At 42.6% G+C, this 62,503-nt stretch overlaps 1 protein-coding gene across 1 annotated transcript; it reads left to right on the plus strand.

Moving 5' to 3' along the window:
* The first annotated feature begins 17,913 nt into the window (after window positions 1-17,913).
* ZDHHC4 (zDHHC palmitoyltransferase 4) lies at window positions 17,914-41,399 on the plus strand. Its single transcript, XM_082261274.1, has 7 exons — window positions 17,914-18,018; window positions 20,775-20,904; window positions 24,788-24,849; window positions 27,176-27,354; window positions 32,690-32,815; window positions 38,639-38,883; window positions 41,032-41,399. The coding sequence occupies exons 2-7, from the start codon at window positions 20,782-20,784 to the stop codon at window positions 41,275-41,277; spliced, it is 981 nt and encodes a 326-aa protein (XP_082117400.1). The 5' UTR covers window positions 17,914-18,018; window positions 20,775-20,781; the 3' UTR covers window positions 41,278-41,399.
* Window positions 41,400-62,503: the final 21,104 nt, after the last annotated feature.

Genomic DNA, 62,503 nt, shown 5'->3' on the forward strand with positions numbered 1-62,503 from the left:
ATCTGTGGAAATATCAAAAAGAATAGAACGGTCATTAACCACTTCTGGACCGGAAGATTTTCCCCCTTAACTGCTTGCCGACCGCCCGCCGCAGTTGTATGGCGGCAGTCTGGTGCTCCTAGGCAAAGTGCCGTACATGTACGGCGCTAGCCTGGGAGGAGCTAGGGGGCGATTGCGCGCCGCCAGAGGCGCTTCCGCCCCCGCTAGTCAGATGGGGAGCAAGCACGTGTGCCTGGCGGCTCCAATGCCCGCCGGCCACTCGCGATCTTTCGCTGCAGTGAGAGAAGGACAGATGGCTGATGTAAACACAGCCGTCTGTCATTTTCACTGAAGTAATCACAGAGGCTATGCGTTCCTGCTATGTAGGATCGCATGTCTCTTGTGATTACATCACAAGCCACGCCCCCCCCCCACAGTTAGAATCACGCCCCTAGGGACACACTTAACCCCTTGATCACCAGTAAAGTTAACCTCTTCCCTGCCTGTGTCATTTTTACAGTAACAGTGCATATTTATAGCACAGATTACTGTAGCAATGTCACTGGTACTCCCAAAAGTGTCAAAAATGTCAGTCAGGGGTCCGATCTGTCCGCCGCAATGTCGCAGTCCCGCAGTGACTATGGGCCTTCCCGTAGTTAGTAAACGCAATAACTTTTGCGCAAACCAATCAAAATATGCTTATTGCTATTTTTTTTTTTTACCAAAAATATGTAGCAGAAAACAAATTAGCCTAACGTTAAAAAATTTAGATTTTTTTATTTTTTTTTTGAGAATTTCATATAAAAAATGTGAAAAATATAAATTCTTTTCAAAATTGTCACTCTTTTTTTGTTTATAGCGCAAACAAAAAAAATCGCACAGGTGATCAAATACCACCAAAAGAAAGCTCTGTTTGTGGGAAAAAAAGGACATCAGTTTTGTTTAGGTACAGCGTCGCACGACCGCGCAATTCTTTTGAGCAGCCAAATCTTTCGGGGCTAAAGTGGTTAATAACCAGGCCATTTTTTGCGATTCGGCACTGCGGTATATTTTTAATGGAAAATTGTGCGGTCATGCGCCGCTGTACCCAAATAAAATTGATGTCCTTTTTTTCCCACAAATAGAGCTTTCTTCTGCACGACTTTTTTTTTTATGTGCTATAAACAAAAAAAGTGACAATTCTGAAATAAAAACTAATATTTTTCATATTCTGCTATATAACATTCCCCAAAAAAAAAGTAAAAATCGAATTTTTCATAATTTTAGGCCAATTTGTATTCTGTTACAAATTTTTGCTAAAAAAAATCCCAATAAACGTACTTTGATTGTATTGCGCAAAGGTTATCGCGTCTACAAACTAGAGAAAAGAATGTTCTCATTTTTATTTATTTTATTTTTTTGCTAGTAATGGCCGTGATCAGCGATTTTTAGCGGGACTGTGACACTGCGGAGGACAGATCAGACCCCTAACTGACATTTTTGACACTTTTGGGGGGACCAGTGGCATTACTACAGTAATCAGGGCAAAAAATATGCACGGTTACTGTAATAATGACACTGGCAGGGAAGGGGTTAACCCAGGGGCAATCAAAGGGTTAAGTGTGAGCCTAGTGGGTGTTTTCTGCCTGTGGGGGGGGGATGGGTTAATGAAATCGATACAGAGACTTGTGTTCCTAAATAGGAGGAACACAGGAGCTCTGCATTGATACCAGAGAGAACAACGGTCTGCTGTGTTTACAAGAGCAGACTGCTGTTCTCTCTTTACGGGGAGCGATTACAGGTGCCCGGCGGCAATAGTGGCCCCTGGCCCCATGGATCGGCTTCCCCGCTGGCGAGTGGGCGCCCAGGATGGCTCCTGCAGAGCACCTTACAGTCATTCCTGGAAACCTGCTGACCTGCCGCCGTATAACTGCAGCAGCTGGTCGGCAAGTGGTTAGTGATTATTTTACTGATAAGAAGAAAGAAAAACCAAAAAGATCCAATCAATACTTACCTCCGGTGCCCTGTACCTTGGAGTGCCGACCGAGTCATAAAGAGCCTTGTAAATAGGGCTCACACCTATTGCTGATAAGCCAAAGTCGCCGATTCTCACGTGTCCAACGCTATCCATCAGAATGTTATCTGGTTTGAGATCGCGGTGTACAATCCCACGGCCATGAAGGAACTGCAGGCCACAAATGATCTCTGCAGTGAGGAATCTGATAGGGAGACAGAAAAGATTGATGGTAAGCATTATGTATGGTAATCTAAGGCAAAAAATAACAAAAAATTGACCCTAACGCTTCAATTATCAGTAATAGTCATGTATGCGTGCTATAACCAAATCATGTTGAAATTCTGCCAGTAACAGCAGAATTTAGCACACTACACAGAAGTGGTTTATATGAATATTTAAAATCACTGATAAATTTGTAGCAAATACACGTGGTAAATTCTCGCAAATTGTTTTTTGTGATAGTAAAAATGTTTAAATATGATTGAATGTGATTGTACGGTTTCTTTTAACTTGTATAGCCGGCCATACATTAAGCAATTTTGTAGGAAAAAAATTGCCCAATTCTCTCATCAGCACAGTCAGTGTTGATGAATTCCTTCCGTGGAGCTTCTGTATTTTGACAGCGGGAGGTTTCCCAGCAGTCAGAATACAATGATCCCTGCCGGTGACTATAGCATGAAAAAACCCCACAGGCTGGTTGTACAGGAGTCATTCAACTTCAGTACAACCAGCCTGCCCAAAGATGGATGGAAATTCAGCTGTTCCCTGCTCAACTGGCTGAATTGTAATCCATCTATGGCCAGCTTATGTAAGGCCAAAACAGGAAGCAATACAAAAAAGCTTCCCCGCTCCATCCAAAATTACAAAAAATGTTTTACATTTACAAACTAACTTTAACAAAAATGATGTTATGCAAGGACCTGTTAGACCTATCTTCTACCTTCTCTCTGCGATCTCATATCTAGGACAAGCCTAAACTTTAATGTGATCTATGTAAAGTACTATGTTCTACCTCCATCCCTATTATCATGGTACCCTATTGTCTTACTTATCTCATATCTAGGAAAAGCCTACAGGTTGATTTGATCTATCTCTAGTACTATGTTCTACCTTCATCCCTGTTATCATGGTACCCCATTATCTTATCTATTTCATATCTAGGACAAGCCTACACTTTAATGTGATCTTTCCAGAGTACCATGTTCTACCTCCATCCCTGCTATTATGGTATCCATTGTCTTACCTTGTTGTTGCGATATCTAGTGGTGCTCTTTCCGATAAGAATCCCATCAGGTCTCCACCGCTCAGGTATTCCATGGCGAAAAATACATTGTCCTGCACAGAAGAAAGAAATATCAAGGTTAAAAATGAGTTTCTATGGAATCCCTCTGCAATCTTGGGTAGGTTGTGAGAAAGGTAGGTGTCCAGTAGCAGAGAGGCTAACTATTTCACACCGACCTCTCCCACAAAATAAGGTAGAGTCACTTACCTCTGTCTGGAAGGCACCATATACATTGATGCAGAATTGGCTGGTATGAACTTCCTGCAGAATTCGGCTCTCATTGAGGATCTCATTGACGTAATATTTGTCCTTGGTCATGATTTTGAGAGCCAGCAGTTCATCGGTGGAGCTGTGTGATGCCAAAACCACCTGGAGGAGACAGAAGGAGAGAGAATTATAGTTGACAATTACAGAAGTTCATTCACATTGTTTATTCACTTGCCGACTGCCGCACTACTATTTACTGCGGCAGTCAGCTTCTCCTGGGCAAAGTTACGTAGTACTACGTCACTCGCCCACGAGCCTGTAGGGGGCAAGCATGCGCCTCCGGCGACGCTCCCCCGCCCCCACCCCCGCTCGTTCCCTGCCTAGCCAGCGTGTGTGACCGGCGGTTCTGATGTCCGCTGGCCATTCGCAATCTCCCACAGGAGAGGGAGAAAGACAGACAGCTGATGTAAACACAGCCGTCTGTCATTCTCCCTGAAGTAATGACAGAGGCTATGCGATCCTGTTATGTGATCGTATGTCTCTGTGACTACTTTACTAGCCACGCCCCCTAACAGTTAGAATCACGCCACCAGGGACACACTTAACCCCTTGATCACCAATAAAGAAACAGTGCATATTTATAGCACTGATTACTGTAGTAATGTCACTGGTACCCCCAAAACTGTCAAAAATGTCAGTCAGGGGTCCGATCTGTCCGCCACAATGTCTCAGTCCTGCAAAAAAATCTCAGATCGCCGCCATTACTAGTTAAAAAAAAAAACCCAATAAAAATGACATAAATCTTTCCCGTAGTTAGTAAACGCAATAACTTTTGCGCAAAACAATAAAAATACGCTTTTTGCGATTTTTTTTACCAGGAATATGTAGCAGAAAACAAATTGCCCTAAAATGTTAAAAAAATTTGATTTTTAAATTTTTTTGAGAATTTCATATAAAAAATGTGAAAAATATTGTTTTTTTTTTTTAAATTGTCGCTCTTTTTTTTGTTTATAGCGCAAAAAATAAAAAATCGCACAGGTGATCAAATACCATAAAAAGAAAGCTCTATTTGTGGGGAAAAAAAGGACATCGGTTTCATTTGGGTACAGTGTCGCACAACCGCGCAATTGTCCGTTACATTCACGCAGTGCTGAATCGCAAACTAGGGTCTGGTCTTTGAGCAGCCAAATCCTCCGGGGCTTAAGTGGTTAAAGTTCATGTGCGTGTAAAGGCAGGTGTCCCAATACTTTTGACAATATTGTGTGTGTGTGTATATGTCCATGAATTACCACTTATTGCACCACCCCCATCTGTGTACATCATTAACCCCTGTTCTTTCCCCCACCTTAAGTGGTTAATATTTCATCTATGGGTGTACCCCCCCCCCCCCCCCCCAGTATGGAACATGAGCTTTGCTGATTGGAGAACTCTAGCCTGGACTTATCAGGGGGCGTGTTAAACCACTGTAGAGAGATCACCGCTTCCCAACAGAGAGCAAATACCCCACTCTGCAGCATGTTAGCAGAGGACAGGCTTTTCTACTTTGGCTTTAGCTGCTTTATAAAAAAGTAACTGTAAAACCTTTTATTTTGATGCACCTGGGATGTGTTTAGAGTTAGAGTTAAATAAAAATATGAATTGGGCTTTTAGTGCCGGTTCACACATATGCGATATGGGAACCCTGCGAATCCATTATGTGTTCCCGCATCGCATTTAAATTGCTGTCAGTTCACACTGCCATATGTGAATTGCTGGGGGTGTCAATACAAAGTTAACGACACCCCCAGATCAGTTCGCATATCGCAGTGCGCACTGTCAGTTCGGACATGAATCGGATTGCATTGGTTTGAACCACCATGCGATCTGATTCTACTGCGGACCCAAAAAAGGGTCCTGTGCGTGTTGTGTCCGAATTCGATGAAAATTCATCCATACAATCTGTATGGCTGAATTCACATCGCACAAATATCACATGTGATTTTCAGAGCAGTGCGCTCCGAATCATATGCGATGTCTGTCATCGCTATAGTCTGATCCGGGACTAAAGTGTATGCCCAGGTCTGCAGCAGCCACATACACAGAAATCAAAATACTTTTCTGCAGTGGAGTAGGGGGAGGGGATTTCTGTCTGTACCCTTATTTCAGATTCACAATTTCTTCCTATCTGGTGAAATCATCATCAGCAGGACAGGAAGTGAGGGGAAATTTCTCCAACAGAGCCCCAGACAGTGATAAAACCCGACAGGGGTTCTAATCCTGCTCCACTCTATCTGAACATTTTAAATCAGGGAAAAGATCTGACCACTTACCTTTCCAAAACTACCGGCTCCGAGGAAGCGATGGAATCTGAAGCCATCCAATGTGATTGGGACAATCTCCCCAGTGCTGAGGGGTGTCTCAATCTCAATGTCCATTTTTGGTGAAGTCTCAATCTCAATGTCACTTTTTGGTGAAGTCTCAATCTCAATGTCACTTTTTGGTGAAGTCTCAATCTCAATGTCACTTTTTGGTGAAGTCTCAATCTCATTGTCACTTTTTGGTGAAGTCTCAATCTCAATGTCACTTTTTGGTGAAGTCTCAATCTCAATGTCACTTTTTGGTGAAGTCTCAATCTCAATGTCACATTGTAAAATCTCAATGGGAATATCACTTGTGGCTGATATCCCAATCCCACTTTCTGGTGAATGCTCAATGTGAACATCACACGTGGGTGAAGTCTCGATGGGGAGTTTACACTCAGTCTCGATCACTTCGGCAAGCCTGCCGTGTGAGCTGGGTCTGTGGTAAATTCCATACATATCTGCAATAAAAAAGAGGAATTGGATTTAGCACCTTAATCTTCAATTGATCTATTTTTATTTATACAACAACAAATTATAGAGAGATAAGTTGAAAACTCCAGTGCCAGGGACAAGAAATAAACCCGACACGACAGGGACATAGGGGCAGCTATTCCATTGTTATATGTATATTCATTTCTATATGTATATTTGAGCACCCTATTTTGGTTACACATTGAAACAGATTCAGCGCTACTCCATATATTTTGATCATCACAGGGGCAGCTATTGTTATCCTTCATAAAAAATGCTGCTTTGCCTGGCACTTATCCCAATCCACTGGTTGTGATAGTTTCTCAAAGTCAGAGAGTCAAGAAACCGCCAACAAGTATTTTCAGCAGTGTGACGATGACCTTTCATTGTTAAATGAGTGGGCCAATCACAAAGGAAATTGCAAAGTTGCATCAGGAAGTAATGGTGTCATCTCCTTGGTTGTGCATTGTGGCAGGGGTTTGTGAATCATCAGATTGGCTAACATAAATGACAAATATATTTGAATACAAATGCAAAGGCTTTGTTAACTGGCAATGCTGCTCAGAAAGTGTGACTGGATCCCCATCCGTTTACACCCGCCGCTCCATAGAGAAGAATGGAGGTTCATATTGAGTCCATGTGAAAAACAGCGGAGCAGATCGGAACGTCCGTGTGAAAGGAGCCTATAGAATAATGTCTGTCAGCTGGGGGTAGGAAGTAGCTAGGAGTGATGCCTGTCAGCAGAAGGTATGGAGAGGCCTGTGGTATGTATGTATGCTGGGGGGGTGGGAATTGGCTGATGAATGATGTCTGTGGGTTGGGAAATGGTTGGTCAGTGATATAAGTTGGAGGAGGTAACATGGGAAGTGGTGTTCTGGGTAGTGGGGAGTGTGAAATGGATGATGTGTGTCTTCATTTAGGTTTCTTTCACATTTGCGGTAGCGATCTGGAGGATTTCCTTTCAGAGGGTGGTACAGCAGCAGCTGACAGGTATTGAGGAGGTGCTACCGCTGCCTCCTGATGCCTGTTTTTGTTGTTTCTTTTTTCTTTTTTGCTTAATGGCAATTTTACGTTGCAGGGTCAGGCATTGAAGTCAATGGGTGAATTTGACAGATGGTACAGCCTGAGTTAAAAATGCCACAACTGTGACCAGATTGTTAGGATTTGGGTGTATAGCCAGGGTGTGGTAAAACCACAGCTCAGCCGCCCCCTTGGCTACACATGTGAAAAAGCCCTCAGCCCCAGTTCACTTTGGTGCGACTTGTCATGTGATTTGATAGGTCCAAATCACATGACAAGTCGCACCCTATCTTCGGCAATGGAACTGTTCAAATCGGTGCGACGCCTGATTTGCAAGAAAGTTCCTGCACTATTTTTGTCGATTTTAGGTGCGATTTCCATAGACATCTGTGCATAAAGTTGCACAGATTTGAAACCGTGCCGCATTCAGTGTGATCGGGGGCTTAGAGGTGGAGGGTGGAGTATAGATTTATTAATCTTTAAAGAGGGGAGGACCTTCCGTACACGCAATTACTTCAAACCTACTGACTGAAATGGGTATATCCCATTGGAGAGTTGTCATCATGCCTCCTGGTTGTGCAATATCCCTAAGGGCCAATATATTCGCCTGAGAAGGAATTGCTCACAGAGGCTGATTTAATCTCTCAATCCCAGATTTTGACCAAAAGGTTTGTGCAAAAAGGTTATAATAAGAGTAATCTGGAGGTTGAAATGGAAAAGGTCAGGAATTTAGATGGGAGTGTCCTTATAGGTGATTCCACAAAAGAGACAGTGAAAGGTAAACAGGAATTCAAAATCATCCTTGACTACAATGTTCATTATAAAAAAGTTGAGAAGATCATCTCCAAATACTGGGGATTCTCCTTAGGGATCAGATATTGGGTCCAGTCCTGCCCCCACGCCCACAGTTTATCTATCGGCGGGCCCGCACTTTGAGGGATAAAATTGCCCAAGGGGTGGTTGACCCCCCCCCCTGTTTTAAAGGAGAATAAGCTTTTTTCTTTCCTTTCCGTTTTTTTTGCGTGTGGAAGATGTTCTGCATGCAAACATGCCAAACATAAAATCAAAAAAGTAAGGAATTTATCGCTTATAGCACAGGGAAACAATATAACATCAGCGACCTCATTACATGCAATATAGAAGGTGTGGTTTATATGTTGGAATGCAACTGCAGCTTCCAATATGTAGGCAGGACGCCGAGAGCCCTATATGTGAGCATGGGCATCCGCAGGTAGGGTTAAGGGGGGGCAAATGCCCCCCTTGGAATCTCAACTTCCCCTTTTAAGTGGTTGTTAAGCCACTTTATTCCATTCTGTCTGTTCTGTTTAATAATCATGTGTGCCTGTGTGTCTGTGTTTTAAAAAAATAAGCTCTTCTTTACCAGTTTTCAGAGGGCCGAGCGCCGCTCACGTGACCCGTCGGGTCTCTCCTCTCTCCGGCTGACAGCTGCCTGCAGCGGGTGGGGCCAAGGATTCCTCACTGATGTCAGTTGGGGGGGGGGAGGAGGGGAAGAGGAGAGGAGGAGAGAGGTGGCGGATCACGTGAGCGACGAGTGGCACTCTATAATTGTAAAGAATGGCTTATTTTTATAAAAAACAGACACAGGGGCACACAGGATTATTAAACAGACTGTGGACAGGATATGAAACTTTAATGAAACTACAGCAGCAGGAGAGGAGGGTGGGCACTGACACAGGAGCAGACAGGCAGGGAGGGAGGGGGGGGGGAGAGAGGACAAAGGAGGACAGGAGGGCTGCGGATAATGGAGGCACATAAACTAACCACAGTGTCAGGGCTCAGCAGCCATGGTATACCGTGGTCAGTTTACAGAGGGGAGGACATAGCCAGGCAGGATCAGCCAGGTATTTTAGGTGATAGAAGGGGCCAAATTACACAGCAAAGCACTGTGCTGTATAACATGCTTTAAGGGAATATACTCAAAATAAGTATAATAACTAAGCCCCTCCCCTTCATGACATTGTTGAAAAGGGGTGGAGCATGGGTGACCTTAAAATAATGCCCCCCCCCCCCTGAAAAAAGTTCTGCGGACGCCCATGCATGTGAGAGTTGCTGAACATATCGGTAACATTAAGAAAGGAAAAGTCACACATAGTGTGTCCAAGCACTTCCGTATCCATCATAATAGAGATCCCAGAGAACTAAAATTCTGGGCCATTGAACGTGTTAAGTGAAAGAAACAAGCAAGTGTCCCTGGGGAATTTGACTGGACAAGGCTTAGTAGTGTAAAAGTATGAAAGGTAAGAAAGTTGAATAAAAAGTAACATTTATTGTTCAATATTAAAATGTGAACGTACAATAACAAAAACACATAATTCAATAAAAACTGAAGAACATAATCACAAGAGTATGTTCAAATGGTATTGCATGTGGCCCAATATAAGAGTGTGGATCATTGGTTCTTCATACAGTTGTAAACGTCCAACATGTTTCGGAATCTGAGTTGCGATTTCTTCTTCAAGGAAGTATGTAAAGAACATGTAATCACCACATCAACATCGCAATGGCAGGATGCATTCATATAAACCGTTCAGCCAGTGGGTGGAAGAAGAATGGTTATAGATAAACCCAGTTGCCAGAAATAGTTGATGTAACCCCTTTTGGTTACACTGATGGAAAAAAGGGGGGCTAGTATGGTTCAGGACAAGAAGTGGGGAACGGGCCAAGCGCGGACCTAGGAGCACCCGCTGTCCACCGCTCCCCTCCCCAAGGCGACACCCCGATAGCGGTCACAGGGACAGGATGGGTCAATACCCAGTAGGGATGGTGATACAATGTGTGGACAGCAATGGTGTGAGCCTATCAGCAGTGACCAAATGTTATGGAGTACTGAACGTGTTAAGAAGCACTGGAGAGGAGGTCATTTTATCAGACAGCTTAGTCAGCACAAATCATTTTGGATTTTTGAAACAGGGGTGTTGTCCCCGTTGGGGTTGAACGTGGAGTTCGACCTCAACTGCTTCATCTCTGACCGATAATCTTGATGGGTTTAATATTTTATGGTTTTATTTTCTTTGTTTTTATGTATTTATTATATGTATTTTATGTTTCTCTCTTTTTGTGGGTGTAGGATCAGTAGTGATGGCGGTGGGTGATTATGTTAACCTCTTTAGCGGTATTCCCAAGTGTGGCTCGGGGTGGAATTTCAGTGCCATTAGCGGTAACCCCGAGCCACACTCGGGGTACCGCCAGGGAGCATCGCTGGATCCTGGAAGAGGGGTTACTTACATTGTCCCCGGGATCCCGCAATGTGTTCCTGCAGCATACGGCGGCCGGATCTTCCGCCTGATGCTCTGTGCCCCGGCTTCCTTCCCTGTGAGCGTCACGTCGCAGGGGGGTAGAACTGGTAGCAAATTTGAAAAGTAAAACACACAAACACACTGATATATTGTAATCGTATTGGATTACATTACTAAATAAAATAAATTGACATTAGTTTGCCCCCCAGTGCCCTTGCCTGCAGTTTTACTGTACTACATATATATATATATATATATATATATATATATATATATATATATACACATACATATATTTATATATATATATATATATATATATATGTGTGTGTGTGTATATTTAAAAAAAAATAATATATATATATATATATATATATATATACGTGTGTGTATATATATATATATATATATATATATATATATATATATATATATATATATACTTTAACTTTTTTATAGTTAATTATTATATTATAATTTTATAATTTATGATTTTGTGTTTCAAACTTTATCATACCAGAGATGTTATAAAGAAGAACGAACAGTAAAAAAAAATCATATGTAAATAGTTGGTTTGGGCTGCTCGTCCTTAAGAATTACATGCAAAATAATGGTACCGCTTTCAGCACCTAAAATCGGAAACAATCATACCGCCAGGGAGGTTAATTGAATCTGTAGTAGGTTTGGTTATCTTTGTTAGAAAAACATTTTCTCATTTGTTGTCATTTTTAAATTTACCAGTAGATGGCAGTGTGAGGCCTTTTGTGTCCCAGCCATAGACTGACACTTGATGCTACTTAAGGAAGAGGGTGATGGCGAGACTTCCCACCCCCGCTGATGAATTCCCTCATTGGACGATACATGTACGGGAGGTGGAGCCGCTCCTCATCCACCGCCATCCTCTGATCAGCTGTAGTCAGAAGCTGTGATTGTCGCAGCGGCACTGCGTCTCCCCCGTCACCAGAGGGCAGTGTTACCGGAGAGAGCTGTTATGTTATCATCTTCTTTTCTCTATGGAAGTGCGCTCCTGTCTTTTATGTTTTAAATAAACAGTTCAAAACGGAGAGCACTTAGATTGCCTTTTTATTTCATGTTGTGATTATCGGTGAGTGGAATCAGTCCGGATTTAACCAGTTCCCTGTATAAAGCGGTGGGTGGGAGGAATCGGCCTCTGGTGTTTAACCCTTTCAGGGAAAGCGCTGATTTTTATATTTCAGGTGAGCGCGGTGTAATCACAGGGGGAGGGGATCGATCGGTTTCCATTTTTCCTGCACCATATGGACTGTTCTGGGACTTCTGGCTTTTATTATGGACTATTCCCTCATAAAATGATCTGCTGATTGCGCTGCACTATATATATTAATGGTTCTGTATGAGATAAGAGGGATTTATCTTTGGTGTCCAGCTTGCAGTTTTAGTCTTTAGGTTCATCTGTCTGCGCTGATTGTTTTCTGTCTTTTTGTACACTCAGTATACAGATCCAATACAGTTAAAGAACATTTTCTTTTTTAAATCTCCTTGTACTCAGCAAAAAATAACTGACATTTTGTTATAAAATAACTGACATTTTGTTATAAAATAACTGACATTTTGTTATAAAGGAACCTGTCCTGGTTTGTTAGCTTTGTTAATTCTGCCTGTACACTCCGTATACAGATCTTATACAATAACAGCATTTTTTTTTTTTTTTAAATCTCCTTGTACTCAGTAAAAAATAACTGACATTTTTTCTCAAAGGCACCCTGTCTTGGTTTGTTAGCTTTGTGAATTCTGCCTGAATGTGACCCATCATACATGAGAACAAAGGATACCATGAAAGGGTTTCAGTCACCATGTATCTATAAATATCCACAATACTTACCCATAGAGTCTTCTGTCTGATTCGGTCCAAATCCGTAAAAACATCCAGCAGCCGCTCTAATGCAGCCGCGTAGGAAAGCCCGAAAACTCTTCCGTTTTGTGGGCATCTTGGTTGGGGGATCTGCCAGCTGTTCAATGATCTCCCCTTCCATATGTGTCTGTATATCATTGGTGTTAATATGATAAACAACTCGTTTGCGCTGAAATAACTTCATTATGTAGAATAATGAACGCTCTGAGGGTGTCACAATGAAATCGCAAAGAAATCAATGTGAATGAAATTGCTAGAATAGAATCGCAATAACACAACCGCCAGAGTAGAAACAGGTCTGTACAGGTACAGTGAGCGCTCTGTTTCTGCCAGGATCCTTCCGGGAGCTGCCTTATATAGGCTCCTCCCAGGCTCCTCCCAGCCATGGCTCCTCCCAGCCATGACTCAGCTAAAAATAACTGACTTTTTTTTTTCTTAAAGGGACCCCGTCCTTGTTTGTGAGCTTCGTGAGTTCTGCCGGTACACTCAGTATACAGATCCAATACGCTACCAGAAGTTCGTTTTTTTTTTTATCTCCTGGTACTCAGCAAGGAAAAAACTGATGTTTTTTCTTTGTTAGCTTTTTTAATTCTGGCTGTACACTCAGTATACAGATGCAATACACTTAGAGAATTGATTTTTTTTTTTTTTAATTCTTCTTATACTCAGAAAAAAAAGAACTGACATTTTTTTTCTTAAAGGGACCCTGTCCTTGTTTGTGAGCTTTGTGAGTTCTGCCTGTACACTCAGTATACAGATCCAATACGCTACCAGAAGTTCATTTTTTTTTTGTTTTTTTTTAATCTCCTGGTACTCAGCAAGGAAAAAACTGATGTTTTTTTTTTTGTTAGCTTTTTTAATTCTGGCTGTACACTCAGATGCAATACACTTAGAGAATTTATTTATTTTTTTAATTCTTCTTATACTCCGAAAAAAAATAACTGACATTTTTTTCTTAACCACTTCCGGATCACCTGCCGTGTATTTACGTCACTACTTTGCTGTTAAATACCGGCATTTAGGCAGCAGATAACTGCCATAACCCTGGTGTTTTTTTTACACAGTAGGCGGTCCGCTTTAACATAAAGGTGGTCCCAGCTGCGGATTCACCACAGGATCACTTTTATGGGATGCAGGAGAGGTGCCCACCCCCCTCCCACCGCTTCCCGGTCTACTCTATGCCCTTGGAGCACCAGAGCGACGTCACACATCACTTCCACCCATTGTCCTTAAAGGGCCAATTTTTTTTTTTTTTTTTTTATAGTTTATATTGCTTTTAAGTGTAAATGTTAGATCTGAGGTCTTTATGACCCCAGATCTCACATTAAAGAGGACCTGTCCTGCTTTTTTCTATTACAAGGGATGTTTACATTCCTTGTAGTAGGAATAAAAGTGATCAAGATTTTTTTTTTTAAAGTGTAAAAACAAAAAGTAAAAAAAAAAAAAGAAAACAAAAATTTAAAGTGCCCTGTCCCTCCGAGCTTGCGTGCAGAAGAGAATGTATACACAAGTCGCCCCCCGCATATGTGAGGTATCGCCGCGATCATTAGTGAGAGCAATCATTCTGGCACTGGACCTCTTCTCTAACTCTAAACTGGTAACCTGTAAAAAATTTTAAAGTGTCACCACTGGAGATCTTTAGGTACCAAAGTTTGTCACCATTCCACAAATGTGTGCAATTTTAAAACATGACATGTTAGGTATTAATTTACTCGCGTGACATTATCTTTCACATTATAGAAAAAAATTGGGCTAACTTTACTGTTTTCTTATTTTTTAATTAAAAAAATATTTCCCCAAAAAATTGCGCTTTTAAGACCGGGCAAATATGATGTGATAAAGTATTGCAATGATCTCCATTTTATTCTTTAGGGTCTCTGCTAAAATATATATATATATATATATATATATATATATATAATGTTTGGGGGTTCTAAGTAATTTTATAGCAAGAAATACTGATTTTAACTTGTAAACAAGTGTCAGAAATAGGCCTTATCCTTAAGGGGGTAAAGGGACCCTGTCTTGGTTTGTTAGCCATTCCACGAGCGTGCGCAATTTTGAAGCATGATATGTTGGGTATCTATTTACTCGGCGTAACATTATCTTTCACAGTAAAGAAAAAAATTGGGCTAACTTTACTGTTTATTTTTTTTAAATGTAGTGAAATTTATTTTTTTCCGGAAAATATGCGTTTGAAAGACTGCTGTGCAAATACAGCATGACAAGAAATATGGCAGTGACCGCCATTGTATTCTCCAGAGTCTTTGCTAAAAAAATATATATAATGTTTGGGGGTTCTAGGTCATTTTCTAGCAAAAAATACTGATAATAACTTGTAAACAAGTGTCAGAAATAGGCCTGGTCCTTAAGTGGTTCAAACAACACAGTGGCGTATCACATAAAATGGCGTGGTCAGGAAGGGGGAGAACCTTCCGGAGATGAAGTGACAGTTTTTATTTTATTAGGGCAATATATGGAAATGGTGTAGGGCAGTATAAACTAGCAGGGCAGTAAGTGGTGTCATGTTAGTGCAGTGAGCAGTACACCACCTGACATTGTGCGAGTTTTCTTCTCTTTATTAATATCAATTGGTGTCCTTTTTTTTTTTAAATGTAAATAACAGCTCCACAGAATGTGACTGCATTTTTGCTTTCCCTCACTAAATATGGCCGCCGCCATCACTGCCCTCTAGGCTGCGTTTCCAATATCATTGCATGACATGCGGTGAACGCGGGTGTGGTGGAAGACGAGACCAATGGGAGCGCTCGCTATGGAAACCAGCCTGCCAATGGCGTGTGAGGCTGTAGAAGGTCACCAAGGTGCGGAGTGTTGTGGTGAGAGGCGGTGGCTGAGTAGACATGTCCGGGGATAGTGACACCGCGGATGAGGCTGTGAGGGGCACCTGTGATGACGCCTCTATATGTAAGAGGTGAGGAGGGACGGCAGGAGCAGCTCACATACAGGAACACCTCCTATTTATATATAGAAATGTTTTCAAATTACCACAACTTTACTGACAAGCGAGGCTTTATACACACACAGGCCCCACAAAGGGGGCACTTGGCAAATGCATTTAAATTGATTAACCACTTGGCGACCGCTCACTTAGCTGGTACTGCGGCAAAGTGGCTCGATATCGTCCAGCGATGTAGACGTACATCATTGGACTCCTCCGCTTGTGGGCGGCGCGCGCGCGCCGCCGGAGGCAGGCTCCCTCTGTATTCAGTCACAGCGGGAGTCGGGCCAGGGGAGGAGAGGCGGTGATCACCGCTGCTCTTCCCCGATCGTCGGGGATCGTGTGTGGAGATCCGCCCGCTTGTGTAAACAAAGCGGGCGGATCTCCTAAGTGACAGGCAGGGACAGATTACAGGATTCAGCATAGCTGAACCTGCGATCTGTGCCTGTGTCACACAGTCCCCTCCCCCCACACACGTCAGTAAGCACCAGGCATACATTAACCCCTTGATCACCAATAAAAGTTAACCCCCTTCCCTGCCAGTGTCATTTTTACAGTAACAGTGCATATTTATAGCACTGATTACTGTAGTAATGTCACTGGTACCCCCAAAAGTGTCAAAAATGTCAGTCAAGAGTCCGATCTGTCCGCCGCAATGTCGCAGTCCCGCAAAAAAAATCCCAGATCGCCGCCATTACTAGTTAGCCTCCCTGGCGGTATGATTCTTTTGGATTTTAGGTGCTGAAAGCGGTACCATTATTTTGCATGTAATTCTTGTGAATGAGCAGCCCAAACCAACTGTATACATTTATTATATATATATATACGTATGTATACATATATGTATGTATACATATATTATATATACTGTATATATTATATATATATATATATATAATGTATACAGTTGGTTTGGGCTGCTCATTCACAAGAATTACGTGTATATATATATATATATATATATATATACATACATGTGTGTATATATATATATATATATACTGTATATATATATATATACACATATATTTACTTAAAAAGTACAGTAAAACTGCAGGAAAGGGCACTGGGGGGCAATGTAATGTGAATTATTTTTATTTTGAATGGTATCAGTGTGTTTGGTGTGTTTTACATTTGAATTTGCCGCCGGTTCCACCCCCCGCGGACGTCACGTCGCCGGAGACGGAAGCCGGGGCTCGCAGACGATCGGGAGGAAGCTCCGCCGCCGCATACCGCCCACATTCTTCGCTGGATCCCGGAGAAAAGGTAAGTAAAACCTCTACCAGGATCCAGCGATCTTCCTAGCGGTACCCCGAGTGTGGCTCGGGGTTGCCGCTTTTGGCTCTAAAATCTAACCCCGAGTCACGCTCGGGAATACCGCTAGGAAGGTTAAAAAAAAAACAATAAAAATGACATAAATTTCCCGTAGTTAGTAGCTGCGATAACTTTTGCGCAAACCAATCAAAATACGCTTATTGCGATTTTTTTTTTACCAAAAATATGTAGCAGAAAACAAATTGGCCTAAAATGTTAAAAAATTTTGATTTTTAAATTTTTTTGGAGGAATTTCTTATAAAAAATTTTGAAAAATATTATTTTTTCAAAATTGTCGCTATTTTTTTGTATATAGCGCAAAAAGTAAAAATCGCACAGGTGATCAAATACCACCAAAAGAAAGCTCTATTTGTGGGGGAAAAAAGGACGTCAATTTCATTTGGGTACAGCGTCACACGCCCGCGCAATTGTCCTTTAAAGTAACGCAGTGCCGAATCGCAAAATATGGCCTGGTCAGGAATGGGGTAAAATCTTCCAGTCTTAAAGTGGTTAAAAATACGCTCATTGAGAATTTTTTTGACAAAGACATTTAGCTAAATACATTTTGGCCTAAATATATGACAAAAATTGAATATATTGGATATTTTTTAACTGTCAAAAGTAGAAAAATATAATTTTTTCAAAATTGTCGCATTTTTTTGTTAATATCGCAAAAAATGAAAAGCGCAGAGGTGATCAAATACCACCAAAAGAAAGCTCTGTTTGTGGGAAAAAAAGGACGTAAATTTCGTTTGGGTACGGCGTTGCATGACCGCGCAATTGTCAGTTAAAGTCGCACAGTGCCGCAATCGCAAAAAGTGGCCTGGGCGTAAAGCAGGAAAATCCTCCAGGGGTAAAGTGGTTAAACCTGATTGGTTGGCAGGCCACCACCTGACACATCCATAGATATACTGCCATTCAGTGGGCACCACATTACCTTGCACTGGCCTATTCATTTCAATGGCAGGAAGGGACAGCAGTGTGGGGCAACGGAGGACAAAACAACCATGGCGCCGGATCTATGCTGTTTACTATTGGAATGAAGGAAGTGCTGTACAACATACAAATACAATAAAACACCCCCTGCTAACAGCAACCTGCGAGCAGCATCAGCAATCCTTATTATCAGCGATCCTCTGCAAAGCCTGAATCGGCGCTCCTCTTTTCAGCGCGTCACTGGCTCCCCTCATCCTGGGTGTACTTCATTCCTGTGTCGAAGCCGCTCTCCTCTTCCGGGTGGAGAAAGATGGCCGCGCCCAGCGGTGTATAACAACACACAAGTGGTTTGACATAACAACATGTAAGTGACTCATTTATTCTGTTTTATAGGAGCTATTTTTTTATTTTATAGAGTGTCGTGTATGTTGCAAACTTAAAGAGAACCAGTCACAATTAGAATATGCAGGGAAATATGTCTTAAATTAGGTGTAAACCCAATTGCTAAAATCTCACATGAGCTTTATGTTATTTTTGTTTTAAAAGCCACTTTCAATCTGCAGGTTTCATAAAAGGAATAGTTGGAGATCCCTGCCATTAAGGGCCTGGTCCAGGCACTTCCTGTTATAGGGTGACAACCAGGGATGGGCTCGGGCGTGTTCGAGTTGCTAGGACGTCAACACTGCACTCCGCTAATCACAGGCAGTGAGACATTTCCCGATCTGGAAATGTCTCAGAGCCGGTTCACACTTATGCGGCTGCGGCGTTCGCATGTAATGTCGGAGCGCACTGCTCCTTCATTACATGCGATCGGCTGTGCGAGTTTAGCCATACACTTTGTATGGCTAAATTCGCACCGCACCCGCAGCAAACACGCACAGGACCCTTTTTTGCAGCCGCATCAGGATCGGATCGCACAGCGGTCCACACTTGTGCGATCCGATCCTGTGTGAACTGCAAGATCGCACTGCGATATGCGATCAAACTGGGGGTGTCGTTAAGATTACATTGACACCCCCAGCGTATCGCATATGGCAGTGTGAACTGCCGGGGGTGCGTTTGCGATGCGGGAACAGGCTGCAAATTCGCAGTCTTCCCGCATCGCATAAGTGTGAACCAGGGCTCAGTGCCGGTTCACATTCTTGCGGCTGCGGCGATCGCATGTAATACCGGATCGCGCTGCTCCTTCATTACATGCGATCGGCTGTGTGGTGCGAGTTCAACCATACACTTTGTATGGCTAAATTCGCACTGCACCCTCAGCAAACACGCACAGGACCCTTTTTTTCAGCTGCATCAGGATCGGATCGCACAGTGGTTCACACTTGTGCAATCCGATCCTGTGTGAACTGTAAGATCGCACTGCGATATGCGATCAAACTGGGGGTGTCCTTAACATTTCATTGACACCCCCAGCGTATCGCATATGGCAGTGTGAACTGCCAGGGTTGCATTTGCGATGCGGGAACAGGCTGTGAATTCACAGCCTTCCCTCATCGCATAAGTGTAACCCGGACCTCACTGCCTGTGATTAGCGGATTGCAGTGTCGACTTCCTGGCAGGATCGAGCATGTAACAACTCGAACACGCCCGAGCTCATATCTGCTCAGGGGTGTTCGGATCATACCCGTCAGGAAGCCGTTGTTCTATCAGAATACTGCCACCTATCAGATTCTGCAACCAGAAGTGACGTTCGGACGAGAACAACTTACTGCGCATGCGTTTCGACATGGCTGCTATGCGTTCCAATAGGTTTCCTAATGTGACAGAACATGAGGTAGCAGCGGACATCTTCTTACACCCACGCAAGTCTTGAATTTTACATTTATTTTAGCAGTAAACTCACCTTATATACTGAAATAGACTATTTCACTGCGACCGAGTGAAAGACTCTATTTCACTATATAATCAGTTTGTCGCTGAGCAGTGCGGGCTGTACCAAGATGGCCGCCGCCACCTTCTATCTGAAGGTTTCTCGCTATATTTACTAATTACAATAATAACAGAACTGTTATTTATTATATAAGGTCAGTTTACTGCTACAATAAATGTAAAATTCAAGATTTCTGTGGGTGTCCACCGCTGCTTCGTGTTCTGTCACATTAGGAAACCCATTGGAACGCATGGCGGCCATGTTGGAACACATGCACAGTAAGTTGTTCTCATCTGAACGTCACTTCTGGTTGCAGAATCTGATAGAACACCGTCACTGCATGCGGCTAATCATATGCAGTGAGGAATTTCCCAGCCCGCAGCTGCACATACACACGCTGCATATGATTGGCGGTGTGCAGTGACAGATTCCTGGCGGGTGCGATCCGAACACGCCTGAGCCCATCATTAGTGGGAACGAGCTGAGGTGTGTTTGGATTCAATCCCAACTCAAGTGAGTGAGCCGGCCAGAAAGCCGTCATCTGTACTGGGCCAATTATTTGTGGCCGGGACATTCCCCTCCCTGCAGCTGATGCAAACAAGGGGTATGTATACCTGCGGCTGTGGGTGGGGAATGCCGCAGCTGCAGATGATTGGTCAAGTACAGATGACAGCTTCCTGGCCAGCTCACACACTTGATTTGGGATTGAATCTGAACACACCTGAGCTCCATCGTTAGTGACAACTAGTGATGGGCTCTGGCATGTTCAGGATTGTAGTCCCAACCCACCTGAGCAATCCCGCCAGGAAGCTGTCACTGCCCACCTCCAATCATAGGCAGTGAGGCATTTCCCGGCCAGCAGCTGCACTGCCCAGTACAGTCCCAATGCAAGACAAAGCAAAAAAACATGATCCCTATTAGGCTAGCTCACAGCACTGTGTGTTGAAAAAGGTACGGCATGCAGTAATTTTTTCAGCACAGCATTGTGCAGCGTAATTCACTGCATTTCACCAGCCAATAAGACTTAAAGATATTTCACTTTGTGACATTTCAAAGACGTTTACACAAAAAAGGCGGTGGGATCAGCACATCAGCACTTGGTAGTAGCTGGTGTGTTCAGCATGGCTGCTGGTGTTAATGAGCCCTTTCTTACTCTATTTTAATAAAGCAGCACAGCTCTGATTTACTGCCATGTTACGGAGGCATACTCCTAATCTTCTATGTCTGTGTTTTTTTTTTTTTTCTAGTTTCGGAATGGACTTCCTGTTGCTTTTCATTGTCTATGTATCTGTTCTTGTTCTCTGTGTTTCTGTTTATTGCTGCTTGTCAGGAAGATCCAGGAGCAGACTGGACAGCGTGTTCTACAGAGCTGAAGAGGTGAGACTCTTTATTTCCATAACAACCTAAGAGTAGTGTTAAACAGGTATTTTGAACACAAGGCCCTCACTTCTCCATACTGCTTTAAATTAAGGAAAAGGGAGAAAAAGAATAGCCCTTGCATCTACAATTTATTTTGAAGGTGCAGTCCTTGCACTGTGTTGGCCAATACAACCACTGCGGGTATTTTTAATAACCACAATAGATGGTGCTGTGCATAAAAACAGGTGAAAGGTCTATGCACATAGGTGCCCTGAGTACATGCAATATAATTTATGGCGTATTTACCCTGCTGGAAGCACAGATGCTACATACAGCCCCCCCATAGACCTGAATGGTTGGTTCTGTGTGGATGAACTTGGGTATAAGCTGATGCAGATGTAAGCACTTGTTTAGCGTATGGGTGTACAGTAAACCCCCGCTCCATCGCGGTTCAGTTTTTGCGGTTCCGGTATATTGCGGTTTTTTTTGTAATGTTATTTTACTATATAAATCATTAAAAATGAAATATTTTTGTGTTTTCCATAGCTCTTGCTATGTCTCTCAGTATCTTTTATGTGTTTAAAGCGGAGTTCCGGGCACAGATGTGATTTTTCAATAAGCATACCCCCGGGACAGTCAGGGCTAGCACATTCCACAATGGCTAGCCTCTGATCTGTCCCGGTTCGCACTTACCTTTTAGAAGAAATACTTACTTATGAAATTTCTTCCACAGCGTTTCCATCTCTCTTGTGGGCAGCTGAAGCCGGCGCGGTCCTCTTCTGCGTCTTCTTCCGCGTCTTCTTCTCCCAGAATGCGCCGCACCAGCCCCTCTCGTCACTTCCGGTGCGGCGTCGCCCGGAAATGACGTGCGGGGCCGGTGCCCGCGCATTGATTCCTGGGAGCGATGACGTTCAGCTCCCAGGAATCATCGCGAGGCAGGAAGTGACGGGGAGAGCCGCGGCTCCGAGGGAGGAAGTACCCTGAGGTGAGTATTTACGATCTACAATTACAAGGTGAGTTTTAAAAAAAAAAAAAAACCTAACTATCCAATTCCTTTTCAGGTTATCCAGAACTAGCGGACGGGCACAAAAAAAAAACATTGATTTTGTGCCCGGAACTCCGCTTTAAATGAGCTTCTATTGTTTTAAAAGTGTGTTTAAAGACCTTAAAATGCCTTTACACGTACAGTGACAGTAAAAAAACATGCCTACAATGCATTTTAATAGGGTTTTTCTATTTCGCAGATTTTCACTTTTCGCGGCTGGGTCCGGAACATAACCCCCGCAATGGAGGGGGGTTTACTGTATTACATGAATAGAAAATTTGTATGCCCATACGCTATATACAAGTGCTTATGTGAGTTCCGGCGTATACTCAAGTACAGATACACAAGGCTGTACACCACTATAGATGGCTGTACCCAGCACCTGAGCTCCCTGTTTGGGGAAATGCGCTGGAATTTACATTGCATGGGCTCAGGGCACCTGTGTGAAAGAGCCTGATAAGAGAATATGTCACCAGCACTTCAATAATGTCCATTTCACTTTTTGTGGAAACAATGTCACATGAGCCGCAATAGCCAATGTTTCTGGGTTTCGCAGGGTCCCTTTCTCAAGGCAACCCAGTCACCATGGGATCCTGTGAGACCCCGAAATGTTGGCTATTATGACCTATATGACACTGTTTCGCCAATAATTGAAAGAAATGGATATTCTTGGAGTGCTGATGACTTCTTATATTTTAATCCTTGCTGCTGACATTTGATTAAATAGACAAACACAGCAGTGTCACTGTGCATAGCAGTGTTACCAGAAATATACAGGGGCTGGCAAAGCTGACTTGACAATGCTAGTTGCCGGCTATTCTAAACAACTGTCTTCAAAGTTACTGACCCAGAACAAGTTTTAGGAAGTTCAAGAGGGAGACCTAAACCTTTTATTTGCTTGTTCTGGGTTTGTGATGCTAATAATGTCGTAGGGTTAATGACAGCCCACCAACTAACATTTTCAGGCCAGCAATGACGGTCTTCTTGTGTATCTCATAACGGTTTTCTTTTAAATAAATGTTTAAAGCTGAACTCTGGGTGCGTGCAGATACTGTGTATTCATTATTATCCACAAAGCATATAAACCCACTTTGTGTGCACCAAATTCTGTTGCACAACCCAGGAATTATCTTATAAAAGAAGCAGTGATATCAGTGATGATAAACAGGGAAGCGGTGATATTACCCATGTAGAGCATTTCTGTGGTTGGGACTTTAACTACGGGTGGGGGTGGATACAGGACCAGTCACTCTGCACAAGAGAGAGCAGCAGTGACCGGCCTTTATTAAGGAAGCTCCTCCATAGAGACAATGTTGTGGGTGGTCCTTTGACAACATCCTGCATAGTGCGGGGCTATTAACCCGGCATTGCATGTGAGAAGGTGAGCTTGTGACCATGGCATTAGGCACCTAAGGGAGGGCTTTGCAGGGGACTGGTTGCATGGATTGAGGGACCCAGTCAAAGCCAAGACTAATGCCTCGTACACACGCAACGATTATCGGCCGACTTTTGTCCAGAGTTGTGTTTTGTTGGTTGGAATGTGCCTAGACTGCACACGAATTTCTCGGCCAACAAAAATCTACTTCAGAAGTGATGTCCTGTTCTGGTTTACTTTCCGTGTGTTTTTTCTTCTCTGAGCATGCCCAGTCTTGCTCATCAGATTTTGTCTGCCGAAACCTGTACTGACTGACAGAAAATCGGCCGTTGTGTTGACGGTCAACAAAAATTTTATAGCCTGCACACCAGATTTTATTCGGCCGAAAAGTCTGAGTCGGTTGTCGAAAGCATCATACTAACAAGCCGAGAATCGGCCGATCGGACGACGGCCGAAAATTCCCGGCCAATAATCGATGCGTGTGTACGAGGCATAAGGTAGGTACTACACCTTTTCCTTACACCTCTAAAGTAAACAAGCATTTAACCCTTGAAATGGGGGGGTTGGGAGGGGGGAGATGGTGGTTACTAAAAGGGTACATTTTCAGAGTTCATCTCTGACCCACATTAGTTCTTTTCATATATCCAGGGATACCAAGTAGCTTTGTGAATATGACATCTGCCTTGTTGTTTCTGTGTTTTTGTTTCCTGTCATCAATGGCTCAGGCCGGTATTAGTCTTCCACGTTTAGCATTCAGCATGTCTGCCCACTGTGCTATAACTGCAGACACACTACAGGAAAGCATCTGCTACACATACTTGCTTAATTTAATATCACTCAAGTGCCCAATTCCTCTAAGTGCACTTTTTGCTTTCTACAGTTTTCTGCCTGGAATCACATTTTTATGGGCTAAGCAGGGTTTGGTTGATGCCGCTAAAGCACCTCTTGATCCATACCTGTCTCCCACTGCCCACTCCGCCAATCTTCATTCTTTGAAGAGCTAAGCTGGCTAAAGAATCTTCAGCGTCCGACATACTTCCTGGAGTGTCAGATGCCTAGTCTCCCGCTACAGGCTATGGCATTGATGTAGAGGTCAGTGGATGAAACCATAGCACACAGCAAAGGTTCTCACTGAAGATGCTTCTCCAGTTAAGCATTTTAAGAGGGCAAATATTGGCAGTGAGGACAGCAAGACAGACAAGTATTAACACTCTCTTATAAAGCAAGTCCCCTTTTTTTTTTTTCATTTTAAATATTTAATGTGGAGATAAGATGATCCTTTTGGATCTTTGTGAATACCATGTTAACCCAACACCCATAAAGTGAAGATGTGCATGTCAAATTAACATGAAGTCCATCGCTCTCTGATCCTTCAGTTCTGAACAACCACATCCTCCTTGTGTACCCATTTTGTGAGCAACACCAAGCTGGGAACAGATATCCATTTCCATATGTAAAGCTGAACCTCTTTATATTTGCAGGCACTTTCCTATGTGTTACCAACATGGCTGCACAGTCGCCTTACCAGCTGCTTCTATACAAGGTATGATATGTAAAATGAGATTGTGTTGCACATTTACCGGGATTGTCACTTTTCCCCTCCTACTTTTCATACTTTTTTACATTTTACGTTCAAACAACCACTGAAAATTTGTACGTGGAGTTGAACATGTTAAAGTGGAACTGAAAGCAAAACTTTTTTCAGTTTTGATTAAAATGTCTGTCAAGTGTTAAAAGCCATTTGTTCCCCTGCTGGGGAATTTATTCCTCATTTCCTGTCACAGAGATACTTGTCACCAGGACAGGAGGTGAGGAGAAATCTCTCTTGTGGTAACACAGGCTAGAACAGTGTTTCTCAACCTTTTTTCAGTCAAGGCACCCTTTAAGATTATAGACAATATCAAGGCACCCTTTAAAATGATGGACAATCTCGAGGCATCCCATTGTAAAATGTAAAAAACTGTTCATATAGATTTACATAATGCAGCAACATCCACACATAGGACACCCAAAGTTAGAGGTGATTTATTCTTCCAAAGCAAATACACTTTTGAACACTGGTACTGACTAGTATTCCAATGTTTCTCCTCTCCCTCAATTTCTTTCCATCAGTCAGCTATTGTCACCCCAGTGCTGAGGGAGAGGGGCACAGGAGGGTCACACAAGGGTGCTGTGGAGGCAACAGACATCTTTTTTATTAACTGATGACGTCATTGGTTGTAAGGATACCAGTGTCTAGAAAATCATATTGGTGCATAATGCAAACCCTTGGCTTTGTATAACTAAAAGGCAGGCTTCGTTCACCTGCTGGCTTGTATACAATTTTTGATCAATTTTTAGGCATTTTGCCAAGGCACCCCTGAAGAAACCTCAAGGCACCCTGGTTGAAAAAGGCTGGACTAGAATTAAAAAAAAAAACAAAAACATTTTAACAATAAAAGGGTCTATCAACAGTTAACAGCCAACACATTTTGGGCTTAAACACAAATCCCCTTTATTGGGGCATAGATTCATTGTGTGAGAGCAATCAGGACAGTTGCTTAATCTTGCTCATTAGAGTTGTCTGCCAGAAGTTTTAACTCCTTTCCACATCTTGCCTGGTGGTAGCATTTAACAAGCATATAACTAGTGAAGTCTCAAAAAATTCTAACTACTGTCCTGCATGCTTGTTTTAGGGGAGCTCATTAGATGGCTGTGTCAGAATTGGAATGCAGTGTTCATTTTGTCATCTAAAATATTTTCGTTGACTAAATTAACACTATTTTAGTCGAATAAAATAGGACTAAAACTAAAATGGCATTTTATTTAAAGGACTATGACTTAAACTAAATTGAAAATTGACATAAAAATGAACACTACTCTGCTGGCCATTTCTAAATTGGCAACACAATTCCATCCAGAGCCTGTAATAATGGCACAATAAAGTTTAAACATGTATTGCACCACAGCATAAGTAAGGAGCATCTACTAAGCTGCTAAAAGAGAAAAATTAGGAAAAAGGCTTTTTTATATTTTTTCTTAATATTTTATGTTGATAATATATTCAGATAATATGTGCAATGACATTACAGCCAATGGAGTTTACAGTTTTTTGTGTTTTTGTATTTTAATGTTTGTCAAAAAGCAATATTTTTGTTTGTTTATGAAACTTGGTTTTATTTATAAAGATGTTTATATATCACAATGGCTAAGGCTCGGTTCACACTGGGGCGGCACAACTCTGTACTACTTCGGGGGCGACTTGTGCATTCCCATGCACCACGACTTCGGAGCGACTTGCATGGACTTCACATAATCGAAGTCTTTGCAAGTCGCTCCGAGGTCGCCCCGAAGTAGTACAGGACCCTTTTTGTAAGTCGGAGCGACTTGTGTCGCTCCTATTAGAATGGGTCCTGTAGCAGTCAATAGACCGCGAGGGAGCGCGACTTGTCAGGCTGACAAGTCGCGCTGGTGTGAATGGAGCCTAAATCTGTGTCTGTAGTGCGTGTTTAAACCTTAATATCATAAATACTAACATATTATTTAGAGTTTTATTCCAGGAGTATATAATTTGTTTGGAAATTCTATAGAAATGCTTAAATAGTGCATTACGATTAATCTAAACCTTCTCGATTTGTAGTTGACTAACATGTATGAGATTTTAGTCGACTAAAATATGACTAAAACAAAAATGGCTTTTTAGTCAAAAGACTATAACTAAAACTGAATCTAAATTTGCTGCCACGGCTGTTGGGATGACAGTCCTGGAATCTGCACCAAAAAAAAAAAACAGCAGTGGCAGCTCATGTATTTTATGTTCGCAGGTTCCCTTCTATATCTCCACATAGAGTTGTTTTTATTATTAGACTTGTATTACTTTGCCTTTATAGAAGTTCAGCTTTTGTGGTTCTGCACTTGGTTCTGGACGCAGCAGTGTTTGCGGAATATACCTGGGAGGTGCTGGACTATAGCCTGGAGATGGAACTACATTGGATGTTTGTCTTCCTGCCTTATGCTTTAATCACTGTGAATCTTTATTTCTTTTACAAATGCTGCAAATCTGATCCAGGTAAGAAAGCACACTTATGTTTTACTTTTTAGGTAAAACAGGGAGAATATTTTATATAAAGTGTAAACCACCTTCTACATTATTCACAGTTTGTGTATATCTGACCATCACATCTCTGTGAGCTTGTTGGACATCCCATGGGCGTTAATATGGAGTTTCAACAAGATTGGAGGTGTTTCTGTTGGATTCTTTGCCCATTCAGTCATTCAGGACATTTGTGAGGTTGGGTACTGATGTTGGGAGGACCTGTCTCGCAGTGAGTATTCCAATTCATCCCAAAGGTGTTCAGTAGAGTTGGGATCAGTACTGTATGCAAGACACTCGAGTTCTCCCACACCAACCTCACCATCCCATGACTTTATGGAGCTGGCATTGGGCACAGGGACTGAAACAGAAATGGACATTCCCCAAGCTGTTCCCACAATGTGGAAGCACACAATTACCTACATTTTCTTTGAATACTGTAGCATTAACAATACCCGTCACTGGAAACGCCCAAACTCAATTAATTTAAGGGGTGTCCACATACTTTTGGCCATATAGTATAGTTCCTTGGCTGTCTTGACTGGACTTTGCAGCTAATGAAACTGGATAGATGTTAGAAGTCTGATCTGAATTCTTGTCATTGGTCATTGACTCAGAAAGAACTGTAGTTTTAGATTAGCATAACAGCCAGGAAAGAAGTATTTTCAAAAAGAGATAGAGCAATGGTATCAAATATACAGTACAGACCAAAAGTTTGGACACACCTTCTCATTCAAAGAGTTTTCTTTATTTTCATGACTATGAAAATTGTAGAGTCACACTTCAAGAGGTAGTCACCTGAAATGGTTTTCACTTCACAGGTGTGCCCTGTCAGGTTTAATAAGTGTAATTTCTTGCCTTATAAATGGGGTTGGGACCATCAGTTGTGTTGTGCAGAAGTCAGGTGGATACACAGCTGATAGTCCTACTGAATAGACTGTTAGAATTTGTATTATGGCAAGAAAAAAGCAGCTAAGTACAGGAAAACGAGTGGCCATCATTACTTTAAGAAATGAAGGTCAGTCAGTCCGAAAAATTGGGAAAACTTTGAAAGTGTCCCCAAGTGCAGTCACAAAAACCATCAAGCGCTACAAAGAAACTGGCTCACATGCGGACCGCCCCAGGAAAGGAAGACCAAGAGTCACCTCTGCTGCGGAGGATAAGTTCATCCGAGTCACCAGCCTCAGAAATCGCAGGTTAACAGCAGCTCAGATTAGAGACCAGGTCAATGGCACATGGAGTTCTAGCAGCAGACACATCTCTAGAGGAGACTGTGTGAATCAGGCCTTCATGGTAGGATATCTGCTAGGAAACCACTGCTAAAGAAAGGCAACAAGAACACAAGGAATGGACAGTAGACCAGTGGAAATCTATGCTTTGGTCTGATGAGTCCAAATTTGAGATCTTTGGTTCCAACCACCGTGTCTTTGTGCGACGCAGAAAAGGTGAACGGATGGACTCTACATGCCTGGTTCCCACCTTGAAGCATGGAGGAGGAGGTGTGATGGTGTGGGGGTGCTTTGCTGGTGACACTGTTGGGGATTTATTCAAAATTGAAGGCATACTGAACCAGCATGGCTACCACAGCATCTTGCAGCGGCATGCTATTCCATCCGGTTTGCGTTTAGTTGGACCATCATTTATTTTTCAACAGGACAATGACCCCAAACACACCTCCAGGCTGTGAAAGGGCTATTTGACCAAGGAGGAGAGTGATGGGGTGCTGCGCCAGATGACCTGGCCTCCACAGTCACCGGACCTGAACCCAATCTAGATGGTTTGGGGTGAGCTGGACCGCAGGCAAAAAGGCAAGGCAAAAGGACCAACAAGTGCTAAGCATCTCTGGGAATTCCTTCAAGACTGTTGGAAGACCATTTCAGGTGACTACCTCTTGAAGTGTGACCCTACAATTTTCATAGTCATGAAAATAAAGAAAACTCTTTGAATGAGAAGGTGTGTCCAAACTTTTGGTCTGTACTGTATATATTCTCAGCAGAGTTTTCCTAAAAGACTGCTGGTTCCATGTTAGGAACTAGTAGGCAGGTGACACAAAAAGCGGGAAACAGTGAAGTCCTCCTAGGGCCTAGCCCTACGCTATTCAACTACAGGATTGGTGGGGCAAAATATTGCATCTATTAGCATTACTCTTGGCTTTTACACGTTGGGTTGAAATTTCCGAGAAGTGGACAAATTAGAGAAGAAATGCATTTTAGGTAATGTGCAATTATATTAATTATTGTTTCCAGTCTATGGTGGTTATTAATCATGTAATGTGGACAGAACACAATTAAAGAATTCTGCTCTAAAGGAAACAGGATAATGTCTTAAAGTGAAGAGCTGCTGAAAACAGACATCAATCTCTTGGTGAAATGGGTTTTATGTGAAAATGAGCACTGTAGATGTCCAGAATTTATTCTACAATATAACCTATTGTCCATTTTAATGTCATCTTTTAATGGGGAGAAGCCAATATGCAAGCGAGGACCTCATATCCTGAACAAATTGGTGTTTTGCACCCACCCTTTCCACTGAATCAAACTGACCAACAACATGGCTACTAAACAAATACAGACGGTTTCTACTGAATTATGAATACTCTGCTTTTTATTCCTGATTTAGACTTGCTAAGGAGGAAGAGTGACCACCTGTATCTGAATTCATTATTAAAATTTGTGTATGTAAATGGTTTTACCTGCCAAAGGAGCAGTTCTGTTCAGCCAGTCCCACATACCATTTCACCTGCTGCATAGGCAGGTGGATGACACCAATTTCTTTATTCCACCTAAGAAATACAGCAATGACCCCTCCCTGCTCCAGCCTGCTGATTGGACAGTGAGGGAGCCACAGCCCTTTGATATGTCTTTCTCTGTGCTCTTCCTCCTGTAAGCTTGTTTATAGTGTTAGACCGACGACTGTATATGCAGCAAAGCCTGACAGAAGTGGCCTTCCCTTTCTCTGAGTTCTTAGTGCAGAAGATTACATGAAGCTTATATATATATAATATATATAAAGTGTGTGTGTGTGTGTGTATGTGTATATATATATATATATATATATATAATGTGTGTGTATGTGTGTGTGTGTATATATATATAATGTGTGTGTGTGTGTGTGTGTGTGTGTGTATATATATATATAATGTGTGTGTGTGTGTATATATATATATATATAGTATACTTTTTCATGCTATAGTTAAACCACATATGAAATATGAATATTATGTTTTCTATTTGTAAAACTATATAAGTGAAAGAAATGTTGATTGTGTGTAATTGTTTCAAAATTCTGTTTTAGAGCTGTAAATGGCTTGATCAATAAGAAAGTGTAAGTAGCTGAGACCAGTACTCATAACAATCAATCCATCTAGTACTGGTTTGATTTCACTGAAAGTGTATTTATATGCAAAACTTGGATAGAGTAAGGGAAGGGTTATAACCTTCGCTTTTTTTTTTTTTGCTGTCTGTGCATCATAAGGGAAATTTCTCTTCACTTCCTGTCCCAGAGATTCAACAGGAAGTTAGTGGAAATCTCTCAAAAGCAAGGAGGATTATCCGCTTAGATAGTTGTCCCCAAAACAGGGGTCACCTATTGGGAGATTTCCCCTCACATCTTATTCTGGGACAACTATAACATTTTGGGATTCCCCACGTTTCCTTCTCAGTGACAGTGGTCACTAGTAAAATTTCTAAAGTAGTGAATCTCTCCAATGGGGGCACTGATACACTATATTACCAAAAGTATTGGGACGCCTGCCTTTACACGCGCATGAACTTTAATGGCATTGCAGTCTTAGTCCATAGGGTTCAATATTGAGTTGGCCCACCCTTTGCAGCTATAACAGCTTCAACTCTTCTGGGAAGGCTGTCCACAAGGTTTAGGAGTGTGTCTATGGGAATGTTTGACCATTCTTCCAGAAGTGCATTTGGGAGGTCAGGCACTGATGTTGAATGAGAAGGCCAGGCTCACAGTCTCTGCTCTAATTAATCCCAAAGGTGTTCTGTTGGGTTGAGGTCAGGACTCTGTGCAGGCCAGTCAAGTTCCTTCACCCCAAAATCACTCATCCAGGTCTTTATGGACCTTGCTTTGAGCCCAGGTGTGCAGTCATGTTGGAACAGGAAGGGGCCGTCCCCAAGCTCTTCCCACATAGTTGGGAGTATGAAATTATCCACAATGGCTTTGTATGCTGATGCCTTAAGAGTTCCCTTCACTGGAACTAAGGGGCCAAGCCCAACCCCTGAAAAACAACCCCACACCATAATCCCCCTTCCACCAAATGATTTGGACCAGTGCACAAAGCAAAGTCCATAAAGACATGGTTGAGTGAGTTTGGGGTGGAGGAAGTTGACTGGCCTGCACAGAGTCCTGACCTCAACCTGATAGAACACCTTTGGGATGAATTGGAGCAGGGACTGTGAGTCAGGCATTCTCGTCCAACATCAGTGCCTGACCTTACAAATGCGCTTCTAGAAGAATGGTCAAATATTCCCATAGACACTCCTAAATCTTGTGGACAGCCTTCCGAGAAGAGTTGAAGCTGTTTTGGCTGCAAAGGGTGGGCCAACTCAATATTGAACCCTACAGACTAAAGCCCCGTACACCCGTACACGAGTCGAAATTCGGCCGGGAATTTTCGTCCGACGACCGATCAGCCGATTTTCCGCTTGTTAGTATGATGCTTCCGACAACCGACTCCGACTTTTCGGCTGAAAAAATTCTGGTGTGCAGGCTATAAAATTTTTGTCCTCCGTCAAAACACGGCCGATTTTCGTGCATTCAGTACAGATTTCGACAGGGAAAAATTTAATGAGCAAGACTGGGCATGCTCAGAGAAGAAAGAACACAAAGAAAGCAAACCAACCCATGACATCACTTCTGAAGTAGAATTTTGTCGTGCGAGAAAATTTGTGTGCAGTCTAGGCACATTCCAACCAACAAAACGCAACTCTGGACAAAAGACGGACGATCGGTCGGCGGAAATTCGTTGCGTGTGTACGGGGCTTAAGACTGGGATGCCATTAAAGTTCATGTGCGTGTAAAGGCAGGCGTCCCAATACTTTTGGTAATATAGTGTATCTATAAAAACTTGACAAATCGTCTAACCCTTCCTTACTCCATCCAGAACCAAAAAATCTATATCTATATTTTACCTAGAGATACTTGAGTGAATTTTCATTGCTTGCTGTGAGTTGCTGCACTGCAGTACCGGCTCCTACCAGACTCCAGTACTGCAAGCAACGTTTAGATCTGCAGCAAGGTCATTTAAGAACACAGCAATAGGTTAATTAATTAATTTCCCTTTTCTGTATTTTAGGGACAGTGACAAAAAGCAAGGAGGCGTTTTGCACTGAGATGTACCAGTATGACAACGTCATGTTCCATGAAGGGAGAAAATGTCAGACGTGTCTCCTGATGAAGCCAGCCAGATCAAAACACTGCGGTGAGAACCTTTTATCTGGAGAACAAGAATTTGAAGAAAAAAATTGCAGACAAGGTGATAGCAGTCAGTCACTTATGTCAGCCAGAGACCAGAAACACTGATCTCTATACTACAAAAGTACCAATAGACATCAAAAGGGAGCCAGGACTTCAATAAGGCAGTTCCCATTGCTGAGCTGTTTTGCCATCCTCTTCCCTGTTTTACTACCTGTTAAATAGGTGACCCAGAATAAATATGTGCGTATTAGGTGTCCTGATAGTTCACTGCCTGCATGCTTGTTCCAGGATGGTGACACATCAGATTAAACCCTTTGTGACCACAATGTACCATTAAGGGTACTTTCACACTGCTCTGTAGGATATGCGTTTTTACCGCAATTTTGCTGTGTTTCGGATGCATTTGCTGTGCGTTTCTGGTGTGTTTTTGGGTGGCCCGAACCTGTGAAAAATGGACATGTGACTCCAAATTGCAAAATCTTGGTGCGTTTTTACTGCAATTTTAATTCATGTCAATGGGAAGCTGTGTTTTTGGTGCGGGTCTCAAAACCGCACCAAAGATGCAGGACTTTTCAAAATGCACTGCACTGGTAACACAGGTGTGAAAAGTCCCATACGGGAATTCATATTCATATTGGGAAGTCCCAAAGGGAAACCTTTTTCTTGTGTTTTTATTGCAAGGAAAAAACATGGGAAAAACATATCAGTGTGAAATGAGCCACATAATAATTTCACTTGCCATGTGAACGTTCATTTTTTATCAGGAAAAGTGTTTATTGAAACTTAGAGCATACAATTCCAGAACACTTGAACGATATAGTACACACACTCCTCATCCTAAAAAAAAAACAGGTTACTACAGACCGTGCTATGCATGAAAGCGGAGTTCCGGGCACAGAAACATTTTTTCAATGAACATACCCCCGGGACAGTCAGGGCTAGTACATTCCACAATGGCTAGCCTCTGATATGTCCCGGTTCGCACTTACCTGCAAGAAGAAATACTTACTTATAAAATTTCTTCTACAGCATTGCCATCTCTGTTGTGGGCAGCTGAAGCCTGCGCGATCCTCTTCTGCGTCCTCTTCCGCGTCTTCTTCTCCCAGAATGCGCCTTCACCGGCCCCTCTCGTCACTTCCGGTGCGGCGCCCAGAAGCTGTTTAGCAGGGAATGCGGCGTCGCCCCGGAAGTGACGAGAGGGGCCGGTGCCGTCGCATTGATTCCTGGGAGCGATGACGTTCAGCTCCCAGGAATCATCGCAAAGAGGAAGTGACGGCGCGGGCCGCGGCCACAGAGGGAGGAAGTGAAAAAAGGTGAGTATTTCTTTCTACAATTACAAGGTAAGTAAAAAAAATAAATAAATAATCCTAACTATCCAATTGCTTTTCAGGTGAAGCAAAGCAAGCGGATGGGCAGAAAATCGATTAGGTCCATTTTGTGCCCGGAACTCCGCTTTTAAGGCAGGGGTGTCAATCTCAATTTCATTGCGGGCCACATCACCATTATGGTCACCCTCAGAGGGCCAGTTCTATCTGTAGCCCACCACTATGAGAAATCAAGAACCCCCCCCTCCCTTACATCACAGTGCATCCCCTTTACTATGTGCTGCTGCTGGGAAGAAGCTGGAGGCAAAGCTGGGAAGCCGCAACTGCAGGGTCAGGAGGAGGGCTGGAGTCAGCTGCCGGAGTCTGCTGAATGCTGAGACCAGTGGAGGCGGAGAGGAGGGGGTGGTACGGCTGCACAGAGAGGTGCAGGATCTGTAGGAGATGTGTCCTCCTCTCTGCTGTCAACTGCTGATTTGGGGGGTCCTCTCTCCAGCTGCAGGGGGAAGCGGAGGATCTGGTGGAGGAGTTCTGTCCTCTCTGCTGCCGTCTGCTGAGACAAGGTGGGGGCAGAGATGAGGGAGATGAAGCAGCTGCAGGAGAGGTGCAAGGGCCACATGGAATGGCCTGGAGGGCCTGATTCGGCCCGCGGGCCTTGTGTTTGACACCTGTGCATTAAGGCATAAACATTTAACTATAATGCATTGTAAGGAGCTATAAAGGTAAGTGCACAGGTGAACATGCATATTAAAGTGATTGTAAAGTCTAGTTGTTTTTTTTTTTTTTTTTTAAATAACAAACATGTAATACTTACCTCCTCTTTGCAGTTGGTTTTGCACAGAGCAGCCCGGATCCTCCTCTTCTCAGGTCCCTCATTGCTGCTCCTGGCCCCTCCCTCCCATTGAGTGTCCCCACAGCAAGCAGCTTGCTTATGGGGGCACCCAAGCTGAGCTGCAGCTCCGTGTGTCCATTCAGACACAGAGCTGCCATTTGGCCCCACCCCTCTCTCTCCTAATTGGCTAACTGACTTTGATTAACAGCCACAGGAGCCAATGGCGCTGCGGCTTTGTCTCAGCCAATCTGGAGAGAGTACCGGACGGCCAAGGGACACGTGGACATCGCTGGGGAGCGAAGGGGTTCAGGTGAGTATTAGGGGGTGCTGGGGAGGCACTACACCCAGAAGGTTTTTTTTTTTTTTTGTTTTAATGTTACTGCATAGAATGACTTTACACCTCCTTTAAGGACTTCTCCAGCAACCCCGATATCATAATAAAGCCAGAGGTTAAGAGCTGAGAAATTGTAATTGAAGGCCGAATTGGTGGCGATATTATCTCTGAGGGTGTGGGCTTTTCCCAACGATATTGTATCTGTGATAGAAGTGGTCTCCACATCCAGTGCTGGAACAGGAAGAGCAAATTCTAGCCCGATGTTCACTTTCTAAACGGTGAAGAAAGCTGAAGATAGCAGATATACAAATAAAACTTATGTATGGAGATTTGTTTCATCTCTGTGTACCATCTGGTGCTGTTCACTTCACTGGGTATATGTGAGGGTTTACATCCACTTTACCTGCAGCAGAGAACTCAGAATGTGCAAATGTGAGCTGCTGCGATTTTGTTCAAGAAGCAATTAGAACTGCCAGACAGAATCTACTGATTCCCACCAGCATCCTCCACTGGCTGCATATGTGGGGCCATGTGAATGTGGTCTCAAGCATTCTGAAAGCAAAATACAGTCCCAAAAATATCAGGTATATAGAAAACCCTGGGATACTGAAGTTTTACAGATGTATTCACAAATAATTCCACATTTTATATGCAGTTCCTTACCGTTTTTTTTTTTTTTATTTATATTGGAATTTTATTTTAACAATTTCAACAATAACCTTCACAGTTATTTGTTACTTCTGTCTCATTGCTTGGTACGTGTAACAACAGTTAGAGCCGGTTCACACTGGGGCGACTTTTCAGGCGCCTGACAAGTCGCCGTGGGTTGCCTGCCATAGATTAGCACAGGACCCGTTCTAATAGGAGCGACACAAGTCGCTCCGACTTAGAAAAAGGTCCTGTACTACTTTGGGGCGACCTGGAGCGACCTGCATTGACTTCAATGATATGAAGTCCGTGCATGTCGCTCTGAGGTCGCGGTGCACAGCGTGCACCGCGACTTCACAGGTCGCCCCGGCAAGTCGGTTCGCCCCTATGTGAACCGGCTCTTAGGAAAATGCAGAAAATTACATGAGTACAAGGTGACAATTAAAGGAAAAAAAAAAATATATATATATATATATATATATATATATATATATATATATAAAACACAGCATACCCAATCCGCCTACCCCCAATGGGAACTATCTGTAAGGGGATTTGGTTACCGTGTACTAAGGTTTATTAGGGTTCCTTACTGTTTTTTTTTAAACCAAACCTGAATATGAATTAAAAAAAAAAAAAAAAAAAGAAACATGAAGCTGCCACTCCTTTATTCATATGCCTGCACCACATCAGCTCTGATTTCCTGTGGAGCCCCTTGGGAGTCCTGAAAGCCAGGATGCGCTGACATGCATTGCAAATAGAAGTCAGCTCCTGTGGTCACTGGCCCTGGCTTCCCAGCTTCCCTATTGAATAATAGGGCCAACCCCTGCAGAGCCACCAGCTAGGTATAGGAGGAGCAGTTGAGGCCCATATTGATATTTGCACATCGGAGTTCCCTGGTCCATGGTGCTCCACTGGAAATCAGGATTGACATGCAGATCCTTGGATTTGCTTGCTATTAAAGTAAGCGTCAGCTTCATATATTTATTATACCCACAGGTATACTTTATTGAAAACCATTCCCAACATTATGGTAATGAAATGCTCGGTATGGATTCCTCCATGTATTCTCAAGATTCTACTTTCAGTGACCCCTGCTGGTGAAGCTGTGATATTGCAAACCAATGATAAAACAGAAATTCTCTCTTAGGACCAACAAGTTGGAGTCAACTCAATAAAGTAATGTAGCCAACCACACTGTTTATATACAAGGAATGTCTGAGAACTTGCATTTCTCCACTTGACTATAAAAAGGAGTGCCGCTCGTCACTTCCACCGCGAGTACGAGCGTTTCAGTGCAACGCCGGTCCCAGCACGTCCTGTGAGCGAGGGAGGCGACAGGAGAGTACCATATCCACCGCCAGATAGGGAATCTGCAGAGACATGAGAAAGGGTGGCGGCAGCACCTGTAGGAGCACCGGGTAGACATTGAAGGGTTGGTGCCATAGAAGAGGAGCTTATAGTGTGGAAAATGGAGAGAAGCCAAAGTTTGGGCATCCTATGTAAAGAAATGTATTGTGGAAGTGTGAAATAGACCCCATAATGATTTATTAGTTCTAGCAAAAGATTACACCTAATTTCAAGAAACAATACTGAAGGATTTTAAAAAGCTGTGTATTTATTATCTCCCATTATTTAGGAATTAAAAGAGAAGTATAGGTTTTTGTTAGGTTTTTGTTTTGTTAGCTTCATCCCAATTCCTGTGAGCTGCTAATACATAAAAATCTTAAAAAAAAAAAAAGGAGTGCCAATCAATCAATCTAAAGCCAAAAATATTTTCTTGTATTACAGGAAAGTATTAACACCCCTATCAGGTTTGTATTGCTATAGCTGTGTCCCTAATGGGAAGATTCACGCTCTATCTGTACTGGTGACCATTTTTAACATGATGGGAAGTGATGATGAAACCCAACATTTTATAGTTTTTACTGTAACAGGAATATAGAGGGAAAACCTTCCAATACAGACAGACACAAGACCAGTAACGGCTACGGTATCTAAGGAGATTTTTCTTCACTTGCAGAGATTTCATTATACTTTTTGTTGTGTCTCCTATAAGGGAAATGAAGGAAAACTTCCTTAAAGGGGCACAGCAAAAATAAATAAATAATAAAAAAAACACTGATGGTGTTTTAACTATTTTCTTTGATATAAATAGTAAAAAAAAATGTCTTTAACCCCCTTTTCTATGATCTTTTTAGGTAAACTGCTTTATTAGCTGTTAATGCTGGCCATACACTATAAGAAAAATTGTCCGAAATTCAGTCATTTGGACAGTTCCTTAGTATCTCAGCCAGTTAATGGGCACGAATCGGTAATCGGTTGTGACGTTTTTGTGCCCGAAAAAACGAAGGATAAGTTTGGAAATCTTCTGCCGAATGAACGATATATTGAAAGTTTGATGTGTTTCTCATCCAAACTGTTTGCACTAGGTATAGGTAAAAAAAATTAACAAAAAACTGATTCATTTATGTCCATTGAACGATCGGCCATTACATGATGGCACGATTGTTTGCTATCACGGCCGAGTGTTCGTTTTCGAAAATTAGTTTGAACAATTTTTCGTATAGTGTATGGCCAGCATTACTCTAACTTTTTGTTTGATTGTTTTTTTTTTTTTTTTTTATTGCATTGCTGTGTACTTTGATGTGTAAGAAGCCATGACTATCGCATATGGTAATTTTCTTATAGGTGTATGCAACATCTGCGTGCAGCGATTTGATCATCACTGTGTGTGGGTAAACAACTGTATCGGAGCCCAGAATATAAGATACTTCTTCCTCTACCTCGTCAGTCTGTCCTTCACAGCTCTGTCACTGGCTGGAGTCGTGGCAGGATTCCTCCTGCAGGTGGTGCTGTTATCGCATATGATGAATGCAGCCTATAAGGACAGCGAAGGCCATGAAGAGTTGGTTGGCATCCTTTTCATCATTCAGGTAAGTTGAATGAGTTTTAAAGGGGAAGTAAACCCTCCTCTGCAAGTTGTACCTATAGGTAAGCATATGATAAGGCTTACCTATAGGTACTGTAAATATCTCCTAAACATGTACCGTTTAGGAGATATTTACCTTAAATGCAGCCATTGACGTCACTGGCGCATGCGCTCTGAAGGAAAGGCCGCTGGTGCCGTTCCTTCAGAGCCCCGTGCCATGACCGTCACTCCCGCGCGCATGCGCGGGAGTGACGTCACCGTGGCTCCGGCCAATCAGATGGCCGGATGCCGCGATCCCGGAAGACGGGCGACTGGACATGTCGCCCGTCATACAGGTAAGCGGGCGGCACGGCGGGGGCTCGTTCTAAGGTAAGTATTTCATAATGAGCTAGTATGCGTTGCATACTAGCTCATTATGTGTTTCTCTTTCAGGTTGCAAAAAACGCTGTTTTTTTTTATTTTCCTTGCACGTGATTGGACAATCTTTGCAAAATGAAGGTTCGCCTCATTTACTAAGCTCTGGAGCAACTGCAGTTTGCAGAGTCCAACTGCCCTTCCAAAGTGCAGTTTATTTAGCTTTAGTAAATCAACCCCATAATACCTCTTGTTAGTACTAAATATAATATTAACCAGTTAAACTATTATAAAAAAGAGCTATTTTTTTTTCATTTCACCGACTGGTCTATTAATTCAGCAACAAAACATTGTTTATTTGTGGGAGATTTTTCCTTACTTCCTGTCTGGTGACAGTAATTCAGGGAAAGCTTTCCAACAAGAGCAGTAAAAGAACCTGACAGTTTCTAGTCCCAACTTCCCCAAATCAAAATATTTTGACTGGGCAATGCATATTAATGGCTTTGCAGCCTTGTGATTTTTATACCATTTAAAGAGGTTGTAAACCCATAATTTTTTTTTTTTTGCTTGCACATGATTGGATTAGCAGAGCTGCCCCTCATTTACTAAGCTCTGGAGCAACTGCACTCTGTAGAGTTATTTTCCTTTAATAAATCAACCTCCATGTGTCACCCTAATATTATTGGCCTCACTACCTTTTGTAAGGCCATGCACTTGGAATGAGCATGCAGCTCGTAAAATTGTCGGGATTAGGATGATCGCCAAAGAGCCTGCACCTTTACAAACCAATGAGCAACGGCAGTGCAGATATTTATGTTCTCACAGGTACTCTTTAAAGCCCAATTCCTGATCTATTGCCAGGCACGCTTAAAAAACAAACACTTTTTGCTACTGTACTCGCCTTTTCCCCAGTACTGTCCCCTGCACTCTCACCACTTTGTGGTCCAGTGCTGCTCCTGTTCTGGTTTGAATGACACCAAAGTCACTCCACTTCCTGTGCGCTCTGGGTGTCAAGTACATGCACCCTGGGGTTACCCTATCATGCTGCTTGGACTTACAGGAGAATGCTGCCATGTAATTACATGAGTAACATTCTCTGCAATGTTCAGGGCCGTCTGCCAGTGGTGGACAGAAGTGGAGGAAGAAGAAGACCCTGTGTGTCATATGCAGGGCTGGCCCAAGACATTGTGCTGCCCGGGTCCAAGAATGAAATGCTGCCCCCCCCCCCAAAAAAAAATCACGCCCCAACAAATGGCCCCCATATCCATTATTTTGGGAAATATGTACACTTCTTCCATAACTCGCCACCGGACCGGTCCACCAAACACCCACTGTCTGTCCTCAGTCCTCCTGTCACTCCTGTGTCTGCAGTGCCCCCAGCCTGCCCTGTGTGAGATGGAATGCGCGGATGTCTGATGTCATTGTGCACACCACGATCATGTGAGGGATGTTTCCCGGAGGAGACGCTCCGCCTCTTCATAGTCATCAGTTTGCACTATGGGCGGCAGTATGAGATGGAGAATAGTCACCCGTAACGCCCCAAAAACTCATGACACACAAGACTGCTGGAAAAAAAAAAATCTTGGGAGTCAATTTGCTGCCCCTCTCCAAGTGTTGCCTAGGTCCAGTGGACCCATGGTAGGGCCAGCCCTGGTCATGTGTTTGGACAGAAGGCACATAAAGTGCTGGGAGATTGCTAGATTGGAATTTCAGTGAAGTGAGTTTGTGCACCCTGATCCTCCACGCATCAGAGTAGATTGCCTTTGTAAGATTTGCTGTTGTGTTTGTGTTTCCCCAGCACCTCTTTCTGACCTTCCCGCGGATTGTCTTCACTCTGGGATTCCTGCTCATCCTCATTCTGCTACTGGGCGGCTACACCTGCTTTGTGTGTTACCTCTGCATCACCAACCAGACCACCAACGAGTGGTGCAAGTCTCGAGGGCTCAGCTCCTCTTCAGCGTCTTCTAGGACTTACTCCAGAGGCATTATGGGTAACCTCAAAGAAGTTTTCCAGCCTTATACCAGTCCTAAAAAGAAGAGATGAGACTGTCCTGGGAGTGACAGTGGGGTTCAAAGGGCACCAGTCACACACGTTATGCAGGATGCTTGGTATGACCCAACATTCAGATGAGTGCCACAATGACTGTTCTAGTTCCTAGTGAATGACCTGGCCTTCACACGACATGGCTGCTACAGCTGGGGAAATGGGACATTGTACAGAGCGTAATAACCTTCCAAAGGTTTCTTTAAAGTTTAACTCCACTTTTGTTGAGAAAAAAAAACATTCCCCTCTGGGTGATCTCTGTACATTACAAGGATTGTAACATACTTTGTTGCAGATTCCTACCTTTTTTGTTATTCTGTGGAAGCTGCTGGGTCTGCATCCCTTTAGATGTGTTCCTATTGGGAGTATCTCACCAAAAAATGAAATTTTTGTTGCAGGGGATGCCAGAAATCTGACTTGTATCTTAGGCAGACTTCTGGGAAAATTGGTGAGCCAACCACACAAGCAGGAAATGATGTTTTTGGGGTGTGGTCAGTATACATTCTGTGCACAGATCACCTCCAGGTAGCCATATTGCTACCTGGAAAATTACTCTCAGAAAATTACAACAGCTGCAGATTGAAAAGGAAAGGTCATTTTTAATAAGATATAATTACAATATGATTTGTGTCGCAATTGTATACGCTATATTGTTTTTCTTTATTTGCTATTTTTTTCCCCCACGAAAGTGGAGTTACCTTTTAATGCTTTATAGCACTGACCAACACTAAGAGCTTTTACATTAAATAGCCACAGTGCAGCATTTGGTGGAGCTCATAATAAAAAAAAAAATTAGGAAAAAATGTTTATATCCAACTTTTATCTGTGCTAACCCCCACCTTACATTGTAGATTATGAGCATTTATAATTCAGCATGTGGTAAGACTTTTACATCCTATATGAGAGCGATTTACTAAAGCTGGACAGTGCAAAACTTGGTGCATTTCTGCAAAGAAACCAATCAGCTTCCAGGTTAAAGTCTAGGTTCACACTGAATGCGGGTTTGAAATCGTGCAAGTTCAGCTGAACTCGCACGATTTCAAACTGGCATTTCAGTCTGATCTGGGGGAGACTTAAGAGACATCTATGCAGGTCTATTGAAATCACCCCCAAAGTTGCCAAAAGTAGTGCAGGAACTGCTTTTGGGAATCGGTATGTCACACTGATATAGATGGTGTAGTTTCCACCAATAGGCGCTGATTTGGCATGCAATTTGACATCTCAAATCGCATGTCATATCAGCCCCGATGTGAATGGAGGCTTATTGGCAAAGCCTAATTGATCAAGCTGAAGTTAGAAGCTGATTGGCTACAATGCACAGCTGCACCAGATTCTGTGTGCTCCAGTTTTAGTAAATCCCTCCCAGAAGAACATGGACCCTCTTCCAGAATATTAAAGTGATTGTTTAGTGTCTCTCTTTTATTTAAAAAAAAAAAAAAACGTTATCCTTACCTCCTCTGTGCAGTTGGTTTTGCACAAGCAGTCCGGATCCTCCTCTTCTCGGGTCCCTCGTTGCTGCTCCTGGCTCCTCTCTCCTATCGAGTCCCCCACAGCAAGCAGCTTGCTATAGAGGCACCCCAGCCGACTTGCAGCTTTCAGACACAGAGCTGCCATTCGGCCCTGCTCCCTCTCTCTCCTGATTGGCTAACTAACTTTGACAGCCACCGGAGCCAATGGCGCCGCTGCTGTGTCCCAGCCAATCAGGAGATAGAGTCCCTGGCGGCCGAGGGACTCCTGGACAGAGAAGGCCCTCCGGTAAGTATTAGGGGGTGCTGGGGAGGCTGCTACACACAGAAGGTTTTTTTTATCTTAATGCAAAGAATGCATTAGGATAAAAAAAAAACCTTCTGATTTTAAAACTCAAGTTAAAATTAAAAAAAAAAAAACACTCCAGGCATAGTTTCTAAAAAGTAAATGCAATCAATAGTATCTGTAACTTGTAAGTCCATTATTAATATATCAGATCAGTGTGTAGCGCCCTTGTATTGAAACTGTAATTTCTCCAGTAGTCTATATTGTAAAGCACTATATAACTCCTAAATAATAATAATTTAGTCATGCGATTGTAATTTTCAAACCTCTTTGTGCTAAAAAAAAAAGAATTCACTTTTTTAAAAATCGGTATCCTCATCCTGGTGTTTTTTTTTGTGAATTGAGACTAAAGATGTTTTAGGAAAAGCCATTCTCAACCAGGCTTCCTCCCGAGGTTGCTAGGGGTTCCTTGCGCTGTGGCTGATTTGACCTTCCATTGGATGGTGCCTGCATAGTTTAGTAGTCAGACACTTGGCAAAAAGCAAACTGCACTATTGTTTCTGGGCTGTACTACGGGTACATACAACAACTAACATACATTCTATTGCTGCGATCGACCGGAGCAGGGGAATTTATTTTGGGTTGGTCTTTGGTGGTAGGCTATGCTAGTAACAAGAAATATACAGCTACATTTTTAAAAAAATGATTTGGGAGACTATCATTTAGAGATTACCATTTACCAACAAAAGAAAGCCCAAATTGTTCTGGAAAAAATAAGGTATAATCCATCCCGTCCCTATACTATTAATATGATCAAAAATCTTCCCATGACATTATGGCAAGTGACCTAGTTTTGTGCATTTAATCCTGTAATTATTGGTTATATTCAACAGGCCTAACACAGGCTATACAATCACCAGTTTTCTTGCAGTTGAAGGAAAGAAAATTGCTTGATTCCCCCACCAACACAATTGGTGTTGATGGTAGAATCTCTTTCATGGAGCTATTGTATTTTGACAGTGTGAGGTTTCCCAATCATCAGAATACAATGATCACTGCTTGTGGCTATAGCCGCTGGCAGTGATGGCATGAAAAAAAAAAAAATATATATATAAGGCTAGTTGTACTGAAGCCGATTGATGGATCTTCCTCAGTACAATCAGCCTGCCAATACATGAGCTGAAATTTGTCCAGTTCTTTATGAACTGTCTATGGCCAGCTATGGCTGGGTGCTACCATTGTGACATCAGCAGCCCTAGAGCTGTAGCTCAAATGATGCTCTGAAGTTTTCCCTTGCTCATATATATACAGTAAGTATATATATGGTAATATAATGTATGTGTGAGGCTCACTAAACACACTCTTTTATCTGATGAGAGGCTGATAGTTGGAGCTCACCCACTGAATGCCAGCTGTGACCCCCCCCCCCCTCCCCCCACTCTGCACATATTGAGAGATAGCCCTCTTCTTGAGGTCATGGCCATTGGGTTGAGCTGAGACCTAATAATATTAAAGCGGAGTTCCGGCCACAAAATCGACATAGTCGATTTTGGGCCATCCGCTTGCTATAAGTCACCTGAAACAGAAATGGGTAGTTAGGATTTTTTTTTTTTTTTTTACTTGCCTTGTAATTGAAGAAAGAAAATACTCACCTCTCTTCCACTTCCTCCCTCTGTGGCCGCGGCCCGCGCCTCACTTCCTGCTTTGCAATGATTCCTGGGAGCTGAACGTCATCGCTCCCAGACATCAATGCGACGGCACCGGCCCCGCTCGTCACTTCTGGTGCGACGCCGCATTCCCTGCTAAACAGCTTCTGGGCATGCCCAGAAGCTGTGGAGGAATGCGGCACCGCGCCGGAAGTGATGAGTGGGGCCGGTGCAGGCACATTCTGGGAGAAGAAGACATGGAAGAGGACGCAGAAGAGGATCGCGCTGGCTTCAGCTGCCCACAACAGAAATGGCAACGATGGAGAAGAAATTTTAAAAGTGAGTATTTCTTCTAAAAGGTAAGTGCGAACCGGGACAGATCAGAGACTAGTCATTGTGGAATGTACTAGCCATGACTGTCCCGGGGGTATGTTCATTGAAATTTTTTTTCTGTGGCCGGAACTCCGCTTTAAACAGGATTTAAATAGTGCCAGCAGTTTGTACAGCACTTTACAAAGGGTGACTGTACAGTTATAATACAATTTAAGACAAGTTGGTTAGGAGGACCCTGTTAATGAAAACTCACAATCTAAAAGGAATGCCGAGTAATACAAAAGGTAGTAGTAACTGTGTGGATGAGTTTTTCAAAAAAGTAAAATTCATTTGTTGGATAAAGGTTATATAGACTTGCCTAAAGAGATGAGTTTTCAGGGATCACATAAAGGCAGCATAGGAGACAGCCTGACAGGTTGGTGTAGAGAGTTCCAGAGGATAGGAGAAGGCAGGTGGAGAGCAGGGGGTTTTATGAGGAGCAGAGAGGACAGTTTGGTTGATAACTAGGGAGGGGGGAGCAGAGATCCACAATGTATAAATATAGCGTTTGAGTGATACAAACTGCTAGAAGTGAAATGCACCTTGGGTAAATGTACTTTTGGACAACAAAGTGTATGGTGCTTGTTGGAGAGAAACTATAATCTGTGAAGATACTTGGAGTTAGGACAGAAAGGAAAAGTCAGACCATTCTTTTGGAAAAGAGTAACTTTATTAAACACAACTGTTGCAGAGCCAGTGGCCCCGCTTTTCACATTTCCTCTATGAGCACAGTATTGGCCGTATTGTGTACTAATAGAAACTTCCTGACTGCAGATCAGGTTATGATGGGCTGCATAGGCATCCGATGCTGTTTTTTTTTTTTTGGGGGGGGGGCATCCAATATACCACTACAATATTATGGGCAATGTTAAGGCTTAGTTCTTAGCAGTTAATCCAAGCAACATGTCACTGAAGGTGCAAGACTGACCCCACACCATGGAGGAAGATGCAGTTATAAAATAGAAGGAACACATTGAAATAGATTATATTATAAAAGATGCAGGATGAGGGTCTGAACCCCCTGAACCTAGCTTTCCAGCCTGAAAAATAACTGATCTAGGATAAGCATGTGGGGTCTGAACTTCATCTTTCATCCTTGTCTCAGATGGTGATTCCTTAGGTTATGAAGGAATGGTTGGGATCATAGCCCCTCGGTCAGGTTCCCTTTAAGAACCTGCAATCAATCAGACCCTTCAGGAAAATATAAGGTCTCATGCTGCAACTCTGAACCTCTCAAACCAAAAACTGTCTAAAATGAAGACAAAAATATCAAAAGGACATGTTGGGGGAACCTGCCTTTTTACTTTTTATCCAGCTTCCATCTCCTCGCTGTAACTCCCAGCGGGCTGAACAACTCACTGTGTGATGTTAGTACGGCAATCTCCCTGCTTGAGCTATTGTGTGACTGACTGCCCCCATCAGAACTCACCTGTCAGCGTTGATCTGATGCCAATTGACTGCTGTTTTTTCAGCATGCCCATTGGCCCGGCTTCTGTCGGACAGGCTGCTGTAAACAAACTAAAGACTTACTAAAAATAGTAAGTGGATCCGTGCGTCATTAGCATACAGGTAACAGTAATGGTAAAGTCTATACCAGTGACTGCGAACCTTGGCACCCCAGATGTTTTGGAACTACATTTCTCATGATGCTCAACTACACTGCAGTGCATGAGCATCATGGGAAATGTATTTCCAAAACATCTGGGGTGCCAAGGTTCTATACAGTCCATAACTGGAAAAAAAACAGCTGCAAGGTCAGGATGGCAGGACCATCAATTCCAAGGTGGATGAAAGCATACAATTACCGACAGCTCCTCATCAAGGTCCTGGAATTCATCATGAACAAACAAGAAAATGGAGAGGGGGCCAGGTCAGTAGGAGTTAGAAGCAACACTTGAGGCTCACTTAAATTTCAAACCCCTGGGTACAGTGTACAGGACAGTAGTGGTGTGCAAAGCAGCAGACTGGTTAGACTGTTGAGCAGCCATAGGGCACTTGCAGGGACCCGCCGCAGGAGATGTACAATCGGTGGCGTCTCCAGTTTTCACTAGCACCGCTGGCAGAGGACAGACAGGAGACTGAGAAACACAGACCGAGGGGCAGGCCACAATGGGTTTAAGGCCCAAACTTAGGCAAAAATAAATAAATCAAGGGTTGCGTTTAACTCATACTGACCTGGCGCATTTCTATTTTCTTGTTTGCTGTACATGGGCTGAATGTCGACTGGTTTCTGTTGAACCAGCTGATATTCAGCCAGTGTGCACCAGGCCATACTGTGGGATACTGGCAAAGCAGAAGATTACAAATCTAACGCCAAGAAGCTCCAGCAGTGAACTTTCCCAGAATCCCACAAGAAGGCTCAATGATCTCATCTAAGCAAGCATGTCTGAACCTGGGTGGGCAAGGGGAGGTTTTTTTTTTTTTTTTTGTTCTTCTGATGTGTCAGGATTTTATTGGTTCAGTTTCTTTTTTAGGTAGTAGGAGATTGCAAGGTGTGCATTTTAAGACCAGCTCCATATAAAACAGATTTCATTTGTAGTGGCAAACTGAAGTATATGTGATATTTTAGGTGCTTTCAGGATTGTAGTGGTGAGATAATCCCTGTTCTGCTTCACTTTTCTCTTCAGCTGCATTCACACCTGGGCACATTGCGCTTACGGTGGAAATCCATTGTTAATAGCACCCCAAAACGGCAAGCAGACATGCATTTTGTGCACTTTTTTTTCCTGACATGTGCAAAAACACGTCTGTTTGCCACTACAAATGAAATTAAGTTTGGGTGGAGTTGGTCTTGCAGTCCCCCACCACCTCGAAGAAGACAATTAGACTAAAACCAATAAAAAAAACTTAAGGCCCCCTTCACACGAAGGGGCCCCGATCAGGTCCGCCTGTCAGTTTTTCAGTCCCATGGACCCATGGGTGTAAACAAACTTTTGTCCATTTACACCCACCCACCTCCGATCAAAAAAAAAAAAAACACATTGGGATCTGCCCTCCTGGATCTAGGGCCTAGGCAGATCAGAGGACAGCTGGGTGTAAACTAGAGGTAAACAGAATGGAGATTTTGGTGCATAAAATGAAAATTGAGGATGCACTTGGCCGAAAACTGAGTTTATAAAAAAATATATATATATATTTATATACAATTATATAATAATTGTATTATATTTGTCTTTTTAATAACATCATGAATTTAAATGAATATGAATTTGTCGGCCATTATTGGCACCTTTAGTGCAAGAAAAGCTCAAGAAAAATGCATCCCTTTAAATTCTATGTATGTCTTCACACTGGTCTGTTGCACTTCCATTGTGGTGTTAAAAATCTTGCTTGCAAGTTAAAAAAAAAAAAAACACACACTTCCCCATTGAAAACGCAGCAAAAACACATCAATAGCACACCCGTATTATGTTTTTGAGTCACATGATCTATGAAAAACTCACCAGAAGTGAGGCAAAATCACATTAGTTTTAGGCGCCATTATCAGAAACTGAGTGGCCATGGACCTGTTCTTCGCCAGCTCTGCTCTGATCTGCAAACAGATCCCCTGCTGATCAAAATGGAGTCCACTCCATGTGAAAAGGGCCTAATACAATGGAAGAAGAAAAAATAAAAATAACCCTCTCCCCTAGGTTCAGGCATACTTGCTTGGATAAGGTCACTGAACGTTGGTGCAGGCTCAACGCCGAAAAAAAAAAAAAAGTACACAAGCTTCTTTGACGCATTTGTCACACATTGGAAATGAATAGGCTGCCCCGTGTGCGCTATTAACAGAACGCTAGGTGTTCTCTATAATAGAACACAAAATACAGGAATATAGCTGTGGGAGGGCATCTCCTTTGTAATGCTTCTTTAACCACTTGCCGACCGCCGCACGACTATCTACGTGGGCGGTCAGCCCCTCACAGGCAAAGTGACGTAGGTCTACGTCGCTCGCCTGTGAGGGTTTAGGGAGCGAGCGCGCGCCGCCGGAGGCGCGCTCCCGCTCCCGCGTGGTCACGGACCCCCCCGCGCGTGTGACCGGCGGACCCGAACGCCGCCGGCCACTCTGCGATCGGCGGGGGAGAGGGAGAAAGTCAGGCAGCTTGTGTAAACAAGCTGCCTGTCATTCTCCTCGCTGTATGAGAGATGATCACATGGATCTACTATGTAGATCCATTGATCACTCTGCATACAGTTGAAGCCCCAGCCAATCACAGTTAGAAGCACGCCCCTAGGGACACACACAGCCCCTCCCTCTCAAATAAAGTTAACCCCTTCACTACCAGTGTATTTTTACAGTAACAGTGCATATATATAGCACTGATTACTGTAGAAATGTCACTGGTAACCCCAAAAGTGTCAAAAATGTCAGTCAAGGGTCCGATCTGTCCGCCGCATTGTCGCAGTACCGCAAAAAAAATCGCAGATCGCCGCCATTACGCGTTAAAAAAAAAAACAACAAAAATGACAAAAATCTTTCCCTTTGTTAGTAAACGCAATAACTTTTGCGCAAACCAATCAAAATACGCTTTTTGCGATTTTTTTTACCAAACATAGGTAGCATAAAACAAATTGGCCGAAAATATTAAAAAATTTTGATTTTTACATTTATTTTTGGGGGAATTTCATATAAAAAAAAGGGAAAAATATTGCTATTTTTGCAAAATTTACGCTCTTTTTTTGTTTATAGCGCGTGATCAAAAAATCGCACAGGTGATCAAATACCGCCAAAAGAAAGCTCTGTTTGTGGGAAAAAAAGGACGCCAAATTCGTTTAGGTACAGCGTCGCACGACCGCGCAATTGTCCGTTAAAGTCACGCAGTGCCGAATCGCAAAATACCCCCTGGTCAGGAAGGGGGTAAAATCTTCCGGGGCTTAAGTGGTTAATAAGAAATGGATATGGCAGAGAAATTTCACCAGCCTTACAGATCTGCCTGTCAGTTTTTTTGGCGGATCTAAATGGTCCCCCCCACGCATCCCTATGGGGCATCGGATGTCAGTGGAGACATGTCCGCTGATCTGTCAAATCTGGATGGATGGAAACCCTATATTCCATCCGTCCATCAGATCGGATGGGAACGGACCGACGCATGGGGAACTGACAGCTGTGTCCCACACACAGTGCGGAGAACAGCTGTCATCCTCCTGCTCAGCGGGGGATTGGCGGGTCGATCCCCCGTTAAGATAAACAGAGTCCATCCGATGGACGGAGTGTGTGAAAGGGGCTTTAGGCCACTTTCACACATACGGTCCGTTTTTCATCCATCCACTGACGGATAAAAAACGGACATCAATGCATCTCTATGTAAAAACGGATGACAACGGATGATCATCAGTTAACATCCGTTTTCATCAGCTTCCGTTTTAGAATGGATGAATGCCCTATTTTTCATGCGTCAAAAAAACACATCGGACGAAAAACGGATATAAACGGATCAGTTTTTCATTGGTAGTGGATGTAAAAAAAAAAAACGGATGCAAAACTGATACATTTTGACGTGACTGAACTGAATGGACTGTATATGTGAAAGGGGCCTTAGATGAAGATGAACCTAGTAATGTTCAACCAAACTTAACACCATTTAGAAGTAGACTTCCTTTTCTTCCTGCCCCATAGTGAAAACAGGAAGTAATGAAATCCACGGTTGTCCCCTTTGGAAAATTTTCCCTTTATTATTGTCCTGGGAACAACCCAAAATTTGGGATTTTCTTTCACTGTTGGTGATAAAAGGTAAGCAGGACAGATAGAGAGGGTGAATCTCAATAACGCTGGAAATAGAAAACCTGACGGGAGTTCTAATATCACTCCACTATATGCAATATGAAAAAAAAAAAAAAGGTAACATTTGAACTTAAAACATATCTAAAGCCAAAACCCTTTTTTTCTAATTGTGTTTTTTTTTTATTGCGGTTAGAGCTGTTGATTGTCTTTAGTTCCCCTAAGGCTGGGTTCACATATATAATGCTATATGCGAACTGGGTGCATTTTACATTGCATCCAATTCCCATAACATGTGAGTGTGACCGGCTTTCAATGGAGCCGGTTCACACATCAGGGGTGGCTTTGGCGCGATTTTAAAAAGGGTCCTGTGCATTTTCGAGTCCAGTTCAGGTGCAAATTCAGGGAAAAAAATTGCAGCCTATTGCTGGCAATGGGAGTGTCCCAATTGGTGCGGCGCTGCACTGATTTCCAAAAGTAGTTCCTGCACTACTTTTGACAACATCAATAGACATCTGTGCATGAACCTGCACAGATTTCTTTTAAATCAAACTGAAATGTGGCTTTGCAATCTCACGAGTTCAAATGAAGTCGCACGATTTCAAAGCCACGTTCAGTGTGAAAAAGGGGCTAAAACCTGGAACCTGATTAGTTTCTATGCATAGCTGCACCAAATTTTACTCCCCCCAGGTGTACTAAATCAACCCGAAAGAGACAAAAATTTTGCACATCATTACAAAAAAGTGAGTTCTTGGAGGAGTTAAAGTGAACCTGTGAGGGCATTTAGGAGAAAGCTGCCATTCCTTATGTGTGGGTCTCAAAGCAGTCCATCCTGATCCTTGCATTAATACCGTGTATGTAGCTGTTATTGAATCCACTTACAACAAATAAAGTCAAAGTCTGCATGCCAGCTTCAAGTCCTTTATTAGATCCTGAGACCAGGATCAGCATGACAGTCATGGATTCTACACCTTTTAAAGCTGAAGTTTAGGTATGGCAATTTTTAGATACATTGGGCCAGCTTGGAGCAATGCATGTTTGCATGCATGTGTTATACCTGTGGGATCCCCCCTGGAAGCTGGAAATTACTGTAGTTGACACTGCTACAACAGGAATCTCCATTGACTTCTGAGTCCTGTGCTGAGTGGCTGCCCTGCCACATTCAGGGAACACTGCATTTTCTCAATAGATGTAAAGCGTTATTTTGGACAGGGTGGAGAGACGGAGTACTGATGTCACAACCTCATCCAACCTTTACTTCCATTAAAAAAAAAAATGCAAGGTGTTCTGTGCATGGCACCCGTGTCAAGTGAACAACCTCCTGTGTTCATTATGCAGCAGAGCAGCCACTTGATACGGGACCAGGAAGCCAGCGGCAATCACCATAGTAGTCATCACTAGAGTGATTGCCACTGCCTTCCTGGTACCCACTTCCACTGGGAATCTCACAGGTATGGTACATACTAGAGCGGCAGGATTAACCGTTAAAAGACAGCAATCTCAGTTCAAACCCCCCCCCCCAACATGATCTTAATCCAACTTTTCCATAATGCCTGTAACAAGTGCAGAGAAGTTTCCTGTCAAAAAAAAAAAAAAAAAACAGCCAGCAATATTTAACAACATTGCTCAGTGCTGAAAGATAAAAAAAAAAAAAGAAACATTGTATCTTTCAGTTAATCTACAGATCAAAGAGATGAATTTCGGTCTGTAAATGAAGTCAGTTTAACCGCTTACTACCCGCCCGCCAAATGACGGCGGAACGGTGTACCTATTATCCTGGGGCGCCGTCATATGACAGCGCACCAGAACAGCCTCTCTAGGACACGGCGCGATCCCGATCTCGGTAAAGAGTCAATGACATGACTCTTTACCCATGTGATCGGCTGTGTCCAATCACAGCCGGTCACATGTAAATGAGGAAGTGCCGTTATTCGGCTCACACTGTCAGTGTGTGAGCCGAGGAGAGCCGATCAGCGGCTCCTCCTCATAGGGAACACAGAGAAATTTAATCAGGGCACTGATCACCAGTGCCCTGATTACACAAGAGGGAAATAAACTGCTATAACTGTCCACCATCAGTGCCCACAGTGCTGCCAGTCAGTGCCTGCTCATCTAGGCACTGATGAGCACTGACTGGCAGCACTATGGGCACTGATGGTGCTGCTCATCAGTGCCGCCCATCAGTGCTCATCAGTGTCCATCAGTGCTGCCTCTCAGTGCCACCTCTCAGTGACCAGCAGTGCCACCTATCAGTGCGGCATATTAGTACCTCATCAGTGCAGCCTATCAGTGCCCATCAGTTCTGCCTCATCAGCGCACATCAGTGAAGGAGAAAAATGTATTTATTTTAAATAAAATTTAATTTTTTACTCACAGAAAATAAGAAAAACCTCAAAATTTCCTGACTTTTTTCATTTTTTTTGTAAGAAATAAAAAACCCAGAGATGATTAAATACCACCAAAAGAAAGCTCTATTTGTGTGAAAAAAATGATAAAAATTTCATATGGGTACAGTGTAGCATGACCGCGTAATTGTCATTAAGCTGAAAGCTGAAAATTGGCCTGGGCAGGAAGGGGGTGAAAGTGCACTGTAGGCAAGTGGTTAAAGCAACCTAGTCAAGTTAAAAAAATATATATTTTTTTATTTTGGTTTTTAATAAATTGTTATTATGTTTAACCCCTTTATTAACCCTTAATTTACTTTAAACAACCTGATCTCCTTTTTATTTTTTACTTCTATTTTATAAACTTTTTTTGTTAGCTTTGTTCATCAATATTTTTACACCTTTAACATATTTACACGTTTCACATTGAAAAAAAGTACAACATTTTTAAAAATATATACGCATTTCATTTATAAAATAACTTTTCAATGCTTTTGTACCATTTGCTGACATGTAAACAAAAAAGTTGCGGTAGGTATCGGTAATTGGTATCTGCAAGTACCAAAAAAAAAACAAAAAACCCCAATATGAAACTTAATGGTAATTTTTTTAGTTCTTTACACATTACAATATTTTTCTTTAAATTTGATTGAAGCAAAGAGTATTATTTTATTGCCATCTTGTTTGATAACCAATTGTTCAGGGGTTGTAAATCTTTAAAATAAAAAAGGTTCTTCTGAATCGTGATTTTTTTCTCAGCAAAAAATTTTATATTCTCGTTTTATCTGGAAATTGTGCAGCTCGAGTACATACAGTGCCTTGAAAAAGTATTCATTTCCACATTTTGTCATGTTACAACCAAATACATAAATGTATTGGGATTTTATGTGATAGACCAACACAAAGTGGCACATAATTGTGAAGTGGAAGGAAATTTATAAATGGTTTTCAAAATGTCTTACAAATAAATATGTAAAAAGTGTGGCGTGCATTTGTATTCAAATGAGTCAATACTTTGTAGAACCGCCTTTTGCTGAAATTACAGCTGCAATTATTTTGGGGATGTCTCTACCAGCTTTGCACATCTAGGGAGTGACATTTTTGCCCGTTCTTCTTAGCAAAATAGCTCAAGCTCTGCCAGATTGGATGGAGAGCGTCTGTGAACAGCAATTTTCAAGTCTTGGCTGATGGGTGTAACCCCGCACAAAGATCTGTGATCCCCAACTATGTGATTAATTAGGCTGCTGCCGTGTTGATGGTTGTAAACCTCATCTAGTAGAGTTAAGCCTCGTACACACGCACCGATTGTTGGCCGACCGATCGGCCGTCTTTTGTCCAGTGTTGTTGTGTTGGTTGAAATGTGCTCTAGACTGCACACGAATTTTGTCGGCCAACAACAACCAACTGCAGAAGTGATGTCATGTTCTGGTCTACTTTTCGTGTGTTTTTTCTTCTCTGAGCATGCCCAGTCTTGATCATCACATTTTTGTCGGCCGAAATCTGTACTGACTGACGAACAATCGGCCGTTCTGCTGACGGCCAACAAAAATTTTATAGCCTGCACACCAGATTTTGTTCGGCCGAAAAGTCGCAGTCAGTTGTCGGAAGCATCATACTAACAAGCCGACAATCGGCCGATCAGACGTTTTAAAATTTACGGTCAACAATCGCTGCATGTGTACGGGGCTTTAGTAACTACAGCGCCGCCCTATTAGAAGTGCATAATGCAAAAAACACATTCCATTTATCAATAAACTAGAAACATAGAGTAAAGTGCTGGAATAACAAAATTGTAGTAACAATAAAATAAAATCAAGTGCTGGTAATAAAGTGCTCCGTGCAATTTAAAAAAAAAAAAAAAAAAAAAATCAAAAAAATTGTCCATGAACATCAATAAGTCCATCAAACTCTTGTTAGAATGTGACTCCAACGTGGCGTCCCATATGGAAGAAAAATATATTTCCAATATATTTAGGCAAAAAATTTTAGAAATATATTGAATATGGACAAAATTGTAGCATTTCAAATATATTTCCAATATATTTGGGAAAAATAAATTAAATTTTTGAAATATATTTTTCTTCCATGTGGGGTGCTCCCCTCCTATGTGCCCGCACGCACCAGCTGTACGCATAGGACAAGCCCACATAATATATACCTTTTCCTCCACCTAGTCTTGTTAGACTCTAATCGTGTCCAAAGCAGGCCTGTGACCGAGTAGTCACTATCACCTCCACTTCTCTCTCCAAGCATTAACCAGCATTGGTTTTCACCATGTAAGGAACGGGAGAATATCCACAGTGCGATACTGTTAACTTCTATCAATATTAAAAACGCAATTGCACTTCCATAAAAAGATAAATTAAAAGCAAAAAGTATTCAAAACTACGCCTCAGCGTGTCCCATATAACAGCTGCTCCTCACTGACTGACCATGCTTGAAATGTTTCGCCCCCTCCCACTGGACGTCTTCAGAAGTGGTCAATGATAGGTATATATACCTATTTTTTTTTTTATATAGCTCAAGTCTTGCCAAAGATTCTCAACTGGATTTAGGTCTGGACTTTGACTGCGTCATTCTAACACATGAATATGCTTTGATCTAAACCATTCCATTGTAGCTCTGGCTGTATGTTTAGGGTCGTTGTCCTGCTGGAAGGTGAACCTCCGCCTCAGTCTCAAGTCTTTTGCAGACTCTAACAGGTTTTCTTCTAATGCCTCGTACACACGCAACGATTATCGGCCGACCGATCGGCCGTCTTTTGTCCAGTGTTGTTGTGTTGGTTGGAAGGTGCCTAAACTGCACACAAATTTTCTCGGCCAACAAAAACCAACTTCAGAAGTGATGTCATGCGTTTTACTTTCCGTGTGTTTTTTCTTCTCTGAGCATGCCCAGTCTTGCTCACCAGATTTTTGTCTGCCGAAATCTGTACTGACTGACGGAAAATCGGGCGTTCTGTTGACGGCCAACAAAAATTTTATAGTCTGCACACCAGATTTTGTTCGGCCGAAAAGTCGGAGTCGGTTGTCGAAAGCATCATACTAACAAGCCGAAAATCGGCCGATCGGACATTGGCCGAAAATTCACAGCCAACTATCGATGCGTGTGTATGAGGCATAAGATTGCCCTGTATTTGGCTCCATCCATCTTCCCATCAACTCTGACCAGCTTCCCTGTCCCTGCTGAAGAAAAAAATCCCCACAACATAATGCTGCCACCACCATGTTTCACGGTGGGGATGGTGTGTTGATGGTGATGTGCAGTGTTTTTTCTGCCACACATAGCGTTTTGCTTTTAGGCCATAAAGGTAAATTTTGGTCTCATCTGACCAGAGCACCTTCTTCCCATGTTTGCTGTGTCCCCCACATAACTTGTCACAAACTGCAAACAGGACGTCTTATGGCTTTTTTCTTGCCACTCTTCCATAAAGGCCAGATTTGTGGAGCGCACGACTAATAGTTGTCCTGTGGACAGATTCTCCCACCTGAGCTGTGGATCTCTGCAGCTCCTCCAGAGTTACCATGGGCCTCTTGGCTGCTTCTCTGATTAATTTTCTCCTTGCCCGGCCTGACAGTTTAGGTGGACGGCCATGTCTTGGTAGGTTTGCAGGTCTGCCATACTCTTTCCATTTTCAGATGATGGATTGAACAGTGCTCCGTGTTCAATGCTTGGGGTATTTTTTTTTTTAACCTAACCCTGCTTTATATCTCTCCATAACTTTATCCCTGACCTGTCTGGTGTGTCCCTTGGCCTTCATGATGCTGTTTGTTCACTAAGGTTATCTAACAAACCTCTGAGGGCTTCACAGAACAGCTGTATTTGTACTGAGATTAAATTACACACAAGTGGACTCTGTTTCGCAATTAGATTATTTTTGAAGCCAATTGGTTCCACTAGATTTTAGTTAGGGGTATCAAAGTAAAGGGGGCTGAATACAAATGCACACCACACTATTCAGATATTTCTTTGTAAAAAAAATTGAAAACCATTTATTATTTTCCTTCCACTTCACAACTATGTGCCACTTTGTGTTGGTCTATCACATAAAATCCCAAGAAAATACATTTACGTTTTTGGTTGTAACATGGAAAATGTGAAACAGTTAATTGGGTATAAATACTTTTTCAAGGCACTGTATATACTTCTATTTGTCTGAACTGGAAATTAATGTAAAAGCTGCCATACCTAGACTTCAGTGTTAACTCAAAAAGACTAATTCATAAACCGCTGCCATACTTCTCGCCTCACAGGTTCAGTAAATATAAAGCTGTATGCAGTCTCAGAAACCAGTGAGTCAAGCTGACAACTAGCAACATATGACTTCTGAATAGTTGTCAGCTTCACCTTGGAAACCTGTCAAGGACAGTCCTCCACCACCTGCAGCATGGGCGTCTGCAAGGGAGGGCGAGTGTCCACCCCCTGGAATCCTGGAATATCACACAATTCTTTTTACCTTATTTCAGCAGCGCTGATCCGCCCGCCCGCCTGCCGGCTCTGGCTCCCTCCTCTGCTGCCCTTCCGACAGCTGCAGGGGCGGGCCGGAGATTGCCTGCTGGCTGCTGCTGATGTCAGTCAGCTCAGCAAGGGGCGGAGCTGCGGCCCGCTGAGGAGAGAGGAGCCTCAGCGACAGCGTGTGTGCCCTGGAGAGGAGGCGGGAGAGGCAGCGCTGCGGCCGGGACTCGGAGTGAGAGAGCGGCATATGGGCAGTGTAACTTGGAATAAAGATGAAGGCAGAAGCTATTGATTGACCCCTTGACAAGGGGTTTTTGTTGGTAGAGGGTCTATTGGGTTATTCTAGGGCTTTCAATCACTTACCTATTTTGTAGGAACCAGCGATATCACAAAGGGCAAATGTGCTGATGGAGAGACTTCCTGATACAATAAAAGATGGACTGGTACTTAGAAAAACAGCCAAAACGGACTTCCTGTGTCTGGATCAATGGCAGGTGAGCGTAATGAAAGGATCAAACCTCCCCCAGTGCAGAGGTTTTTGACATTTCCTGTACCCTGAACATGAGCGCCCCCCATGGGTCACTTTTCAGTCAGCAGTCTAGGTGAAAATCTAATTGTAACTTATATTATATTATACTCTCCTAGCCTTGATTAAGAGTTGCCCTTAAAATAAATAATATGCTAGACTCTCTTGTATATTCAGCCCATAACAGGTTACCTCCATATGTATTCAGCTTGCCAATACAACAGCAAAATAGAACCTCTTAGTTCAACACAGGAGAGAAGCACATTGTCCATATAAGAACATCACAGCATGGCAGAGAAACACTGAATAGCAATCTCCCAACTCACACATATAGGAAGAAATTACAAGTAGCCAAGGCGTAAATCTTACAACTTTGTGTTTCTGGTCCAGAGAGCCTATGGCAAACCTTTCCTCCTTCTGTTCCTGCTGCCTTGCCATGTGTACCAGAACATCTCTGGTTAGAAATCAGCTGACGCACATTCTGATCACTGTCATAGATCCCAAGAAGGAAGCCACGCTAGGTATCATTTAGGCTCCGTTCACATGTGAGCGTATGGATCGCGGGCAGAACAAGAGCTTCTTTGGAGCGTATTGAGTCCCGCGATTTTGTTTGCGCGATGTTGCCGCGATTCGGCAGGCGGAAATCGCGGCAACATCGCTCGGCGTTTGGGGGGCTATTGCAAATCAACGGGCAACGCTAGGCGTCCCGCGATTTGCAATAATCTCCGGATCGCGGGCGGAACCGCGGCGGTTCTGCCCGCGATCCAAACGCTGACATGTGAATGGTGCCTTAACCTTGAAACTTAATTACATTGTTTTATAAGAAAAAAAAGGGTGTTATGTATTAAAAACTATCAGGATTTTAAGTGGCAATTGAACATTAATGTCTTTCTATTTAAATGCCTTATTTTCAAAATGTTTTCTTGTTAAATATACATGAGTAACATTTCTATTAGTGCAATGTTTATAATATCACTGTTCAGGTCCTTTCACATGAGCTTTTTAATCAGGTCTGCCTGTCAGTTTTTCAGGCGGACCTGATCGGACCCTGCAGTCTCCTCTATGGAGCGGCAGATGTTAGCGGACACATGTCCACTGACACCTGCCGCCAATCCGATCCTGCCCGCAAAATCCAGATGGATGCTGGGTGGTCCTATTTTCCATTCGTCTTGGCGGATCGGCTAAAAAACGGACAGGCAGTCCGTTTCCACCCGATTTCAACATAAAGGAGAGCGGGACTATGTGTCCACTCACAGAACCTGTCATCCGCCAGCTCAGCGGAGAGCAAGTGGAATCCACAAGATGGAGGCGCCCGTGTAAAAGGGACCTAAAGATAGTGAACTCCTTTTATTGTACAGGAAGCCATGTATACAGCTCTATGGATGCTTTAAAACAAGAAAAGAAAAAAAAAATATATGGGAAATAAAGAAGGGTAATTTAGGCCCCTTTCACACTTGTGCGACTTCAAAGTCGCACGATTTTACCGCGATTTTGATGAGAGTTTGACTGGGCTTGAATGTATTTGGCCTCAAAACTGTGCCAAAGTAGTGCAGGGACTACTTTGAAGTCGGTGCGACTTCAAGTTGCACAGATATGAATGGTACTGATTGGAAATAATGGAGAGCAACTTGTCATACGATTTTGCAGTCCAAAAATCGCATGACAAGTCGCACAAGTGTAAAAGGGGCCTTAATGGTTACCTATGTGCGGTAGATGGCAGTAGTTATGTTGGTCCTTGGCTACAGACAATCTACCACCAAACCTAGTCAAAAAAAAAAGGTTAGAAACTTGGTATGATTTTCTGTTGCCCCTTTGGGAAAACCTTTCACATGACTAAGGAAGGAAGTGAGAATTCTTCTATAAAGGGACACTGACCACAGTAAAGCCGAGGTACTAAGTGCCCCAACACACTTTTTATTGCTGGCTGTGGGGTACTTATGGAGAGACTTTCACTTACTCTTCAGTCACTAAAATATGAATGATGAGAAAGTCTAAATAGGGATGTAAACAATAATAGGGCTCCTTTCACACAGGAGGACTCATCAGATCCGCCTGTCAGTTTTTCAGGCGGACCCGATCAGACCATCCATTGCCCTCTATGGAATGGTGATTGTAAACGTACGTGTCAGTTTACACCCACTGACATTTGATCCGATCCAGTCCACTAAAATCAGACGGATGGGGATCTGTACCCCATCTGGTTGGCGGTTCGGAACAGATGGCAGGCGGGTGTAAACAGACAAGCGGTCCGTTTACATCCCACTGCCCATAAAGGAGAGCAGGCAGTGTCCACTCTACATAAGCGGACATGTGCCTGCTCAGTGGACAGAATCCCTGCTGAGCAGGCAGACTCCAACAGAGCCCACCCTGCGTGGAAGGGGCCTAGGGCCACTTTTACATGGGCATCATCCATTCAGTCACATTTTTTCAAAGAAAAAATGAATCCAGTTTATATCAGTGTGCACATCCATCTTTAGTTCAGTTTACAGGAGTTTGCACTTCAGTTAGATCAGTTTATATATTATTCATACATTTTTTTTTCAGTTGTTGCAATCGGAGGTGACAAAAGTATAAACTAAAACGTTTCTTGCCTAAAAACGGATATAGGATAGAAAATATGTAAACTGATGCCATCCGTTTACATCTGATCAAATCCATCTAAACGAAAAAAAACACAGCCCTGTTCAGTAAAAAAAAAAAAAAAAAAAAAAAGGACCTTAACCTCCCTGGCGGTATGATTCTGTCAGGAATTACATACCAAAAGAGGTACAATTGTTTTCATGGAAATTTGGCGTTATGTATTATAGGCCTACAATTCTTAGTAATTACTGACTTAAACCTGACCAAAACAAGAGTCTAGTAGACATCCCAGATGTGATAAATTTGAAACACAAACACGTGAATTATAATCGAATCAATAATATTATTTTATTATATAATATATATAATAAAATTATATTATTGATTAGATTATAATTCATGCATTATATATTATATATCTATATCTGTATATATATATATATATATATATATATATATATATATATAAAATATATAACGCATGAATTATAATTCTATATATATATATATACACACACACACACACACACACACACACACACATATATATATATATACATATATATATATATACATACATACATACATATACACACACATATATATATATATATATATATATATATATATATATATATATATATATACACACACACACATATACATACACACACATATATACATACACATATATATATACATACACATACATACATATATATATATATATACACACACACACACACACACATCTATATATATATATATATATATATATATATATAAAATATAAAATGTGTTTTGTGTAACTTTTTTTTTTTTTTTTTTTGAATTTCCCTCCCTAGTTCCACTCCCATGCAGCATTGCTGCTGCAGGGAACGGAACTAGGAAGTGATCAGACCAACGGTGGACGGAGGAGCGGCGGGACTCTCGGCTGGCGATCTCAGCAATGAGAGATCATCGCTGGATCGCCAGGATAAGGTAAGAGACACCGCTGCGCTCTCTGCAATCCACCCCGAGCGTGACTCGGGGTTACCGATCCTGCAATGAAGAATCAACCCCGAGTCACGCTCGGGATTACCGCCAAGGAGGTTAACAGACATGGATGTAGGCTGATATAAACGGATGATCTTCTGTTTACATCCGCCCACTTATAGACATATTGTGGTTCAGTCTGGATCTGTCTGAAAAACTGGCAGATGGATCTAGATTGAATGTCTGTGTGAAAGGGGCCTTACAAAGGTTTTAACCCTCACTATACCAAAACTTTCAAAGGTAAGAATGTATAACAGAAGTTGAATGGAGCTGGCTATCATTCCAAACATTAAGGACTGAAATTAATTTTTGATATTGAGTCTATCCTACAAATTATTCTCCAGTGCGAGATTAAATCATCCAAGTTGGTGGATAGATATTGAGAGTTTTCCCATTAGGAAAACAACAAATAAAGGGGCGCACCAATCTTGTGCATTACCACTACAACATACATTGTACTCACAAACAAAATGATGACTACACACATGTAACACAATGGAACCGGTAGTCTCCAAAGTAGCCAGGGCACTCCTGTGCTGGATGACGTGCTGGTGTCCACAAATGTCTGGCTAGGCTGACACGTTTCGAGGGTGGACCCTCTTCCTCAGTGCCAAAAAGTGCTGTTACATGCGTGTAACCATCATTTGTTTGTGAGTACAATGTATGTTGCTTTCAAATTTGATTAAACCTTTTTAGTGGTAATGCACAAGGTCGGTGCGCCCCTATTTTGTTGTTGTTTTTCAGTGTATTTTGGATACCCTTGGTCCTGAGGGGGTGG

The sequence above is a fragment of the Pelophylax lessonae genome (genome assembly GCF_965119305.1).
Source record: "Pelophylax lessonae genome assembly, chromosome: 6".
Lineage (NCBI taxonomy): Eukaryota > Metazoa > Chordata > Amphibia > Anura > Ranidae > Pelophylax > Pelophylax lessonae.

Coding starts and splice junctions, on each gene's coding strand:
- ZDHHC4 (XM_082261274.1), top strand. CDS start 20,782: ATGGACTTCCTGTTGCTTTTCATTGTCTATGTATCTGTTCTTGTTCTC. Junction 24,850..27,175: donor ACCAGCTGCTTCTATACAAG/GTATGATATGTA, acceptor TTGCCTTTATAG/AAGTTCAGCTTTTGTGGTTC. Junction 32,816..38,638: donor AGCCAGATCAAAACACTGCG/GTGAGAACCTTT, acceptor ATTTTCTTATAG/GTGTATGCAACATCTGCGTG.